Source organism: Salmo salar, chromosome ssa13 (assembly GCF_905237065.1).
Source record: "Salmo salar chromosome ssa13, Ssal_v3.1, whole genome shotgun sequence".
In the NCBI taxonomy this organism is placed as follows: Eukaryota; Metazoa; Chordata; class Actinopteri; order Salmoniformes; family Salmonidae; genus Salmo; species Salmo salar.
The window spans coordinates 8,927,245-8,978,111 of record NC_059454.1 but is presented as its reverse complement, the minus strand read 5'-3'; the positions used below and the strand labels follow the sequence as shown (position 1 = coordinate 8,978,111).

General features: G+C 43.0%; 1 protein-coding gene across 1 annotated transcript; it reads left to right on the top strand.

The window, feature by feature from the left end:
• Nucleotides 1-30,358: 30,358 nt before the first annotated feature.
• LOC106566362 (G-protein coupled receptor 61-like) lies at nt 30,359-50,528 on the top strand. Its single transcript, XM_014134296.2, has 3 exons — nt 30,359-30,562; nt 45,048-45,815; nt 46,124-50,528. Exons 2-3 carry the CDS (start codon nt 45,749-45,751, stop codon nt 47,596-47,598), a joined length of 1,542 nt encoding a protein of 513 aa, XP_013989771.1. The 5' UTR covers nt 30,359-30,562; nt 45,048-45,748; the 3' UTR covers nt 47,599-50,528.
• The last annotated feature ends 339 nt before the right edge of the window (nt 50,529-50,867 follow it).

Genomic DNA, 50,867 nt, shown 5'->3' with positions numbered 1-50,867 from the left:
ACTGTCAGGTCTCTGACCTCCTCCCTATAGGCTGTCTCATCGTTGTCGGTGATCAGGCCTACCACTGTTGTGTTGGAGTCGTTCTTTGCCACACAGTCGTGGGTGAACAGATAGTACAGGATGGGACTAAGCACACACCCCTGAGGGGCCCCCGTGTTGAGCATCAGCGTGGCAGATGTGTTGTTGCCTACCCTCACCACCTGGGGGCGGCCCGTCAGGAATTCCAGGATCCAGTTGCAGAGGGAGGTGTTTAGTCCCAGGGTCCTTTAGCTTAGTGATGAGTTTGGATGGCACTATGGTGTTGAACGCTGAGCTGTAGTCAATGAACAGTTCATTAACGTACTGTAGGAGTTCCTTTTGTCCAGGTGGGAAAGGGCAGTGTGGAGTGCAATAGGGATCACGTCATCTGTGGATCTTTTGGGGTGGTATGCAAATTGGAGTGGGTATTGTGTTTCTGGGATGATGGTGTTGATGTCAGCCATGACCAGCCTTTCAAAGCACTTCATGGCTACAGACGTGAGTGCTACAGGTTGGTAGTCATTTAGGCAGGTTACCTTGGTGTTCTTGGGCACAGAGACTATGGTGGTCTGCTTAAAACATGTAGGTATTATAGACTCGGCCAAAGACAGATTGAAAATTGGTTAGGAGTTGGATTTGCCAGTTATTGCCTACAACATTCTCAGCTCTCTCTCCTCTTCTCTCCCATTGTTGCTCTGTTCTCCCTCTCTTCTTTCCCAATGTTTCTCTGTGCTCTCTGTCTCTTCTTCTCTTCCAATGGGAAAGGGAAAGGGAAAGGGGGATACCTAGTCAGTTGTACAACTGAATGCATTCAACTGAAATGTGAATCAGAGTGGTGCGGAGGGCTGCCTTAATCGACAATGCTGCTCTGTTCTCTCTCTCGTCTTCTCTCCCAATGCTGCTCTGTTCTCTCTCTCTTCTTCTCTCCCAATGCTGCTCTGTTCTCTCTCTCCTCTTCTCTCCCAATGCTGCTCTGTTCTCTGTCTCCTCTTCTCTCCTAATACTGCTCTGTACTGTTCTCTGTCTCCTCTTCTCTCCCAATACTGCTCTGTTCTCTGTCTCCTCTTCTCTCCCATGCTGCTCTGTTCTTTGTTCTCTGTCTCCTCTTCTCTCCCAATGCTGCTCTGTTTTCTGTTCTCTGTCTCCTCTTCTCTCCCAATGCTGCTCTGTTTTCTGTTCTCTGTCTCCTCTTCTCTCCCAATACTGCTCTGTTCTCTGTCTCCTCTTCTCTCCCAATACTGCTGTGTTCTCTGTCTCCTCTTCTCTCCCAATACTGCTCTGTTCTCTGTCTCCTCTTCTCTCCCAATGCTGCTCTGTTCTCTGTTCTCTCTCTTCCCTTCTCTCCCAATGCTGCTCTGTTCTCTCTCTCTTCTTCTCTCCCAATGCTGCTCTGTTCTCTCTCTCCTCTTCTCTCCCAATGCTGCTCTGTTCTCTGTCTCCTCTTCTCTCCCAATGCTGCTCTGTTCTCTGTCTCCTCTTCTCTCCCAATGCTGCTCTGTTCTCTCTCTCCTCTTCTCTCCCAATGCTGCTCTGTTCTCTGTTCTCTGTCTCCTCTTCTCTCCCAATGCTGCTCTGTTCTCTGTCTCCTCTTCTCTCCCAATGCTGCTCTGTTCTCTCTCTCCTCTTCTCTCCCAATGCTGCTCTGTTCTCTGTCTCCTCTTCTCTCCCAATACTGCTCTGTTCTCTGTCTCCTCTTCTCTCCTAATACTGCTCTGTTCTCTGTCTCCTCTTCTCTCCCAATACTGCTCTGTTCTCTGTCTCCTCTTCTCTCCCAATACTGCTCTGTTCTCTGTCTCCTCTTCTCTCCTAATACTGCTCTGTACTCTGTTCTCTGTCTCCTCTTCTCTCCCAATACTGCTCTGTTCTCTGTCTCCTCTTCTCTCCTAATACTGCTCTGGTCTCTGTTCTCTGTTCTCTGTCTCCTCTTCTCTCCCAATACTGCTCTGTTCTCTGTCTCCTCTTCTCTCCCAATACTGCTCTGTTCTCTGTCTCCTCTTCTCTCCCAATACTGCTCTGTTCTCTATCTCCTCTTCTCTCCTAATACTGCTCTGTTCTCTGTTCTCTGTCTCCTCTTCTCTCCTAATACTGCTCTGTTCTCTGTCTCCTCTTCTCTCCTAATACTGCTATGGTTCTCTGTCTCCTCTTCTCTCCCATTTGCTCTCTCTCTGCCAGGGCTTTGTCACTCATTCAGAGATCTAACACCACCATCTACTGGTAAGCCATGGTTTTACAGTTGCGCTCACAAAATCATATAGGCATTTGGTCATACTATAGTACTGGACCCAGGGGTTGATGATGACAAAGAATCTAATCAGAGCAAAGTCTCCCGATGGTCAATGCTAATATTAGCTGTTTTGCAACTCTGGCAACAGTAGTTCAATGCAGAAATAGTGGTGGACTATTCCTTTAATAAGGAGCTATATACTGTAGATTTGATTGCTCTTTATATATCTCTGTCCCTTTAATGACTGGTATTATATATACAGTACCAGTCAAAAGTTTGGACACACCTACTCATTCAAGGGTTTTTCTTTATTTGTACTATTTTCTACATTGTAGAATAATAGTGAAGACATCAAAACTATGAAATAACACATATCGAATAATGTAGTAACCAAATAAAGTGCTAAACAAATCAAAATATATATTATATTTGAGATTCTTCAAAGTAGCCACCCATTGCCTTGATGACAGCTTTGCACGCTCTTGCAATTCTCTCAATCAGCTTCATGAGGTAGTCACCTGGAATGCATTTAAATAAAAATATTAAACCACTGATCTCATGATTACTCATGTCTTTCGACTACACAGACTTCCCCAGGACATTGTCTCGGATCGTGGGCCCCAGTTTGTCGCACGGTATTGGAAAGCCTTCTGCTCCCTGTTAGGGGCATCGGTGAGTCTCTCCTCGGGGTTCCACCCACAGTCGAATGGGGAAACTGAGCGGGCCAACCAGCTGATCTGGAGAAGTTCCTCTGCTATTTCGTCTCCACCCAGGCCAGCAACTGGAGCAAGTTCCTCGTGTGGGCGGAGTATGATCACAACACACTGCCGAACTCGTCCACTGGACTGTCAACGTTCGAGTGTCTGTTTGCCCCCCCCCTTTCTCCTGAACAAGAGGCCGAAGCGGGGGTGCCATCAGCCGAGGCATTCATTCAACGATGTCGCCCCACCTGGATCAGAGTGCAATCCTCCTTGCTCTGCTCCTCTGCCCGACACCAACACCAGGCAAACCGGCATCGAAGGCCTCTTCGGCTCCTCTGACCAGGTCAACGGGTGTGGCTGTCCACCCATGATCTTCTCTTAAAGGTGGACTCGCGAAGCTCGCTCCACGCTACGTAGGACCATTCAAGATCCTGACGCGCATCAACCCGGGCCACCTATCGTCTCCAGCTTCCCAGGTCATAGAGGGTCTATCCATCCTTCCATGTCTCCCGTCTCAAGCTGGTAAGGACCAGTCCCTTCCCTCTCCCCACACCTGCCCCTCCGCCCCCTCGACATGTTGATGGTCGCCTGGCCTACACTGTCCAGCATCTGTTGGAGGCTCATCAGATCCGAGGCACCATGCAGTACCTGGTGGACTGGGAGGGGTATGGCCCAGAGGAGCTGGCATGGGTAGCTGCCCGGGACATCCTGGATCCAGGACTTCAACCAACTACTTGGTGGTCGCCCTGGCTCCGCGTCTGGAGCCGCCCCTAGAAGGGGGGGTACTGTCATGGTTCCACCTGTCACCAGAGGGCGGCAGAGACTGTCTTAGAGACATTAACAACATTCAGGTGTGTCCAATTTACTCATTGTGTTTTCTGTTGTCCTATGCAGAAGCTTGAATTGTTCACCGTGTGCGTTCGTTTCCTGAGTGAGTTTTCGAGACTTAGTGTTTGTTGTTTTTTCATGTGTACTGTGATCCTCAGGCTACCTTTCCTCACTAAAGTATTATGTTTATTCTTAACCACTGATTCCTTGTCTGGTCTCTTCTCTGCACCTGGATCCAACCTTACCACATCACATCTCAACATCAACTGTTCAGAGCACACAGGCCTTCATTGTCAAATTGCAGAAAATAAACCACTGCTAAAGGACAACAAATAACAAGAAGAGACTTGCTTGGGCTAAGAAAAGCAGCCAACAAGTGCTCAGCGTATGTGGGAACTCCTTCAAGACTGTTGGAAAAGCATTCCAGGTGAAGCTGGTTGAGAGAATGCCAGGAGTGTGGAAAGCTGTTGTCAAGGCAAAGAGTGGCAACTTTGAAGAATCTCAAATGTAAAATGTATTTAGATTTTTTTAACACTTTTTTGGTTACTACATGATTCCATGGGGCAGCAGGTAGCCTAGCAGTTAGAGCGTTGGACTAGTAACCGAAAGGTTGCAAGATCGAATCCCCGAGCTGACAAGGTAAAAATCTGTCGTCCAGGCCCCTGAACAAGGTAGTTAAACCACGGTTCCTAGGCAGTCATTGAAAAGAAGAATTTATTCTTAACTGACTTGCCTAGTTAAATAAAAAAATACATTTCATAGTTTTGATGTCTTTCACTATTATTCTACAATGTAGAAAATAGTAAAAAGAAAGAAAAACCCTTCAATGAGTAGGTGTGTCCAAACTTTTGACTGGTACTTTTGACAGCATCTCTCTATACTGTATTTTCTATGTTTACAAGTGGATCTCAATCGGCTCTGTGACATCATCTGTGTGTCCCTCCACGACTTTCCAACACTGAGGAGGCTGCACTACTTTGTTATTTGGTATCTGGTATTTTAACAGGATCCCCATTAGCTGTTTGCGAAAGCAGCAGCTACTCTTCCTGGGGTCCACACAAAACATGAAACAGAATGACATAATACAGAAAATTAATAGACAAGAACAGCTCAAGGACAGAACTATATCAATTTATAAAATGAACAAATAGCCTACTTATGAATACAACAGTACACACAAACTATCTAGGTTAAATACAGGAGAGGCGTTGTTACGTGAGGTGTTGCTTTATCGTTTTTTTAAAACCAGGTTTGCTGTTTATTTGAGCAATATGAGATGGAAGGAAGTTCCATGCAACAATGGGTCTATATAATACTGTTCACTTTCTTGAATTTGTTCTGGATTTGGGGACTGTGAAAAGACCCCTGGTGGCATGTCTGGTGGGGTAAGTGTGTGTGTCAGACCTGTGTGTAAGTTGACTATGCAAACAATTTGGAACTTCCAACACATTAATGTTTCTTATAAAAAGAAGAAGTGATGTAGTCAGTCTCTCCTCAACTCTTATCCAAGAGAGACTGGCATGCATAGTATTTATATTAGCCCTCTGATTACAATGAAGAGCAAGACGTGCCACTCTGTTCTGGACCAGCTGCAGCTTAACTAAACTCAGCAAAAGAAGAAACGTCCTCTCACTGTCAACTGCATTTATTTTCAGCAAACTTAACATGTGTAAATATGTATATGAACATAACAAGATTCAACAACTGAGACTTAAACTGAACAAGTTCCACAGACATGTGACTAACAGAAAATGAATTATGTGTCCCTGAACAAAGGGGGGGGGGGTCAAAAGTAACAGCCAGTATCTGGTGTGGCCAGCAGCTGCATTAAGTACTGCAGTGCATCTCCTCCTCATGGACTTCAACAGATTTGCCAGTTCTTGCTGTTAGATGTTACCCCACTCTTCCACCAAGGCACCTGCAAGTTCCCGGACATTTCTGGGGGGAATGGCCCTAGCCCTCACTCTCCGATCCAACAGTTCTCAGACGTGCTCAATGGGATTGAGATCGGGGCTCTTCGCTGGCCATGGCAGAACACGGACATTCCTGTCTTGCAGGAAATCACACACAGAACGAGCAGTATGGCTGGTGGCATTGTAATGCTGGAGGGTCATGTCAAGATGAGCCTGCAGGAAGGGTACCACATGAGGAAGGAGGATGTCTTCCCTGTAACGCACAGCGTTGAGATTGCCTGCAATGACAACAAGCTCAGTCCGATGATGCTGTGACACACCGCCCCAGACCATGACGGACTCTCCACCTCCAAACCGATCCCGCTCCAGAGTACAGGCCTCGGTGAAACGCTCATTCCTTCGACAATAAACGCGAATCAAAACCGCGACTCGTCAGTGAAGAGCACTTTTTGCCAGTCCTGTCTGGTCCAGCGAATGTGGGTTTGTGCGCATAGGCGACATTGTTGCCGGTGATGTCTGGTGAGGACCTGCCTTACAACAGGCCTACAAGCCCTCAGTCCAGCCTCTCTCAGCCTGTTGCGGACAGTCTGAGCACTGATGGAGGGATTGTGTGTTCCTGGTGTAACTCGGGCAGTTGTTGTTGCCATCCTGTACCTGTCCCACAGGTATGATGTTCGGATGTACCGATCCTGTGCAGATGTTGTTACACGTGGTCTGCCACTGCGAGGACGATCAGCGGTCCATCCTGTCTCCCTGTAGCGCTGTCTTAGGCGTCTCACAGTACGGACATTGCTATTTATTGCCCTGGCCACATCGGCAGTCCTCATGCTTCCTTGCAGCATGCCTAAGGCACGTTCACGCAGATGAGTAGGGACCCTAGGTATCTTTCTTTTAGTGTTTTTCAGAGTCAGTAGAAAGGCCTCTTTAGTGTCATAACTGTGACCTTAATTGCCTACCGTCTGTAAACTGTTAGTGTCTTAACGACCGTTCCACAGGTGCATGTTCATTAATTGTTTATGGTTCATTGAACAAGCATGGGAACCAGTGTTTAAACCCTTTACAATGAAGATCTGTGAAGTTATTTGGAGTTTTACGAATTATCTTTGAAAGACAGGGTCCTGAAAAAAGGACGTTTCTTTTTTTGCTGAGTTTAGGTCTTTCCTTGCAGCACTTGACTACATGACTGAACAATAATCAAGGTAAGATAAAACTAGAGCCTGAAGGACTTGTTTTTTGGAGTGTGGCAGAACATCTCTTTATTACGGACAGAACTCTACCCATCTTTACACCCATTAAATCTATATGTTTTAACCATGACAGTTTACAATCTAAGGTGTATATACCATCATTCTTGTGTATTTTATTCCTCTTGTGTTACTATTTAACTTTTTCTTGTTTAACTGCATCATTGGAAAGCGCTTTTAAGTAAGCATTTCACATTAAAGTTTACACCTGTTGTATTTGGCGCATGTGATTTGAGAAAGACAGAAAGAGAGAGAGAGGAAGGCAGTGAGAGTGAGAGAGCGAATGGGAGTCTGTCTGAGGACCGGATTGCCATGGTAATCATTCTATGTTCCTCCTCTGTGATTGGTTCGGCTAGAGTGAGCAAGAATCTGCTATTTCTGTCACCTCAGACACAGCGGACACACACGTACACAGTCACAGGACCCCACATGTACACACGCACGCACACACACACACACATGCACATGCCCACATGCATGCACGCACACACACATACACACACGTACTCAGTCACAGGACCCCACATGTACACACGCACGCACGCACACACACACATGCACACGCCCACATGCATGCACGCACACACACATACACACACACACACACACACACACACACACACCAAACAACCTGACCCTTTATCTCATTCTGAGAAAGTCTATTTCAATACACACTGAAATTGTTGTTTACACCTGGCCACATGTTGACCTGGCCGCATGTTGACCTGGCCACATGTTGACCTGGCCTCATATTGAACTGGCCACATGTTGACCTGGCCTCATGTTGACCTGGCCACATGTTGACCTGGCCTCATATTGAATTGGCCACATGTTGACCTGGCCTCATGTTGAGCTGGCCACATGTTGACCTGGCCACATGTTGACCTGGCCGCATGTTGAACTGGCCGCATGTTGAACTGGCCGCACGTTGAACTGGCCGCACGTTGAACTGGGCTCATGTTGAACTGGCCTCATGTTGACCTGGCCTCATGTTGACCTGGCCTCATGTGACCTGGCCTCATGTTGAACTGGCCTCATGTTGAACTGGCCTCATGTTGAATTGGCCACATGTTGAACTGGCCTCATGTTGAACTGGTCTCATGTTGACCTGGCCTCATGTTGACCTGGCCACATGTTGAACTGGCCACATGTTGACCTGGCCTCATGTTGACCTGGCCGCATGTTGAACTGGTCTCATGTTGAACTGGCCTCATGTTGACCTGGCCTCATGTTGACCTGGCCTCATGTTGACCTGGCCGCATGTTGAACTGGCCTCATGTTGACCTGGCCTCATGTAGACCTGGCCTCATGTTGACCTGGCCTCATGTTGACCTGGCCTCATGTTGAACTGGTCTCATGTTGAACTGGTCTCATGTTGAACTGGCCTCATGTTGAACTGGCCTCATGTTGACCTGGCCATGAGTAATTGACTGGCCAATGAGGGGAAGCCACAGGGTTGATGTCTTAATCAGTGTATGTGTGTTGTTTTCACTAAGCAAGAGAGCAGCAGTGACGACACTAGTCGCTTGGGAACAGAAGGAATGAGCAGGACAAGATATCGTCACATCTACAATAGGGTTAGGGTTAGAAGACGTCACATGACCAATAGGTTTAGGGTTAGAAGATTCATGTCTAGATTAGGGTTAGGATTAGAGGACGTCATGTCTAGATTAGGGTTAGGATTAGAGGACATGTCTAGATTAGGGTTAGGATTAGAGGACATCATGTCTAGATTAGGGTTAGAGGACATCATGTCTAGATTAGGGATAGGATTAGAGGACATCATGTCTAGATTAGGGTTAGGATTAGAGGACATCATGTCTAGATTAGGGTTAGAGGACATCATGTCTAGATTAGGGTTAGAGAACATCATGTCTAGATTAGGGTTATGATTAGAGGACATCATGTCTAGATTAGGGTTAGGATTAGAGAACATCATGTCTAGATTAGGGTTAGGATTAGAGGACATCATGTCTAGATTAGGGTTAGGGTTAGAGGATATCATGTCTAGATTAGGGTTAGGATTAGAGGACATGTCTAGATTAGGGTTATGATTAGAGGACATCATGTCTAGATTAGGGTTAGGATTAGAGGACATAATGTCTAGATTAGGGTTAGGATTACAGGACATCATGTCTAGATTAGGGTTTGAGGACATCATGTCTAGATTAGGGTTAGGATTAGAGGACATGTCTAGATTAGGGTTATGATTAGAAGACATCATGTCTAGATTAGGGTTAGGATTAGAGGACGTCATGTCTAGATTAGGGTTAGGATTAGAGGACATGTCTAGATTAGGGTTAGGATTAGAGGACATCATGTCTAGATTAGGGTTAGGATTAGAGGACATCATGTCTAGATTAGGGTTATGATTAGAGGAAATCATGTCTAGATTAGGGTTAGGATTAGAGAACATCATGTCTAGATTAGGGTTAGGATTAGAGGACATCATGTCTAGATTAGGGTTAGAGGACATGTCTAGATTAGGGTTAGGATTAGAGGACATCATGTCTAGATTAGGGTTATGATTAGAGGACATCATGTCTAGATTAGGGTTAGGATTAGAGGACATCATGTCTAGATTAGGGTTAGGATTAGAGAACATCATGTCTAGATTAGGGTTTGAGGACATCATGTCTAGATTAGGGTTAGGATTAGAGGACATGTCTAGATTAGGGTTATGATTAGAAGACATCATGTCTAGATTAGGGTTAGGATTAGAGGACATCATGTCTAGATTAGGGTTATGATTAGAGGAAATCATGTCTAGATTAGGGTTAGGATTAGAGAACATCATGTCTAGATTAGGGTTAGGATTAGAGGACATCATGTCTAGATTAGGGTTAGGGTTAGAGGACATGTCTAGATTAGGGTTAGGATTAGAGGACATCATGTCTAGATTAGGGTTAGAGGACATCATGTCTAGATTAGGGTTAGGATTAGAGGACATCATGTCTAGATTAGGGTTAGGATTAGAGGACATCATGTCTAGATTAGGGTTAGAGGACATCATGTCTAGATTTGGGTTAGAGGACATCATGTCTAGATTAGGGTTATGATTAGAGGACATCATGTCTAGATTAGGGTTAGGATTAGAGGACATCATGTCTAGATTAGGGTTAGGATTAGAGAACATCATGTCTAGATTAGGGTTTGAGGACATCATGTCTAGATTAGGGTTAGGATTAGAGGACATGTCTAGATTAGGGTTATGATTAGAAGACATCATGTCTAGATTAGGGTTAGGATTAGAGGACATCATGTCTAGATTAGGGTTATGATTAGAGGACATCATGTCTAGATTAGGGTTAGGATTAGAGAACACATGTCTAGATTAGGGTTAGGGTTAGAGGACATGTCTAGATTAGGGTTAGGATTAGAGGACATGTCTAGATTAGGGTTAGAGGACATCATGTCTAGATTAGGGTTAGAGGACATCATGTCTAGATTAGGGTTAGAGGACATCATGTCTAGATTAGGGTTATGATTAGAGGACATCATGTCTAGATTAGGGTTATGATTAGAGGACATCATGTCAAGATTAGGGTTAGGATTAGATAACATCATGTCTAGATTAGGGTTAGGATTAGAGGACATCATGTCTAGATTAGGGTTAGGGTTAGAGGACATCATGTCTAGATTAGGGTTAGGATTAGAGGACATGTCTAGATTAGGGTTATGATTAGAGGACATTATGTCTAGATTAGGGTTAGAGGACATCATGTCTAGATTAGGGTTAGAGGACATCATGTCTAGATTAGGGTTAGGATTAGAGGACATCATGTCTAGATTAGGGTTAGGATTAGAGGACATCATGTCTAGATTAGGGTTAGAGGACATCATGTCTTGATTAGGGTTATGATTAGAGGACATCATGTCTAGATTAGGGTTAGGATTAGAGAACATCATGTCTAGATTAGGGTTAGGATTAGAGGACATCATGTCTAGATTAGGGTTAGGGTTAGAGGACATGTCTAGATTAGGGTTAGGATTAGAGGACATCATGTCTAGATTAGGGTTAGAGGACATCATGTCTAGATTAGGGTTAGGATTAGAGGACATCATGTCTAGATTAGGGTTAGAGGACATCATGTCTAGATTTGGGTTAGAGGACATCATGTCTAGATTAGGGTTAGGATTAGAGGACATCATGTCTAGATTAGGGTTAGGATTAGAGGACATCATGTCTAGATTAGGGTTTGAGGACATCATGTCTAGATTAGGGTTAGGATTAGAGGACATGTCTAGATTAGGGTTATGATTAGAAGACATCGTGTCTAGATTAGGGTTAGGAGTAGAGGACATGTCTAGATTAGGGTTAGAGGACATCATGTCTAGATTAGGGTTAGAGGACATCATGTCTAGATTAGGGTTAGGATTAGAGGACATCATGTCTAGATTAGGGTTATGATTAGAGGACATCATGTCTAGATTAGGGTTAGGATTAGAGGACGTCATGTCTAGATTAGGGTTAGGATTAGAGGACATGTCTAGATTAGGGTTAGGATTAGAGGACATCATGTCTAGATTAGGGTTAGAGGACATCATGTCTAGATTAGGGACAGGATTAGAGGACATCATGTCTAGATTAGGGTTAGGATTAGAGGACATCATGTCTAGATTAGGGTTAGAGGACATCATGTCTAGATTTGGGTTAGAGGACATCATGTCTAGATTAGGGTTATGATTAGAGGACATCATGTCTAGATTAGGGTTAGGATTAGAGGACATCATGTCTAGATTAGGGTTAGAGGACATCATGTCTAGATTAGGGTTATGATTAGAGGACATCATGTCTAGAGTAGGGTTAGGATTAGAGAACATCATGTCTAGATTAGGGTTAGGATTAGAGGACATCATGTCTAGATTAGGGTTAGGGTTAGAGGACATGTCTAGATTAGGGTTATGATTAGAAGACATCATGTCTAGATTAGGGTTAGAGGACATCATGTCTAGATTAGGGTTAGAAGACATCATGTCTAGATTAGGGTTAGAGGACATCATGTCTAGATTAGGGTTAGAGGACATCATGTCTAGATTAGGGTTAGGATTAGAGGACATCATGTCTAGATTAGGGTTAGGATTAGAGGACATCATGTCTAGATTAGGGTTAGAGGACATCATGTCTAGATTAGGGTTATGATTAGAGGACATCATGTCTAGATTAGGTTTACGATTAGAGAACATCATGTCTAGATTAGGGTTAGAGGACATTATGTCTAGATTAGGGTTATGATTAGAGGACATGATGTCTAGATTAGGGTTAGGATTAGAGGACATCATGTCTAGATTAGGGTTAGGGTTAGAGGACATCATGTCTAGATTAGGGTTAGGATTAGAGGACATCATGTCTAGATTAGGGTTAGGGTTAGAGGACATCATGTCTAGATTAGGGTTAGGATTAGAGGACATGTCTAGATTAGGGTTATGATTAGAGGACATTATGTCTAGATTAGGGTTAGGATTAGAGGACATGATGTCTAGATTAGGGTTAGGATTACAGGACATCATGTCTAGATTAGGGTTTGAGGACATCATGTCTAGATTAGGGTTAGGATTAGAGGACATGTCTAGATTAGGGTTATGATTAGAAGACATCATGTCTAGATTAGGGTTAGAGGATATCATGTCTAGATTAGGGTTAGAGGACATCATGTCTAGATTAGGGTTAGGATTAGAGGACATCATGTCTAGATTAGGGTTAGGATTAGAGGACATCATGTCTAGATTAGGGTTAGGAGTAGAGGACATCATGTCTACATTAGGGTTAGAGGACATCATGTCTAGATTAGGGTTATGATTAGAGGACATCATGTCTAGATTAGGGTTCGGATTAGAGGATATCATGTCTAGATTAGGGTTAGAGGACATCATGTCTAGATTAGGGTTAGGATTAGAGGACATCATGTCTAGATTAGGGTTAGAGGACATCATGTCTAGATTTGGGTTAGAGGACATCATGTCTAGATTAGGGTTATGATTAGAGGACATCATGTCTAGATTAGGGTTAGAGGACATCATGTCTAGATTAGGGTTAGGATTAGAGAACATCATGTCTAGATTAGGGTTAGGATTAGAGGACATCATGTCTAGATTAGGGTTAGGGTTAGAGGACATGTCTAGATTAGGGTTAGGATTAGAGGACATCATGTCTAGATTAGGGTTAGAGGACATCATGTCTAGATTAGGGTTAGGATTAGAGGACATCATGTCTAGATTAGGGTTAGGATTAGAGGACATCATGTCTAGATTAGGGTTAGAGGACATCATGTCTAGATTTGGGTTAGAGGACATCATGTCTAGATTAGGGTTAGGATTAGAGGACATCATGTCTAGATTAGGGTTAGGATTAGAGGACATCATGTCTAGATTAGGGTTAGGATTAGAGAACATCATGTCTAGATTAGGGTTTGAGGACATCATGTCTAGATTAGGGTTAGGATTAGAGGAACATGTCTAGATTAGGGTTATGATTAGAAGACATCATGTCTAGATTAGGGGTTAGGATTAGAGGACATCATGTCTAGATTAGGGTTAGGATTAGAGGAAATCATGTCTAGATTAGGGTTAGGATTAGAGAACATCATGTCTAGATTAGGGTTAGGGTTAGAGGACATGTCTAGATTAGGGTTAGGATTAGAGGACATCATGTCTAGATTAGGGTTAGAGGACATCATGTCTAGATTAGGGTTAGGATTAGAGGACATCATGTCTAGATTAGGGTTAGGATTAGAGGACATCATGTCTAGATTAGGGTTAGAGGACATCATGTCTAGATTTGGGTTAGAGGACATCATGTCTAGATTAGGGTTATGATTAGAGGACATCATGTCTAGATTAGGGTTAGGATTAGAGGACATCATGTCTAGATTAGGGTTAGGATTAGAGAACATCATGTCTAGATTAGGGTTTGAGGACATCATGTCTAGATTAGGGTTAGGATTAGAGGACATGTCTAGATTAGGGTTATGATTAGAAGACATCATGTCTAGATTAGGGTTAGGATTAGAGGACATCATGTCTAGATTAGGGTTATGATTAGAGGAAATCATGTCTAGATTAGGGTTAGGATTAGAGAACATCATGTCTAGATTAGGGTTAGGGTTAGAGGACATGTCTAGATTAGGGTTAGGATTAGAGGACATCATGTCTAGATTAGGGTTAGAGGACATCATGTCTAGATTAGGGTTAGGATTAGAGGACATCATGTCTAGATTAGGGTTAGGATTAGAGGACATCATGTCTAGATTAGAGTTAGAGGACATCATGTCTAGATTTGGGTTAGAGGACATCATGTCTAGATTAGGGTTATGATTAGAGGACATCATGTCTAGATTAGGGTTAGGATTAGAGGACATCATGTCTAGATTAGGGTTAGGATTAGAGAACATCATGTCTAGATTAGGGTTTGAGGACATCATGTCTAGATTAGGGTTAGGATTAGAGGACATGTCTAGATTAGGGTTATGATTAGAAGACATCGTGTCTAGATTAGGGTTAGGAGTAGAGGACATGTCTAGATTAGGGTTAGAGGACATCATGTCTAGATTAGGGTTAGAGGACATCATGTCTAGATTAGGGTTAGAGGACATCATGTCTAGATTAGGGTTATGATTAGAGGACATCATGTCTAGATTAGGGTTATGATTAGAGGACATCATGTCAAGATTAGGGTTAGGATTAGATAACATCATGTCTAGATTAGGGTTAGGATTAGAGGACATCATGTCTAGATTAGGGTTAGAGGACATCATGTCTAGATTAGGGTTAGGATTAGAGGACATGTCTAGATTAGGGTTATGATTAGAGGACATTATGTCTAGATTAGGGTTAGGATTAGAGGACATGATGTCTAGATTAGGGTTAGGATTACAGGACATCATGTCTAGATTAGGGTTTGAGAACATCATGTCTAGATTAGGGTTAGGATTAGAGGACATCATGTCTAGATTAGGGTTAGGGTTAGAGGACATGTCTAGATTAGGGTTAGGATTAGAGGACATCATGTCTAGATTAGGGTTAGAGGACATCATGTCTAGATTAGGGTTAGGATTAGAGGACATCATGTCTAGATTAGGGTTAGGATTAGAGGACATCATGTCTAGATTAGGGTTAGAGGACATCATGTCTTGATTAGGGTTATGATTAGAGGACATCATGTCTAGATTAGGGTTAGGATTAGAGAACATCATGTCTAGATTAGGGTTAGGATTAGAGGACATCATGTCTAGATTAGGGTTAGGGTTAGAGGACATGTCTAGATTAGGGTTAGGATTAGAGGACATCATGTCTAGATTAGGGTTAGAGGACATCATGTCTAGATTAGGGTTAGGATTAGAGGACATCATGTCTAGATTAGGGTTAGAGGACATCATGTCTAGATTTGGGTTAGAGGACATCATGTCTAGATTAGGGTTAGGATTAGAGGACATCATGTCTAGATTAGGGTTTGAGGACATCATGTCTAGATTAGGGTTAGGATTAGAGGCATCATGTCTAGATTAGGGTTATGATTAGAGGACATCGTGTCTAGATTAGGGTTAGGAGTAGAGGACATCATGTCTAGATTAGGGTTAGAGGACATCATGTCTAGATTAGGGTTAGAGGACATCATGTCTAGATTAGGGTTAGGATTAGAGGACATCATGTCTAGATTAGGGTTAGAGGACATCATGTCTAGATTAGGGTTAGGATTAGAGGACATCATGTCTAGATTAGGTTAGGATTAGAGGACATCATGTCTAGATTAGGGTTCGGATTAGAGGACATCATGTCTAGATTAGGGTTAGAGGACATCATGTCTAGATTAGGGTTAGGATTAGAGGACATCATGTCTAGATTAGGGTTAGAGGACATCATGTCTAGATTTGGGTTAGAGGACATCATGTCTAGATTAGGATTATGATTAGAGGACATCATGTCTAGATTAGGGTTAGGATTAGAGGACATCATGTCTAGATTAGGGTTAGGATTAGAGAACATCATGTCTAGATTAGGGTTTGAGGACATCATGTCTAGATTAGGGTTAGGATTAGAGGACATCATGTCTAGATTAGGGTTATGATTAGAAGACATCGTGTCTAGATTAGGGTTAGGATTAGAGGACATCATGTCTAGATTAGGGTTAGAGGACATCATGTCTAGATTAGGGTTAGGATTAGAGGACATCATGTCTAGATTAGGGTTAGAGGACATCATGTCTAGATTAGGGTTAGGATTAGAGGATATCATGTCTAGATTAGGGTTAGGATTAGAGGACATCATGTCTAGATTAGGGTTAGGATTACAGGGCATCATGTCTAGATTAGGGTTAGAGGACATCATGTCTAGATTAGGGTTATGATTAGAGGACATTGTGTCTAGATTAGGGTTAGGATTAGAGGACATCATGTCTAGAATAGTGTTATGATTAGAGGACATCGTGTCTAGATTAGGGTTAGAGGACGTCATGTGTAGATTAGGGTTAGAGGGCGTCATGTGTAGATTAGGGTTAGGATTAGAGGGCGTTACATCTACAATAAGGTTAGGGTTAGAGGACGTCACATGTAGACGTGTGCCACATGTAGATTAGGGTTAGAGGTCATCATGTGTAGATTAGGGTTAGAGGTCATCATGTGTAGATACATTACGGACAATCCTTTTCAATTCCATCGGGAGGGATGAATGTATTGTAGACAGAATTTAATCCCACAAACGGAATGACTTACTAAAGATTTATGGTAAACGCCATATAGTATACCTTAAGTCTTTACTATGTCATTCTATTCCAAAGACATATAGTGTATGTTATTTATAATGTGTTAGACATGTTATCCAGATGATGGCTGAGAGGCACTATCATGACAGGGAACTTTGTTTAGCTGTTTGTAATGGTCGTTTATTACATCCTACACAGTATTGGTCAGTTCTACATACCCTCTTGTGTTTTATGAAATATCAAGCTCAACAATGATATACTGTACCTGACATAATGATAAGGTAAGACCCAGATGCAGACCGTGTCCAAGTAACAACGTTTATTACAGCAACAGGGGCAAAGGTACAGGACGGTAGGCAGGCTCAGGGTCAGGGCAGGCAGAGGTCAGTAATCCAGATAGCTGGGGCAAAGTTACAGGACGGCAGGCAGGGCTCAAGGTCGGGGGCAGGCAGAGGTCGGTAATCCAGATAGCTGGGGCAAAGTTACAGGACGGCAGGCAGGCTCAAGGTCGGGGGCAGGGAGAGGTCGGTAATCCAGATAGCTGGGGCAAAGTTACAGGACGGCAGGCAGGCTCAAGGTCGGGGGCAGGGAGAGGTCGGTAATCCAGATAGCTGGGGCAAAGTTACAGGACGGCAGGCAGGCTCAAGGTCGGGGGCAGGCAGAGGTCGGTAATCCAGAAAGGGGCAAAGGTACAGGACGGCAGGCAGGCTCAAGGTCGGGGGCAGGCAGAGTGGTTAGGTGGGCGGGTTCAGGGATCGAACAGGCAAGGGTCAAAAACCAGGAGGGCAAGAAAAATAGAGGCTGGGAAAAGACAGGAGCTGACAGGACAAATGCTGGTAAGCTTGACAAACAAGACAAACTGGCAACACACAAACAGAAAACACAGGTATAAGTACACAGGGGATAATGGGGAAGATGGGCGACACCTGGAGGGGGGTGGAGACAATCATAAAGACAGGTGAAACAGATCAGGGCGTGACAAAAATGTTAAACAAAATCCCTTCTGGGTGAAATAATCAATTAAAGAGAGGAAACATAGTATGTTTGTATAGTACTGTACCACAGTCTGGGGTTTAGTAAATGTTGATCTCACTTTTACTCTTCTGCAAGAAATAAATGATTAAAGAGCCAAATATATGCACTGTAAGGTATCAACTACTATGATCTGGAGAATATGTAGTAGATTTAGTCAATGATAATATCGCATTACCATTAACAATTGTTGTTTTGGCCAACCCATCAGATCAAAAATCCTCCCTCCTTCAGATCAATAATCCTCCCTGCATCAGATCAATAATCTTCCCTCCATCAGATCAATAATCCTCCCTCCATCAGATCAATAATCCTCCATCCATCAGATCAATAATCAACCATCAGATCAATAATCCTCCTAACATCAGATCAATAATCCTCCCTTCATCAGATTAATAATCCTCCCTGCATCATATCAATAAAATTCCCTGCATCATATCAATAATCCTCCCTGCATCAAATCAATAATCCTCCCTCCATCCGATCAGTAATCCTCCATCCATCCGATCAATAATCTTCCCTCCAACAGATCAATAATCCTCACTGCAACAGATCAATTATCCTCCCTGTGTCAGATCAAAAATCTTCCCTACATCAGATCAATAATCCTCCCTCCATCCAATCAATAATCCTCCCTGCGTAAGATCAATAAATATCCCTACATCCAATCAATAATCCTCCAACCATCCAATCAATAATCCTCCATCCATCCGATCATTATTCCTCCCTCCATCAGATCAATAATCCTCCCTACATCGAATCAATAATCCTCCAACCATCCGATCAATAATCCTCCATCCATCCGATCATTATTCCTCCCTCCATCAGATCAATAATCCTCCCTCCATCAGATCAATAATTCTCCCTGCATCATATCGATAAACCACCATCAGAACAATAATCCTCCTAACATCAGATTAATAATCCTTTCTGCATCATATCAATAATCCTGCCAACATCCGATCAATAACCATCCCTCCATCAAATCAATTATCCTCCCTCCATCATATCAATTATCCTCTCCTCCAACAGATCAAAAATCCTACCTCAATCAGAACAATAATCCTCCCTCCATGAGATTAATTATCCTCCCTCCATCAGATTAACAATCCTCTCTCCACTAGATCAATAATCCTCTCTCAGATCCGTAATCTTCCCGCCAACCGATCAATAATCCTCCCTCCATCAGATCAATTATCTTCTCCTGCATCAGATCAATAATCCTCCCTGCATCAGATCAATAATCCTCCCTCATCAGATCGAATAATCCTCCCTCCACCAGATCAATAATCATCCCTCCATCAGATCAATAATCCTCATTAGATCAATAATTGTCAATCAGATCAATAATCCTCCATCCATCAGATCAATAATCCTCCCTCCATCAAACCAATAATCCACCCTCCAATAGATAAATAATCCTCTCTCAGATCAGTAATCCTTCCTCCAACCAATCAATAATCCTTCCTCCATCAGATCAGTAATCGTCCCTCAATTAGATCAACAATCCTCCATCCATCAGATCAATAAAACTCCCTGCATCAGATCAATAATCCTCCCTCCATCAGATCAATAATCTTCCCTTCATCAGATCAATAATCCTCCCTCCATCAGATCAATAATCCTTCCTCCATCAGGTCAATAATCCTCCCTCCATCAGATCAATTATCTTCCCTGTGTCAGATCAATAATCTTCCCTACATCGGATCAATAATCCTCCCTCCATCAGATCAATAATCCTTCCCCCATAAGGTCAATAATCCTCCCTGCATCAGATCAATTATACTCCCTGTGTCAGATCAATAATCTTCCCTACATCGGATCAATAATCCTCCCTCCATCAGATCAATAATCCTCCCTCCACAAGATCAATAATCCTCCCTCCATCAGATCAATAATTATCCCTCCACCAGATCAATAATTATCCCTCCACCAGATCAATAATCATCCCTCCATCAGATCAATAATCTTCCCTTCATCAGATCAATAATCCTCCCTCCATCAGATCAATAATCCTTCCTCCATCAGGTCAATAATCCTCCCTCCATCAGATCAATTATCTTCCCTGTGTCAGATCAATAATCTTCCCTACATCGGATCAATAATCCTCCCTCCATCAGATCAATAATCCTTCCCCCATAAGGTCAATAATCCTCCCTGCATCAGATCAATTATACTCCCTGTGTCAGATCAATAATCTTCCCTACATCGGATCAATAATCCTCCCTCCAACAGATCAATAATCCTCCCTCCACAAGATCAATAATCCTCCCTCCATCAGATCAATAATTATCCCTCCACCAGATCAATAATTATCCCTCCACCAGATCAATAATCATCCCTCCATCAGATCAATAATCATCCCTCCATCAGATCAATCATCATCCCTCCATCAGATCAATTATCCTCCCTCCATCACATATATAATCTTCTCCTCAATCAGATCAATAATCCTCCCTGCATCAGATCAATAATCATCCCTCCATCAGATCAATTATCCTCCCTCCATCAGATTAATTATCCTCCAACCATCAGATCAATAATCCTCTCTCAGTCCGATCAATAATCCTCCCTCCCTCAGATCAATAATCCGTCCTTCATCAGATTAAAAATCCTCCCTCCATCAGATCAATAATCCTCCCTCCATTAGATCAATAATCCTCCCTCCATCAGATCAATATTCCTCCCTCCATTAGATCAGTAATCCTACCTCCATCAGATCAATAATCCTCCCTCCACCAGATTAATAATCCTCCCTTCATCAAATTAGAAATCCTCCCTCCATCAGATCAGTAATCCTCGCTGCATCAGATCAATAATCCTCCCTCCACCAGATTAATAATCCTCCTTGCATCAGATCAATAATCCTCCCTTCATCAGATTAGAAATCCTCCCTCCATCTGATCAAAAATCCTCCCTCCATCAGATCAATAATCCTCATTAGATCAATAATTGTCAATCACATCAATAATCCTCCATCCATCAGATCAATAATCCTCCCTCCATCAAACCAATAATCCACCCTCCATTAGATCAATAATCCTCCCTCCCTCAGATCAATAATCCGTCCTTCATCAGATTAAAAATCCTCCCTCCATCAGATCAATAATCCTCCCTCCATTAGATCAATAATCCTCCCTCCATCAGATCAATATTCCTCCCTCCATTAGATCAATAATCCTACCTCCATCAGATCAATAATCCTCCCTCCACCAGATTAATAATCCTCCCTTCATCAAATTAGAAATCCTCCCTCCATCAGATCAGTAATCCTCCCTGCATCAGATCAATAATCCTCCCTCCACCAGATTAATAATCCTCCTTGCATCAGATCAATAATCCTCCCTTCATCAGATTAGAAATCCTCCCTCCATCTGATCAAAAATCCTCCCTCCATCAGATCAATAATCCTCATTAGATCAATAATTGTCAATCAGATCAATAATCCTCCATCCATCAGATCAATAATCCTCCCTCCATCAAACCAATAATCCACCCTCCATTAGATCAATAATCCTCTCTCAGATCAGTAATCCTTCCTCCAACCGATCAATAACCATTCCTCCATCAGATCAATAATCGTCCCTCAATTAGATCAATAAATATCCCTTCATCAAATCAATAATCCTCCCTGCATAAGATTAATAATCCTCTCTCAGATCAGTAATCCTTCCTCCAACCAATCAATAATCTTCCCTCCATCCAATCAATAATCCTCCCTCCATTAGCTCAATAATCCTCCCTCCATCAAATCAATAATCCTTCCTCCATCAGGTCAATAATCCTCCCTCCATCAGATCAATTATCCTCCCTGTGTCAGATCAATAATCTTCCCTACATCAGATCAATAATCCTCCCTCCATCAGATCAATAATCCTCCCTCCATCAGATCAGTGATCCTCTCTCCATTAGATCAGTAATCCTCCCTCCAACCGATCAATAATCCTCCCTCCATCAAATCAATAATCCTTCCTCCATCAGGTCAATAATCCTCCCTCCATCAGATCAATTATCCTCCCTGTGTCAGATCAATAATCTTCCCTACATCAGATCAATAATCCTCCCTCCATCAGATCAATAATCCTCCCTCCATCAGATCAGTGATCCTCTCTCCATTAGATCAGTAATCCTCCCTCCAACCGATCAATAATCCTCCCTCCATCAGATCAATAATCCTCTCTCCATCAGGTCAATAATCCTCCCTCCATCAGATCAATAATCCTCCCTCCATCAGATCATTAATCATCCCTCCATCAGATCAATTATCCTCCCTCCATCACATATATTATCTTCTCCTCAATCAGATCAATAATCCTCCCTGTATCAGATCAATAATTATCCCTCCATTAGATTAATAATCCTCCCTGCATCAGATCAATAATTCTTCCTCCATCAGACAAATAATCATCCCTCAATCAGATCAATAATCCTCCCTCCATCAGATCAATAATCCTCCCTCCATCAGATCAATAATCCTCCCTCCATTAGATCAATAATCCTCCCTCCATCAGATCAATAATCCTCCCTCCATCAAATCAATAATCCTCATTAGAACAATAATCATCAATCAGATAAATAATCCTCCATCCATCCGATCAATAATCCTAACTCCATCAGAACAATAATCCTCCCTCCATTAGATGAATTATTCTCCCTCCATCAGATCAATAATCATCCCTCCACCAGATCAATAATCATCCCTCCATTAGGTCAGTGATCCTCTCTCCATCAGATCAAAAATCCTTTTTAGATCCGTAATCGTCAACCAGATCAAAAATCCTCCCTCCATCAGATCAGTAATCCTCCCTCCATCTGATCAATAATCCTCCTTCCATCAGATCAATTATCTTCTCCTCCATCAGATCAATAATCATCGCTCCGTCAGATCAATAATCGTCTCTCCATCTGATCAATAATCCTCCCTCCATTAGATCAATAATACTCTCTCAGATCCATAATCTTCCCTCCAACCATTCAATTATCCAACCTCCATCAGGTCAATAATCCTCCCTCCATCAGATCAATAATCCTCCCTCCATCAGATCAATAACCATCCCTAAATCAGATCAATTATCCTCCCTCCATCACATATATTATCTTCTCCTCAATCAGATCAATAATCCTCCCTGTATCAGATCAATAATTCTCCCTCCATTAGATTAATAATACTCCCTGCATCAGATCAATCATCCTCCCTCCATAAGATCAATATTCCTCCCTCCATTAGATCAATAATCCTACCTCCATCAGATCAATATTCCTCCCTCCATTAGATCAATAATCCTCCCTCCATCAGATCAATAATCCTCCCTCCATCAAATCAATAATCCTCATTAGATCAATAATCGTCAATCAGATAAATAATCCCCCATCCATCCGATCAATAATCCTACCTCCATCAGAACAATAATCCTCCCTCCATTAGATGAATTATTCTCCCTCCATCAGATCAATAATCATCCCTCCATCAGATAAATAATCATCCCTCCACCAGATCAATAATCATCCCTCCATTAGGTCAGTGATCCTCTCTCCATCAGATCAAAAATCCTCCCTCCATCTGATCAATAATCCTCCTTCAATCAGATCAATTATCTTCTCCTCCATCAGATCAATAATCCTCCCTCCATCAGATTAATAATCCTCCTGCCATCAGATCAGTAATTCTCGCTCCATCCGATCAATAATCCTCCTTCCATCAGATCAATTATCTTCTCCTCCATCAGATCAATAATCATCGCTCCATCAGATCAATAATCGTCTCTCCATCTGATCAATAATCCTCCCTCCATTAGATCAATAATACTCTCTCAGATCCATAATCTTCCCTCCAACCGTTCAATTATCCAACCTCCATCAGATCAATAGTCCTCTGTACATCAGATCAATAATCCTCCATCAGACAAATAATCATCCCTCCATCAGATCAAAATTCTCACTCCATCCGATCAATAATCCTCCCGCCATCAGAACAATAATCCTTCCTCCATCGGATCAATAAACCTCCCTCCATCCAATCAACAATCCTCCAACCATCCAATCAATAACCCTCCATCCATCCGATCAATAATCCTACTTCCATCATAACAATAATCCTCCCTCCATCAGATGATTTATCCTCCATCCCTCCATCCAATCAATAATCCTCCAACCATCCAATCAATTATCCTCCAACCATCCAATCAATAATCCTCCCTCCATCAGATCAATAATCTTCCCTCCACCAGATCAATAATCATCCCTCCATTAGGTCAGGAATCCTCTCCTCCAACAGATCAAAAATCATCCATCCAATCAATAATCCTCCAATCATTAGATCAATAATCCTCTCACAGATCCGTAATCTTCCCTAATCCTCCCCCATTATTGATCTGATGGAGGGAGAATATATCTGGTCTGATGGGGGTGGATTATTGATCTGATGGAGGGACAATTATTGATCTGATGGAGGATTATTGATCTGATTGAGGATTATTGATCTGATGGAGGATTATTGATCAGATGGAGGGAGGAATATTGATTGGAGGGAGAATTATTTATCTGAAAAGGTAGGAATATTGATCGGAAGAAGAATTATTGATCTGAAAAGGGAGGATTATTGATCTGATGGAGGGAGGATTATTGATCATATGGAGGGAGGATTATTGATCTGTTGGAGGGAGGATTATTGATCTGATGGAGGGAAGAATATTGATCTGATGGAGGGAGGATTATTAATCAGATGGAGGGAAGATTATTGATTTGATGGAGGGAAGATTATTAATCTGATGGAAGGAGGATTATTGATCTGATGGAGGGGGGATTATTGATCTGATGGAGGGAGAATATATCTGGTCTGATGGGGGAGGATTATTGATCTGATGGAGGGAGGATTATTGATCTGATGGAGGGACAATTATTGATCTGATGGAGGATTATTGATCTGATTGAGGATTATTGATCTGATGGAGGATTATTGATCAGATGGAGGGAGGAATATTGATCGGAGGGAGAATTATTGATCTGAAATGTAGGAATATTGATCGGAAGGAGAATTATTGATCTGAAAAGGGAGGATTATTGATCTGATGGAGGGAGGATTATTGATCATATGGAGGGAGGATTATTGATCTGATGGAGGGAGGATTATTGATCTGATGGAGGGAGGATTATTGATCTGATGGAGGGAGAATATCTGGTCTGATGGGGGAGGATCATTGATCTGATGGAGGGAGGATTATTGATCGGGTGATTGATTATTGATCAGTTGGATGGAGGATTAGTGATTGGATAGAGGAAGGATTACTGATCGGATGGAAGATTATTGGTCTGATGAAGGGATGATTATTGATCTGATGGAGGGAGGATTATTGATCGGGTGGATTATTATTGATCAGATGGATGGAGGATTAGTGATTGGATAGAGGAAGGATTACTGATCGGATGGAAGATTATTGGTCTGATGAAGGGATGATTATTGATCTGATGGAGGGGGGATTATTGATTTGATGGAGGGAAGATTATTAATCTGATGGAAGGAGGATTATTGATCTGATGGAGGGAGGATTATTGATCTGATGGATGGAGGATAATTGATCGGATGGAGAGGAGTATTGATCTAATGGAGGGAGGATTATTGACCTGATGGATGGAGGATAATTGAACGGATGGAGAGGAGTATTGATCTGATGGAGGGAGGATAATTAATCTGATGGAGGGAGAATTATTGACCTAATGGAGGGAGGATTATTGATCTAATTGAGGGAAAATTATTGACTTGATGGAGGGAGGATTATTGATCGGGTGGATGATTATTGATCAGATGGATGGAGGATTAGTGATTGGATAGAGGAAGGATTACTGATCGGATGGAAGATTATTGGTCTGATGAAGGGATGATTATTGATCTGATGGAGGGAGGATTATTGATTTGATGGAGGGAAGATTATTAATCTGATGGAAGGAGGATTATTGATCTGATTGAGGGAGGATTATTGATCTGATGGATGGAGGATAATTGATCGGATGGAGAGGAGTATTGATCTAATGGAGGGAGGATTATTGACCTGATGGATGGAGGATAATTGATCGGATGGAGAGGAGTATTGATCTGATGGAGGGAGGATAATTAATCTGATGGAGGGAGGATTATTGACCTAATGGAGGGAGGATTATTGATCTAATGGAGGGAAAATTATTGACTTGATGGAGGGAGGATTATTGATCGGGTGGATGATTATTGATCAGATGGATGGAGGATTAGTGATTGGATAGAGGAAGGATTACTGATCGGATGGAAGATTATTGGTCTGATGAAGGGATGATTATTGATCTGATGGAGGGAGGATTACTGATTTGATGAAGGGAAGAGTATTAATCTGATGGAAGGAGGATTATTGATCTGATGGAGGGAGGATTATTGATCTGATGGATGGAGGATAATTGATCGGATGGAGAGGAGTATTGATCTGATGGAGGGAGGATAATTAATCTGATGGAGGGAGGATTATTGACCTAATGGAGGGAGGATTATTGATCTAATGGAGGGAAAATTATTGACTTGATGGAGGGAGGATTATTGACCTGATGGAGGGAGGATCATTGATCGGATGGAAGGAGGATTATTGATCGGATGGATGGAGGATTATTGATCTGATGGAGGGAGGATAATTCATCTGATTAAGGGAGGATGATTTATCTGATGGAGGGAGGATTATTGATCTGATGAAGGGAGGATTATTGATCTGATGGAGGGAGGATTATTGATCTGATGGAGGGAGGATTAATAATCTGTTGAAGGGATGGTTATTGATCTGATGGAGGGAGTATTTTGTTCTTATGGAGGGAGGATTATTTATCTGACAGAGGGAGGATCATTGATCTGGTGGAGGGAGGATTATTGATCTGATGGAAGGAGGATTATTGATCTAATGGAGGGATAAATATTGATCTGATGAAGGGAGGATTACTGATCTAAATGAGGGAGGATTATTGATCTGATGAGGGAGAATTATTGATCTGATGGGGGAGGATTATTGATCTGATGGAAAGTGGATATTTGATCTAATTGAGGGATTATCATTGATCGGATGGATGGAGGATTATTGATCGGATGGAGGGAGGATTACTGATCTGATGGAGGGAGGATTATTGATCAGTTGGAGCGAAGATTACGGATCTGTGAGAGGATTATTGATCTAATGATTGGAGGATTATTGATTGGATGCATGATTTTTGATCTGTTGGAGGAGAGGATTACTGACCTAATGGAGGGATGATTATTGATCTGATGGAGGGATGATTATTGATCTGATGGAGGGATGATTATTGATCTGATGGAGGGATGATTATTGATCTAATGAAGGGAGGATAATTCATCTCATGGAGGGAGAATTATGGTTCTGATGGAGGGAGGATTATTGATCGGATGGATTGAGGATTATTGATCTGATTGACGATTATTGATCTAATGAGGATTATTGATCTGATGGAGGGAGGATTATTGATTGGATGGACGATTCTTGATCTGTTGGAGGAGAGGATAATTGATCTGATGGAAAGAGGATATTTGATCTAATTGAGGGATTATCATTGATCGGATGGATGGATGGAGGATTATTGATCGGATGGAAAGAGTATTATTAACCCGATGGAGGAAGGATTATTGATTGGATGGAGAGAGGGTTATTGATTTGATGGAGGGAGGATTATTGATCTGATGGAGGGAGGATTACTGATCTGATTGAGGGAGGGTTATTGATCGGATGCAGGGAAGATTACATATCTGAGAGAGGATTATTGATCTAATGGAGGGAGGATAATTGATTTGGTGGAGGGAGGATTATTGATTTGGTGGAGGGAGGATTATTGATCTGATGGATGGAGGATTATTGATCTAATGGAGGGAGGAGTATTAATCTGATTGATTTTTGATCTAACGAGGATTATTGATTTGATGGAGGATTTTTGATCGGATGGATGGAGGATTATTGATCTGATTGACGATTATTGATCTAATGAGGATTATTGATCTGATGGACGATTTTTGATCTTTTGGAGGATAGGATAATTGACATGATAGAGGGAGGATAATTGATTTGATGGAGAGATGATTATTGATTCGGGTGGTGGGAGGATTATTGATATGATGCAGAGAGGATTATTCATCTGATGAAGGGAGGATTATTGATCTGATGGAGGGAGGATCAATAATCAGATCAATAATCCCCCCTCCATCAGATCAATAATCCTCCTTCCATCAGATTAATAATCTTCCCTCCATCAAATCAATAATCTTCCCTCCATCAGATTAATAATCCTCCCTCCATCAGATCAATAATCTTCCCTCCATCAGATTAATAATCCTCCCTCCATTAGATCAATAATCTTCCCTCCATCAGATTAATAATCCTCCCTCCATCAGATCAATAATCCTCCCCCGCCAGACCAGATATATTCTCCCTCCATCAGATCAATAATCCCCCCTCCATCAGATCAATAATCCTCCTTCCATCAGATTAATAATCTTCCCTCCATCAAATCAATAATCTTCCCTCCATCAGATTAATAATCCTCCCTCCATCAGATCAATAATCTTCCCTCCATCAGATTAATAATCCTCCCTCCATTAGATCAATAATCCTCCCTTTTCAGATCAATAATTCTCCGTCCGATCAATATTCCTCCCTCCATCTGATCAATGATCCTCCATCAGATCAATAATCCTTCCTCCACCAGATCACTCTCCCACGTGAGAAGGCTAAAGAAGGTTTGCAATGAACCAGGGAGATCTTTAGAGGGTTTTTCTGGGATTGTAATGAAGTAGAGGGAGAGATCTTAGCAACAGGCTCCGTAAGGAGATTTTAACCGTTGAGAGCAACAAAAGACAAAGGGAACGCTACGATGACCTTTACTGAGGCTAGAGAGAGAGACAGCTAAGATGACCTTTACTGAGGCTAGAGAGAGAGACAGCTAAGATGACCTTTACTGAGGCTAGAGAGAGAGACAGCTAAGATGATCTTTACTGAGGCTAGAGGGAGAGACAGCTAAGATGATCTTTACTGAGGCTAGAGAGAGAGAGACAGCTAAGATGACCTTTACTGAGACTAAAGGGAGATACAGCTAAGATGATCTTTACTGAGGCTAGAGAGAGAGACAGCTAAGGTGATCTTTACTGAGGCTAGAGAGAGAGACAGCTAAGATGACCTTTACTGAGGCTAGAGAGAGAGAGACAGCTAAGGTGACCTTTACTGAGGCTAGAGAGAGAGACAGCTAAGGTGACCTTTACTGAAGCTGGAGAGAGAGAGACAGCTAAGGTGACCTTTACTGAGGCTAGAGAGAGAGACAGCTAAGGTGACCTTTACTGAGGCTAGAGAGAGAGACAGCTAAGGTGACCTTTACTGAGGCTAGAGAGAGAGACAGCTAAGGTGACCTTTACTGAGGCTAGAGAGAGAGAGACAGCTAAGGTGACCTTTACTGAGGCTAGAGAGAGAGACAGTTAAGGTGACATTTACTGAGGCTAGAGAGAGAGACAGCTCCCTGCCTCCCTCCAATCCCTGCTGCCTTCGTGCCTGCTTGTCTGCCTGCCTTCCTGCATCCCCCCCTCCCTCCCTGCCTGCCTGCCTCCCTCCCTACCTCCCTCCAAACTGCCTGCCTGCCTCCCTCCCCCTCCCTGCCCGCCTACCCCCTTGCTGCCTGCCTGCTGCCTGCCTGCTGCCTCTTTGCCTGCCTCCCTGCTGCCTCTCTGCCTCCCTCCCTGCCTGCTGACTCTCTCCCTCTCTGCCTCCCTCCCTCCCTCCCGGCCTGCCTGCCTCCCTCCCTCCCTCCCTCCCTCCCTGCCTGCCTCCCTGCCTCTGCCTTCCTCCCTGCTGCCTCTCTGCCTGCCTGCCTGCCTCCCTGCCTGCTGCCTCCCTCCATCCCTGCTGCCTGCATCCCTACCTCTCTGCCTGTTTGCTGCCTCTCTGCCTGCCTGCTGCCTCTCTGCCTGCCTCCCTGCTGCCTCCCTCCCTGCTGGCCTGCTGCCTCCCTCCATGCCTGCTGCCTCTCTGCCTGCCTCCCTGCTGCCTCTCTGCCTACCTGCTGCCTCTCTGCTGCTTCCCTCCCTCCCTGTCTGCTGCCTCCCTACCTCTCTGCCTGCCTGCTACCTCTCTGCCTCCATCCCTGCTGCCTTCTTGCCTCCCTACCTCCCTGCTTGCCTCCCTGCTGCCTCCCTGCCTGCCTGCCTGCTGCCTCCCTGCCTGCCTGCTGGCTCCCTCCCTGCTCCGCATTGCTCTGCAGTTACCCTGAGCTCGTGCTGGAGAGAGTGTGTGGAGTGTGAGTGTGTGTGTGTACTATCAGCAGGACAGGAGGAGAGAAGGAAAGGAGCACGCTGTCCTGCTCTCGTTTGTTGTTCCATTCTGCTCTAGTTTTTGTTCTCTGTCCATTCTGCTGTTGCGCTGCCGTGGGTCAGGGAGGGGAAGATGAGATGAAAGAGCCAGGTGAGGAGGAGACACAGGAGCATCTCTCTCTCTCTCTTTTCCTCTCTCTCCCTTTCTTCCTCTCTCTCTCTCTCTCTCTCTCTCTCTCTCTCTTCCTCTCTTCCACTTCCTCTCTCTCTTCCTCTCTCTCCCTTTCTTCCCCTCTCTCTCTCTCTCTCTCTCTCTCTCTCTTCCTCTCTCCACCTCTCTCTTCCTATCTCTCCCTTTCTTCCCCCCTCTCTCTCTCTCTCTCTCTCTCTCTCTCTCTCTCTTCCTCTCTCTCTTCCTCTCTCTCTCTTCCTCTCTCTCTCTCTTCCTCTTTCTCTCTCTCTGACGTGGTATAACGTGTATGTGTGTGAGTGAGTGAGTGTAAGTGAGAGAGAAAGAGCAAAATCGGTCCACTTCCCTCATCCAAGCAGACAGTGAACCTGGAGAGGAAGGAGCAGCCCGTCTCCACACTAACTATTAAAGGTATGTCATCCTATCGTTTCTCATCACACTGCTCTGCTTTAGCTTCACATAGGACTAGACATAATTACAAGTCTGTGGAGGTATCACAACGTGACAACATTCTATACTATACCGGTGCTTGGAGTGCTAAGCTACTTTCCCTCTCCTCTCGTGACAACAACATATCCACTGAATGATAGACTCAGTTTGTCCATTGGGAGAGAGGATTCACTGAGAGAGGGGAGAGTCAGAAGAGATTCAAAAAGGAGAAAACGGGGAGTGGGACATACTGTTGTAGTCAGCCAAATAGAGAGATCCAGCAGGGGTAGGGAAGGTTTGATCAGATAGGGGAGAGGAGGTTGAGATGGGGGGGGGTAAAGGTGGTGGACAGGGCAGTCCTAGCTGGCTAGCTGAGGGACCGTTTAAACGGATTTAAAACGGGTTATGGTCCTCTATCTCCAACATTAGCCTCTACATTGGGATGGTGAAACATTTTTAGAGTAGAATTGTAGACCTCTCTCAATGGACAAACAAGCTGTGTTGTTGTTACAACAATGGTTTAGTTCTCCTTCAAGCAGTAAACACACAGATGGTCATGTGATAGGAGGGTCATATGGTTCTCAATTAGCAGCAACAGACTATCTGAGAAACTGCCATGGTCTGAAGGCAAATTCTTCTTTCTTGGAGCTGCTGGTCAGGACAGTGAGGTAGTGTTTCAAGACTATTTTACATTTCTCTTTTTTTTCCCACTACTCCTGATCTTCAGTACAAACGGGAGATTCTGTTCTGTATAAAATACAAGCCGTGTAGACTAGAGGAGCAACTCTCTTCTACTTATAAATACTAAGTGTTTTGAATGTTCTAATTGATAAAACAGAATTCTGGTTCCAGAACTCTGGTTCCTACAAGTAGAATCTGTGGTTAAACAGGCAGTGGTGTAGACAGTTTAACACAATCCTACAGACGAAAGACAATATGTGTGCATTTTGAAGGAAATTATATATACAGTACACTTCATGAATCATTAAACAAAAGTATGGGGGAAAAGCATGAAATAAAAATAAAAAACTAGCAAGTATAATTTAAAGAGAGAATTGTAGTGACATGATCTTTCAATAATGACACTTGATGTGGTATACACATTCCTAAATAAATATTTGACAATATCAGAATTCTTCAAAACACACATGGTTCTTCATTGTAAGGGTTCATTGTGTACAGTTCTAGATAAGGGGATAGTAGAGACCTATCTGTAAGCAGAAAAATGCATGTTGAGATGTTATCCTTACATTGGAGCTGTGAGCTCTCAGTGATGTTACCATGACATTAGGTTGTGTCTCTCAGTGATGTTACCATGACATTGGGTTGTGTCTCTCAGTGACGTTACCATGACATTGGGTTGTGTCTCTCAGTGATGTTACCATGACATTAGGTTGTGTCTCTGTGATGTTACCATGACATTAGGTTGTGTCTCTCAGTGATGTTACCATGACATTAGGTTGTGTCTCCTTCAGTGATGTTACCATGACATTAGGTTGTGTCTCCTTCAGTGATGTTACCATGACATTAGGTTGTGTCTCTCAGTGATGTTACCATGACATTAGGTTGTGTCTCTCAGTGATGTTACCATGACATTAGGTTGTGTCTCTCAGTGATGTTACCATGACATTAGGTTGTGTCTCTCAGTGATGTTACCATGACATTAGGTTGTGTCTCTCAGTGATGTTACCATGACATTAGGTTGTGTCTCTCAGTGATGTTACCATGACATTGGAGCTGTGAGCTCTCAGTGATGTTACCATGACATTAGGTTGTGTCTCTCAGTGATGTTACCATGACATTAGGTTGTGTCTCTCAGTGATGTTACCATGACATTAGGTTGTGTCTCTCAGTGATGTTACCATGACATTAGGTTGTGTCTCTCAGTGATGTTACCATGACATTAGGTTGTGTCTCTCAGTGATGTTACCATGACATTAGGTTGTGTCTCTCAGTGATGTTACCATGACATTGGGTTGTGTCTCTCAGTGATGTTACCATGACATTAGGTTGTGTCTCCTTCAGTGACGTTACCATGACATTAGGTTGTGTCTCTCAGTGATGTTACCATGACATTGGAGCTGTGAGCTCTCAGTGATGTTACCATGACATTAGGTTGTGTCTCTCAGTGATGTTACCATGACATTAGGTTGTGTCTCTCAGTGATGTTACCATGACATTAGGTTGTGTCTCTCAGTGATGTTACCATGACATTAGGTTGTGTCTCTCAGTGATGTTACCATGACATTAGGTTGTGTCTCTCAGTGATGTTACCATGACATTAGGTTGTGTCTCTCAGTGATGTTACCATGACATTAGGTTGTGTCTCTCAGTGATGTTACCATGACATTAGGTTGTGTCTCTCAGTGATGTTACCATGACATTGGGTTGTGTCTCTCAGTGATGTTACCATGACATTAGGTTGTGTCTCTCAGTGATGTTACCATGACATTAGGTTGTGTCTCTCAGTGATGTTACCATGACATTGGAGCTGTGAGCTCTCAGTGATGTTACCATGACATTAGGTTGTGTCTCTCAGTGATGTTACCATGACATTAGGTTGTGTCTCTCAGTGATGTTACCATGACATTAGGTTGTGTCTCTCAGTGATGTTACCATGTCATTAGGTTGTGTCTCTCAGGGATGTTACCATGACATTAGGTTGTGTCTCTCAGTGATGTTACCATGACATTGGGTTGTGTCTCTCAGTGATGTTACCATGACATTAGGTTGTGTCTCCTTCAGTGATGTTACCATGACATTGGGTTGTGTCTCCTTCAGTGATGTTACCATGACATTAGGTTGTGTCTCTCAGTGATGTTACCATGACATTAGGTTGTGTCTCCTTCAGTGATGTTACCATGACATTAGGTTGTGTCTCTCAGTGATGTTACCATGACATTGGGTTGTGTCTCTCAGTGATGTTACCATGACATTAGGTTGTGTCTCTCAGTGATGTTACCATGACATTAGGTTGTGTCTCTCAGTGATGTTACCATGACATTAGGTTGTGTCTCCTTCAGTGATGTTACCATGACATTAGGTTGTGTCTCCTTCAGTGATGTTACCATGACATTAGGTTGTGTCTCTCAGTGATGTTACCATGACATTGGGTTGTGTCTCTCAGTGATGTTACCATGACATTAGGTTGTGTCTCTCAGTGACGTTACCATGACATTGGGTTGTGTCTCTGTGATGTTACCATGACATTAGGTTGTGTCTCTGTGATGTTACCATGACATTGGGTTGTGTCTCCTTCAGTGATGTTACCATGACATTAGGTTGTGTCTCTCAGTGATGTTACCATGACATTGGGTTGTGTCTCCTTCAGTGATGTTACCATGACATTGGGTTGTGTCTCCTTCAGTGATGTTACCATGACATTAGGTTGTGTCTCCTTCAGTGACGTTACCATGACATTAGGTTGTGTCTCTCAGTGATGTTACCATGACATTAGGTTGTGTCTCTGTGATGTTACCATGACATTAGGTTGTGTCTCTCAGTGATGTTACCATGACATTGGGTTGTGTCTCCTTCAGTGATGTTACCATGACATTAGGTTGTGTCTCTCAGTGATGTTACCATGACATTAGGTTGTGTCTCTCAGTGATGTTACCATGACATTAGGTTGTGTCTCTCAGTGATGTTACCATGACATTAGGTTGTGTCTCTCAGTGATGTTACCATGACATTGGGTTGTGTCTCTCAGTGATGTTACCATGACATTGGGTTGTGTCTCTCAGTGATGTTACCATGACATTAGGTTGTGTCTCCTTCAGTGATGTTACCATGACATTAGGTTGTGTCTCTCAGTGATGTTACCATGACATTAGGTTGTGTCTCCTTCAGTGATGTTACCATGACATTAGGTTGTGTCTCTCAGTGATGTTACCATGACATTAGGTTGTGTCTCCTTCAGTGATGTTACCATGACATTAGGTTGTGTCTCTCAGTGATGTTACCATGACATTAGGTTGTCTCTCAGTGATGTTACCATGACATTAGGTTGTGTCTCTCAGTGATGTTACCATGACATTAGGTTGTGTCTCCTTCAGTGATGTTACCATGACATTAGGTTGTGTCTCTCAGTGATGTTACCATGACATTAGGTTGTGTCTCTCAGTGATGTTACCATGACATTGGGTTGTGTCTCTCAGTGATGTTACCATGACATTAGGTTGTGTCTCTCAGTGATGTTACCATGACATTAGGTTGTGTCTCTCAGTGATGTTACCATGACATTAGGTTGTGTCTCTCAGTGATGTTACCATGACATTAGGTTGTGTCTCTCAGTGATGTTACCATGACATTGGGTTGTGTCTCCTTCAGTGATGTTACCATGACATTAGGTTGTGTCTCTCAGTGATGTTACCATGACATTAGGTTGTGTCTCTCAGTGATGTTACCATGACATTAGGTTGTGTCTCTCAGTGATGTTACCATGACATTAGGTTGTGTCTCTCAGTGATGTTACCATGACATTAGGTTGTGTCTCTCAGTGATGTTACCATGACATTAGGTTGTGTCTCTCAGTGATGTTACCATGACATTAGGTTGTGTCTCTCAGTGACGTTACCATGACATTGGGTTGTGTCTCTGTGATGTTACCATGACATTAGGTTGTGTCTCTGTGATGTTACCATGACATTGGGTTGTGTCTCCTTCAGTGATGTTACCATGACATTAGGTTGTGTCTCCTTCAGTGATGTTACCATGACATTAGGTTGTGTCTCCTTCAGTGACGTTACCATGACATTGGGTTGTCTCTCAGTGATGTTACCATGACATTAGGTTGTGTCTCTCAGTGATGTTACCATGACATTGGGTTGTGTCTCTCAGTGATGTTACCATGACATTGGGTTGTGTCTCCTTCAGTGATGTTACCATGACATTAGGTTGTGTCTCTCAGTGATGTTACCATGACATTAGGTTGTGTCTCTCAGTGATGTTACCATGACATTAGGTTGTGTCTCTCAGTGATGTTACCATGACATTAGGTTGTCTCTCAGTGATGTTACCATGACATTAGGTTGTGTCTCTCAGTGATGTTACCATGACATTAGGTTGTGTCTCAGTGATGTTACCATGACATTAGGTTGTGTCTCTCAGTGATGTTACCATGTCATTAGGTTGTGTCTCTGTGATGTTACCATGACATTGGGTTGTGTCTCCTTCAGTGATGTTACCATGTCATTAGGTTGTGTCTCCTTCAGTGATGTTACCATGACATTAGGTTGTGTCTCTCAGTGATGTTACCATGACATTGGGTTGTGTCTCCTTCAGTGATGTTACCATGACATTAGGTTGTGTCTCTCAGTGATGTTACCATGACATTGGGTTGTGTCTCTCAGTGATGTTACCATGACATTAGGTTGTGTCTCTGTGATGTTACCATGACATTGGGTTGTGTCTCCTTCAGTGATGTTACCATGACATTAGGTTGTGTCTCCTTCAGTGATGTTACCATGACATTGGGTTGTGTCTCTCAGTGATGTTACCATGACATTAGGTTGTGTCTCTCAGTGATGTTACCATGACATTGGGTTGTGTCTCTCAGTGATGTTACCATGACATTAGGTTGTGTCTCCTTCAGTGATGTTACCATGACATTAGGTTGTGTCTCTCAGTGATGTTACCATGACATTGGGTTGTGTCTCTCAGTGATGTTACCATGACATTAGGTTGTGTCTCTCAGTGATGTTACCATGACATTGGGTTGTGTCTCTCAGTGACGTTACCATGACATTAGGTTGTGTCTCCTTCAGTGATGTTACCATGACATTAGGTTGTGTCTCTCAGTGATGTTACCATGACATTGGGTTGTGTCTCTCAGTGATGTTACCATGACATTAGGTTGTCTCTCAGTGATGTTACCATGACATTAGGTTGTGTCTCCTTCAGTGATGTTACCATGACATTAGGTTGTGTCTCTCAGTGATGTTACCATGACATTGGGTTGTGTCAAGGGGTCTGAATTCTTTCCGAAGGCATTGTATATTTATATTCCAGCTTTTTCTGTTATTTCTTAATTTGTTTTTTCATTTTGGGGGGATTATGTGTATATTTATTGTTTATTGCTAGGTTTTACTGCACTGTTGGAGCTAGAAACACAAGCATTTCACTGCACCTGCGATAACATCTGCAAATCTGTGTACGCGACCAATAAACTTTGATTTGAAAGTGTACCTTCATCACGACTGAACAAGTATGGAAATGTACCAACAGCATGGGCGGTTGGTTGTTCCATCACTGTGACAGTGTGTGTGTTCCATCACTGTGGCAGTGTGTGTGTTCCATCACTGTGACAGTGTGTGTGTGTGTTCCATCACTGTGACAGTGTGTGTGTGTTCCATCACTGTGACAGTGTGTGTGTTCCATCACTGTGACAGTGTGTGTGTGTGTGTGTGTGTGTGTGTGTGTGTGTGTGTGTGTGTGTGTGTGTGTGTGTGTGTGTGTGTGTGTGTGTGTGTGTGTGTGTGTGTGTGTGTTCCAGCATGGGCGGTTGGTTGTTCCATCACTGTGACAGTGTGTGTGTGTGTGTGTGTTCCATCACTGTGACAGTGTGTGTGTTCCATCACTGTGACAGTGTGTGTGTGTGTGTGTGTTCCATCACTGTGACAGTGTGTGTGTTCCATCACTGTGACAGTGTGTGTGTGTGTTCCATCACTGTGACAGTGTGTGTGTGTGTGTTCCATCACTGTGACAGTGTGTGTTCAATCCCTGTGACAGAGTGTGTGTGTGTTCAATCCCTGTGACAGAGTGTGTGTGTGTGTTCCATCACTGTGACAGGTGTGGGGTTGTGGGCAGGTGAGGTTATGACAGTAAACAGAACTAGCCTCCTGGTTCTACACACACACACACACACACACACACACACACACACACACACACACACACACACACACACACACACACACACACACCCTCAGAGGGCTGGAGCGACAGTAAGGGCTGTGACACCACTACTCCCCCTAGACTAACATTACAACATCATGTTTCATTACAGCTACTCCCCCTAGACTAACACATCCAGCTACTCCCCCTAGACTAACATTACAGCTACTCCTCCTAGACTAACATTACAGCTACTCCTCCTAGACTAACATTACAGCTACTCCCCTTAGACTAACATTACAGCTACTCCTCCTAGACTAACATTACAACACCATGTTTCATTACAGCTACTCCCCGTAGACTAACAATCCAGGTACTCCCCCTGGACTAACATTACAGCAACTCCTCCTAGACTAACATTACAGCTACTCCCCTTAGACTAACATTACAGCTACTCCTCCTAGACTAACATTACAACACCATGTGTCATTACAGCTACTCCCTTTAGACTAACATTGCAACACCATGTTTCATTACAGCTCCTCCCCCTAGACTAACATTACAACACCAAGTTTCATTACAGCTACTCCCTCTAGACTAACATTACAACACCATGTTTCATTACAGCTCCTCCCCCTAGACTAACATTACAACACCATGTTTCATTACAGCTACTCCCCCTAGACTAACATTACAGCTACTCCTCCTAGACTAACATTACAACACCATGTTTCATTACAGCTACTCCCTCTAGACTAACATTACAACACCATGTTTCATTACAGCTACTCCCTCTAGACTAACATTACAACATCATGTTTCATTACAGCTACTCCCTCTAGACTAACATTACAGCTACTCCTCCTAGACTAACATTACAACACCATGTTTCATTACAGCTACTCCCTCTAGACTAACATTATAGCTACTCCCCCTAGACTAACATTTCAACACCGTTTCATTACAGCTACTGCCCCTAGACTAACATTACAGCTACTGCCCCTAGACTAACATTACAGCTACTCCTCCTAGACTAACATTACAGCTACTCCCCCTAGACTAACATTACAGCTACTCCTCCTAGACTAACATTACAACACCATGTTTCATTACAGCTACTCCCTCTAGACTAACATTACAACACCATGTTTCATTACAGCTACTCCCTCTAGACTAACATTACAGCTACTCCCTCTAGACTAACATTACAACACCATGTTTCATTACAGCTACTCCCCCTAGACTAACATTACAATACCATGTTTCATTACAGCTACTCCCTCTAGACTAACATTACAACACCATGTTTCATTACAGCTACTCCCCCTAGACTAACATTACAGCTACTCCTCCTAGACTAACATTACAGCTACTCCTCCTAGACTAACATTACAGCTACTCCCCCTAGACTAACATTACAGCTACTCCTCCTAGACTAACATTACAACACCATGTTTCATTACAGCTACTCCCTCTAGACTAACATTACAACACCATTTTTCATTACAGCTACTCCCTCTAGACTAACATTACAGCTACTCCCTCTAGACTAACATTACAACACCATGTTTCATTACAGCTACTCCCACTAGACTAACATTACAACACCATGTTTCATTACAGCTACTCCTCCTAGACTAACATTACAGCTACTCCTTCTAGACTAACATTACAGCTACTCCCCATAGACTAACATTACAGCTACTCCTCCTAGACTAACGTTACAACACCATGTTTCATTACAGCTACTCCCCCTAGACTAACATTACAGCACCATGTTTTATTACAGCTACTCCCCCTAGACTAACATTACAACACCATGTTTCATTACAGCTACTCCCCCTAGACTAACATTACAGCTACTCCTCCTAGACTAACATTACAACACCATGTTTCATTACAGCTACTCCCCCTAGACTAACACATCCAGCTACTCCCCCTAGACTAACATTACAGCTACTCCTCCTAGACTAACATTACAGCTACTCCTCCTAGACTAACATTACAGCTACTCCCCTTAGACTAACATTACAGCTACTCCTCCTAGACTAACATTACAACACCATGTTTCATTACAGCTACTCCCCCTAGACTAACAATCCAGGTACTCCCCCTAGACTAATATTACAGCTACTCCTCCTAGACTAACATTACAGCTACTCCCCTTAGACTAACATTACAACACCATGTTTCATTACAGCTACTCCCTCTAGACTAACATTACAACACCATTTTTCATTACAGCTACTCCCTCTAGACTAACATTACAGCTACTCCCTCTAGACTAACATTACAACAACATGTTTCATTACAGCTACTGCCCCTAGACTAACATTACAACACCATGTTTCATTACAGCTACTCCCTCTAGACTAACATTACAACACCATGTTTCATTACAGCTACTCCTCCTAGACTAACATTACAGCTACTCCTTCTAGACTAACATTACAGCTACTCCCCATAGACTAACATTACAGCTACTCCTCCTAGACTAACATTACAACACCATGTTTCATTACAGCTACTCCCTCTAGACTAACATTACAACACCATGTTTCATTACAGCTACTCCCCCTAGACTAACACATCCAGCTACTCCCCCTAGACTAACATTACAGCTACTCCTCCTAGACTAACATTACAGCTACTCCTCCTAGACTAACATTACAGCTACTCCCCTTAGACTAACATTACAGCTACTCCTCCTAGACTAACATTACAACACCATGTTTCATTACAGCTACTCCCCCTAGACTAACAATCCAGGTACTCCCCCCTAGACTAACATTACAGCTACTCCTCCTAGACTAACATTACAGCTACTCCCCTTAGACTAACATTACAGCTACTCCTCCTAGACTAACATTACAACACCATGTTTCATTACAGCTACTCCCTTTAGACTAACATTGCAACACCATGTTTCATTACAGCTCCTCCCCTAGACTAACATTACAACACCAAGTTTCATTACAGCTACTCCCTCTAGACTAACATTACAACACCATGTTTCATTACAGCTCCTCCCCCTAGACTAACATTACAACACCATGTTTCATTACAGCTACTCCCCCTAGACTAACATTACAGCTACTCCTCCTAGACTAACATTACAACACCATGTTTCATTACAGCTACTCCCTCTAGACTAACATTACAACACCATGTTTCATTACAGCTACTCCCTCTAGACTAACATTACAGCTACTCCCCATAGACTAACATTACAGCTACTCCTCCTAGACTAACGTTACAACACCATGTTTCATTACAGCTACTCCCCCTAGACTAACATTACAGCACCATGTTTTATTACAGCTACTCCCCCTAGACTAACATTACAACACCATGTTTCATTACAGCTACTCCCCCTAGACTAACATTACAGCTACTCCTCCTAGACTAACATTACAACACCATGTTTCATTACAGCTACTCCCCCTAGACTAACACATCCAGCTACTCCCCCTAGACTAACATTACAGCTACTCCTCCTAGACTAACATTACAGCTACTCCTCCTAGACTAACATTACAGCTACTCCCCTTAGACTAACATTACAGCTACTCCTCCTAGACTAACATTACAACACCATGTTTCATTACAGCTACTCCCCTAGACTAACAATCCAGGTACTCCCCCTAGACTAACATTACAGCTACTCCTCCTAGACTAACATTACAGCTACTCCCCTTAGACTAACATTACAACACCATGTTTCATTACAGCTACTCCCTCTAGACTAACATTACAACACCATTTTTCATTACAGCTACTCCCTCTAGACTAACATTACAGCTACTCCCTCTAGACTAACATTACAACAACATGTTTCATTACAGCTACTGCCCCTAGACTAACATTACAACACCATGTTTCATTACAGCTACTCCCTCTAGACTAACATTACAACACCATGTTTCATTACAGCTACTCCTCCTAGACTAACATTACAGCTACTCCTTCTAGACTAACATTACAGCTACTCCCCATAGACTAACATTACAGCTACTCCTCCTAGACTAACATTACAACACCATGTTTCATTACAGCTACTCCCTCTAGACTAACATTACAACACCATGTTTCATTACAGCTACTCCCCCTAGACTAACACATCCAGCTACTCCCCCTAGACTAACATTACAGCTACTCCTCCTAGACTAACATTACAGCTACTCCTCCTAGACTAACATTACAGCTACTCCCCTTAGACTAACATTACAGCTACTCCTCCTAGACTAACATTACAACACCATGTTTCATTACAGCTACTCCCCCTAGACTAACAATCCAGGTACTCCCCCTAGACTAACATTACAGCTACTCCTCCTAGACTAACATTACAGCTACTCCCCTTAGACTAACATTACAGCTACTCCTCCTAGACTAACATTACAACACCATGTTTCATTACAGCTACTCCCTTTAGACTAACATTGCAACACCATGTTTCATTACAGCTCCTCCCCCTAGACTAACATTACAACACCAAGTTTCATTACAGCTACTCCCTCTAGACTAACATTACAACACCATGTTTCATTACAGCTCCTCCCCCTAGACTAACATTACAACACCATGTTTCATTACAGCTACTCCCCCTAGACTAACATTACAGCTACTCCTCCTAGACTAACATTACAACACCATGTTTCATTACAGCTACTCCCTCTAGACTAACATTACAACACCATGTTTCATTACAGCTACTCCCTCTAGACTAACATTACAACATCATGTTTCATTACAGCTACTCCCTCTAGACTAACATTACAGCTACTCCTCCTAGACTAACATTACAACACCATGTTTCATTACAGCTACTCCCTCTAGACTAACATTACAGCTACTCCCCCTAGACTAACATTACAACACCGTTTCATTACAGCTACTCCCCCTAGACTAACATTACAGCTACTGCCCCTAGACTAACATTACAGCTACTCCTCCTAGACTAACATTACAGCTACTCCCCCTAGACTAACATTACAGCTACTCCTCCTAGACTAACATTACAACACCATGTTTCATTACAGCTACTCCCTCTAGACTAACATTACAACACCATGTTTCATTACAGCTACTCCCTCTAGACTAACATTACAGCTACTCCCTCTAGACTAACATTACAACACCATGTTTCATTACAGCTACTCCCTCTAGACTAACATTACAATACCATGTTTCATTACAGCTACTCCCTCTAGACTAACATTACAACACCATGTTTCATTACAGCTACTCCCCCTAGACTAACATTACAGCTACTCCTCCTAGGCTAACATTACAGCTACTCCTCCTAGACTAACATTACAGCTACTCCCCCTAGACTAACATTACAGCTACTCCTCCTAGACTAACATTACAACACCATGTTTCATTACAGCTACTCCCTCTAGACTAACATTACAACACCATTTTTCATTACAGCTACTCCCTCTAGACTAACATTACAGCTACTCCCTCTAGACTAACATTACAACACCATGTTTCATTACAGCTACTCCCACTAGACTAACATTACAACACCATGTTTCATTACAGCTACTCCTCCTAGACTAACATTACAGCTACTCCTTCTAGACTAACATTACAGCTACTCCCCATAGACTAACATTACAGCTACTCCCCCTAGACTAACATTACAACACCATGTTTCATTACAGCTACTCCCCCTAGACTAACATTACAGCTACTCCTCCTAGACTAACATTACAACACCATGTTTCATTACAGCTACTCCCCCTAGACTAACACATCCAGCTACTCCCCCTAGACTAACATTACAGCTACTCCTCCTAGACTAACATTACAGCTACTCCTCCTAGACTAACATTACAGCTACTCCCCTTAGACTAACATTACAGCTACTCCTCCTAGACTAACATTACAACACCATGTTTCATTACAGCTACTCCTCCTAGACTGACATTACAGCTACTCCCTCTAGAGTAACATTACAACACCATGTTTCATTACCGCTACTCCCTCTAGACTAACATTACAACACCATTTTTCATTACAGCTACTCCCTCTAGACTAACATTACAGCTACTCCCTCTAGACTAACATTACAACACCATGTTTCATTACAGCTACTGCCCCTAGACTAACATTACAACACCATGTTTCATTACAGCTACTCCCTCTAGACTAACATTACAACACCATGTTTCATTACAGCTAGTCCTCCTAGACTAACATTACAGCTACTCCTTCTAGACTAACATTACAGCTACTCCCCATAGACTAACATTACAGCTACTCCTCCTAGACTAACATTACAACACCATGTTTCATTACAGCTACTCCTCCTAGACTAACATTACAGCTACTCCCTCTAGACTAACATTACAACACCATGTTTCATTACAGCTACTCCCTCTAGACTAACATTACAGCTACTCCTCCTAGACTAACATTACAACACCATGTTTCATTACAGCTACTCCTCCTAGACTAACATTACAACACCATGTTTAATTACAGCTACTCCCCCTAGACTAACATTAGAACACCATGTTTCATTACAGCTACTCCCCCTAGACTAACATTACAACACCATGTTTCATTAGAGCTACTCCTCCTAGACTAACATTACAACACGTTTCATCGAAGCTCCTCCCTTTAGACTACTCGTTGGCCCACTTTAATCGGAGTAGTCTAACCCAGAACGACAACATTTGATTACTGATAGATAATGTGGCCTGACAATTCCAAATAGCATAGGTTAAATTCGCAAAACTCCCATGGATGGATGCTTCGCTCCTATCTTTGCCAGTGACTCGGTCATCTCTTTATATTTATATAAAATGTCTATTTGGTACATATTATACTCTTAAAATGTTATACTTTAAGATTACATTACTGCTCCATTTACATTACTATAAACTAGGAAATCAGTAGCATGACCACAGCTGACACATTCTCTCAACACTATGGATTTTCTGTCTCTGAGACATATGGTGGGCTGCATCCTCCGTGCTTATAGCTTCTCCCCGGCAGGGCTGGCTGTCCTGAAAAACACGCTTTAGAAGACGCAGATGGATGTATATATGTGGCTGTACACGAGGACTGCGGTCTGTGGCATAATTACAAACACAGTGGTGAAATGGAGGCAAGGATTACTGTGACAGCCATAATAACATTGTTTGAAAATGTTTGTTTTTGGAATGACATAAAAGAGTGTTAAAATGTGAGTGTTGAGCGTTAAAATGTGAGTGTTGAGCGTTAAAATGTGAGTGTTGAGCGTTAACATGTGAGTGTTGAGTGTTAAAATGCCTTGTTCGAAATCTCATAAATATAAACAGAAAAGGAGGATGCTGTATTTTTTGACCCTGCTTCATACATCCCTCTTTGATTTCTTAGAAAGCTGTTGATGTGGCTTTGTAATGTTTAAATGACATTATTTGAAGTAGGTCAGACAGTGAATGACATTCAAAGCTTTACTGTACTGAAGCTCTTTCTTTTTTATTCAAGCATATGGAGACATCGTTGATCTCAACAAAAGGTTAATCTCTGACAGAAACAGAATGCAGCTCATAACAGCTGTGTTTTGGCTCATTTTACAATGCCTGCATTTGAATGCCTGTTTTTAACCAATAATGTTTCTTCACTTTTGTTTCAGAGTCCAACCTCTCCAACTAGAAACCTCTCAACATCACTAAGGATGCAGCGTTCCTTATGAGCAGCAATATAAAGAGCTGTACCTATCGGGATCGTCATTGGGTAAAGCCTTCTCCTACCACTCCAGAGGCCCATCTAATCTCTTCTACCACTCCAGAGGGTCCATCCAATCTCTTCTCCTACCACTCCAGAGGGTCCATCCCATCCCATCCCTTCCTCTACTACTCCAGAGGTCCATCCAATCTCTTCTCCTACCACTCCAGAGGCCCATCCAATCTCTTCTCCTACCACTCCAGAGGCCCATCCAATCTTCTCCTACCACTCCAGAGGCCCGTCCAATCTCTTCTCCTACCAATCCAGAGGGTCCATCCCATCCCATCCCTTCTCCTACCACTACAGAGGCCCATCTCATCTACAGTCCAGACTTCCAGCATCTAGTGTTGGGTTACCTGGTGCACGACCGGACTTTGTCTCTTGAATTAAAAGTGGGACTTTGCCAGACTTCCACCAGCCAAGGGTGGCCTGTCCATGCCCTGTCCAGCTCTACCTGCCCAAAAAAGACAGTACCATTACCACCTGAACATCTGTTGCTAATCCCCAACCCAGTCCCCAGTTCCTCAGCCCAATCCCACTGCAGGGGAGGATGGGTGATGGGCCTTTGAGTCTCCCTGGCCTCTCTCCTTCCGTCTTTCTCATCCTTGCATGGAGCCTCCTTCTGACACCTCCAGTTCCCCCTGGAACACATCCACCTCCATCTCTAGACCTCCAGGTTGGTATCCACTAAGGTTGCAAAATTCTGGTAACCTTCCCAAAATTCCCATGGTTTTCCAGAAATGCTGTTTAGAAGATTCTAGGAATCAGGAAGGAATAAGCAGGAAATCTGGAATCCTCCAACACGGATTTCTGGAAAACCTGGGAATTTGCGGAAAGTTATCCTAATTTTGTACTGACTTGGTAGACTTTGTGTTTATGATCTTTGATAATTGTTTGTGTATGTATTGTTGTACTCAAATGGCTGAGGCAACTCTACATGTATTTTAAATATGCCTAATAATATGAATTATTTATTTCATTCAGGGCCATGGCTCCCAGCCCTCCCAGTCTCGCTGCACCCCAACGTGAGTTTTCCTGTGGGCATCGGCGCTAGCGGAGCCCCCCTGTCCCTGACCCACTCCCTGGCTCTGGTTGCCATGCTCCTCATGGACCTCCTGGCCGTCGTTGGCAACCTAGCCGTCATGGCTGTCATCACCAAGACGCTGCAGCTGAGGAAGTTCGCCTTCGTGTTCCATCTGTGTCTGGTTGACCTGCTGGCGGCTCTGGTTCTGATGCCTCTGGGGATGCTGTCGGACCGGATCTTGGTGCATGATGAGGCACTCTGCCAGAGCTACCTCTGCCTGAGTGTAGGGCTGGTCAGTGCCGCCATTTTGTCTATCTCAGCCATCAACGTGGAGAGGTATTACTACATCGTCCACCCGATGCGCCATGAGGTGAAAATGACAGTAGGGGTGGTTGTGGCAGTGTTAGTCGGGATCTGGGTCAAAGCTATTTTGATGTCAGCTCTGCCTCTACTGGGCTGGGTGCCCCAGGGAAACCAGGGGGTAGGTGTCGGACTTGGAAGAGGACTAGGGAGTCCCGTGATCCCGGGTCCTCCAAACCAGAGACGTTGCTCCCTACACTGGACTGGAGGAGGAGGGACCACACGATTAATCTTCATGGTCTTCTTCACCTTTGTCTACTTCCTGTGTACAGTACTGATCATTCTGATTGTGTACTGTAACATGTTTAAAGTAGCCCGGGTGGCAGCCATGCAGCATGGCCCCTTACCTATGTTGATGGACACACCTGGTCCCAGCCCTCACCGCTCCGAGTCCCTCAGCAGCCACTCTACCATGGCTGTCAGCTTGGGGGGCCCATGTCCTCCACTCCGCTCCCCCAGTCAGAGGACCTTCAATGGGGGTAAAGCCGCGGCAGTCCTGGTGGCGGTTGGAGGCCAGTTCCTATGCTGCTGGCTGCCTTACTTCTCCTTCCACCTGTACGCCGCCCTGGTCTCTACCCCCCAGGCCTCCCTGGCTTCGGCCCAGCTGGAAGAAGTCGTGACCTGGATCGGTTACTTCTGCTTCACCTCCAACCCTTTCTTCTATGGCTGTCTGAATCGGCAGATCCGAACAGAGCTGGGCCGAAGCCTGGCCTGTCTCTTTAAGCGGGCGGGGCCGGGCGATGGGGATCAGCTGGCCAGCCGAGAGGCCTCCATCGAGGAGAACTTCCTCCAGTTCCTCCAGGGGACAGGGTGTAATCTGGAGCCCTCCACCCAGGCACACAGCAGGGCCAGCAGGACCGAGGAGGAGGCGGGGGAGAGGGGCCGTCTTCGAGATGGACCAGGTCAGGAGAACACGCTGGTCCAGGAACACACGCCTGTTGACTTCCACATCCCTGGACAGATTATCGAGAAGACCTCGGAGTTCTTGGAGCAGCAGGATCTGAATCTGAACGATGACATCAACCTAGCGGAAAATTGCTGCCGAGTAAACAGGACAGTGCTGGACAGTGCCTGAACTCTTGTACTGGATGTTCATCTGTACAGTAGGCCTGTTTTTGGACCAGGCGTCAGAGGTAGAAGCACTAAAGCCTTAGTCTGCAGGCCAAACACCGCCGTAGAAGTCCTATGGTGGAAACGGCAAGTAGATGACCTGTTATTTAGAACATCTGGGGTATTCTATTTGATGCTGTTTGACGATTTTGTTGTCCACCTTTGCTACAGTTGGATTATGGTACATACAAGTACCTAGTACGTGAGACATTGCTCTTGAGCTACAGTTACAGTGAAGCTATCATATAGACTTGGTATCTTCTTTTGAAGAATTCGGGTTGTTATTATTATGTGCATTTTTTGGGACTGTCACTAGAATCAGGGTTCCTTTAGGAGGTATGATGAAGGGTTCGGGGAAATTCCATTTCAATTCCAGTAAAATCAAGAAATAAACTAAAATTCCAATTCCAATCATCCTCAATGCTTTTCTAATGAGGTTTACTTCCAAAAAAGACTGAATTTAAATGTAATTGACCCTAACCCTGGTTTAATAACATTGGTACCCATTTACCATTAAGACCAAAACCCATTACATCAAATACATACAGCCAGTCTATCTACCTCCCCTGTTTCCTGTCAATCTTCCGAATGATTTATATTCTGGTCAAGGAGAGTGAGAGAACATCTAGCATATTACCACTTGACAATCTTTGTTTTAGTGTGGATGAACACCCCCCCCCCCAAGACAATCAGTTAGACAAATGCAAAACTCCAATCCTATAGACATACATACAGTAGCAGACAAAGGGTTAAGAACCAGGTCAAAACACAGATCACAGAAAAAAGGGGGCAGAATCAATTTGTATGAAAAGCGTGTTTATTCCACATTCCAGTCTCATTCTCCACTTCCTAATGCAACCAAGAAATGAATACAGATTTAGTCATTTTCCATTTCTGACTGCATCTCAATTTGAAGCTCTATGGGCCCTGGTCAAAAGAAGTGCACTATATGAGGAATAGGGTGCCATTTTGGATGCAGCCAATGTGTTAACAGGATCATTTCACAGCTGGTTCTTTGCCAGTGGTATTTATAGCAAGCTGGCACGTTGGGTTATTTTAGACTCTCAATCCATTAATGCTATTATTTGGTCTATTTATTTGAGCAGAAACCCACATTGGTGTGTCACTGTGATATCTCACAGACAACAACTTCTTAACTACTGATATTATCTTATCTTATTTTCCAAGAGAATGTTGATGCAGATTATTTGGCACGATTAACAAATGGTTAGGCAATAATTACTGTATAGAATAGATAGTGTATAATGACAAATCTAGCTTTTTCTTTTTTTTTCATATTTTCCACAGCTCCATGCTCAATTTGAGCCCTCTCTCTCTGTCACGGAAGGGAAGCGTGGAGTTTCAGTGTGTTCAAATGTCAACTTCATTCAAAATGTCAGTTTAGAGATGGACAGCAGCAGACAGCTGTTGAAGCCACTTATAAAATGGGGACAATGGGGACAGATTCAAAAGATTTGGGCTGAGTTCCAAATGGCACCCTGTTCCCTATATAGCACACAATTCTTTTTTACCAGAACCCTATGGGCCCTGGTCAAAAGTTTTGCACTAAGTAGGGAATAGAGTGCCATTTTAGACGAAACCAATTGCCAACCTCCAACAATGTCCCTTGTGTTTACAGGTAAACGCTGGCGAGTGCCTAACAGTACAGGCTAAGTGTTCTGTGGTGTTTACCTAGAAACACCCACGGCTTGTTGTGGCTACACAGTAAAGGTGACAGACAGACAGGAGTGATGAATGATTCTTACACATGGCACGCTTTTACCTTCGCCTTTCTCCCTACAAGCTGTATTCTCTCTCTCTCTGTCTCTCTCCCTCCCTCTCTCTCTCTGTTTCTGTCTCTCTGTCGCTCTCTGTCTCTCTCTCTGTCTCTCTCTCTGTCTCTCGCTCTCTTGCTCTGTCTCTCTCTGTGTCTCTCTCTCTGTCTCTCTGTCTCGATCTCTCTCTCTCTCTCTCTCTCTCTCTCTGTCTGTCTGTCTCTCTCTCTCTGTCTGTCTCGCTCTGTCTCTCTCTCTCTCTGTCTCTCTCTCTCAATTCAATTCCATTAAAAAGGCTTTATGGACATGAAAAGTGTTAAACACAGACATTGCCAAAGCAAATGTGTAAACTTCAAATCACGCTAATGTCGCCTTCCCTTCCCTCTCTTTTCGAGAGGAACAAGTCCATCGGCATGATCACAAGATGCAAAACACCAAGCACTCTGGGAAGTTTTAGATTTGGGTGAAAAGTTTTTGGAGAGAAGAAATATAAACGTTCCTAATTTTCTTGTGTCCATATTGACCCTGGTCCACTATATAGGGAATAGAATGCCATTTGGGACACAACCTTGTGTAATGACTTCAGTGCTGACTGTTGTTTTTCAATAGGACCGTTTCTATTTCTAGCACATTTATTTTGCATGAAAAGAAAATGGGATGGTGAGGCAAACTCCCAAATTAGTCAAAACTGGATTAATGACAAGCAAAATCAATGTCATCCTGAGTTGTCTTTCAACTGGTTGCAGCTTAGTACGGTCTTCGCTTGTGAACTAGCCGGGAATATCCGTTCTCGCCCAGAGAACAACCTTCAATTGGTATTTCAGACCATATTGTGGCATGTTTTCTCCTTCAACACTAACCTTGAATCCCATGGAGGGTATCCTAAAATGGAGAACATGAAAATGTTTGGCTATATAGCCAGATGGTTAATAAAAAGATTGACAGTATATTTATTTATTCAGTTATTCATTCTTTTGTATTTAATCATTTATTTTGTGCCTAGAAATTAAATTGACTGTTTGGGTTTTTAGATCTGTCTGTTTTATTTTATCTCTTTCTATTTTGACATCTCTTCTGTATTGGTTACCAATCACAGTATGAATTAAAGATATAGACTAGATGAACCTCTGTCTTTTTCATGACCTTTAATACGCTGTCAAATGTGACCAGTAGTAGGACCCCTATTTTTCATGCTGTCAAATTGCCTGACAACAAATGTAGATAAATAATGTCAATTACAAATGTTTAAGTGACATTAGTTAAATTATGCCCATTAATCATCATGCATGCTTTTGTGTGTGCATGTGCGTGTGTGAGTGTGTGTGTGTGTGTGCGCATGTCTGCGCGAACATTCAACATGTATCTCTGTAGGTTCTATTGGCGGGAGGCATTGAAAGTGATGGTGTCATTGGATGATGTTACAGAGGTAAGATGAAGCCATAAGAACACGATAAAAGTG

Excerpts from the sequence above, each read along its gene's own strand:
- LOC106566362 (XM_014134296.2), top strand. The coding sequence starts at position 45,749 with ATGGAGCCTCCTTCTGACACCTCCAGTTCCCCCTGGAACACATCCACC. Across the intron at positions 45,816-46,123 it reads CTCCATCTCTAGACCTCCAG|GGCCATGGCTCCCAGCCCTC; the intron begins GTTGGTATCCAC and ends TATTTCATTCAG.